General features: G+C 43.4%; 4 protein-coding genes across 7 annotated transcripts; 2 read left to right on the top strand and 2 right to left on the bottom strand.

The window, feature by feature from the left end:
- The first annotated feature begins 9,257 nt into the window (after window positions 1-9,257).
- Atp5mc1 (ATP synthase membrane subunit c locus 1) lies at window positions 9,258-12,056 on the top strand. Of its 2 annotated transcripts, none has more exons than XM_026386938.2 (5): window positions 9,258-9,282; window positions 9,871-9,918; window positions 10,895-10,969; window positions 11,323-11,504; window positions 11,845-12,056. In XM_026386938.2, the coding sequence occupies exons 2-5, from the start codon at window positions 9,880-9,882 to the stop codon at window positions 11,957-11,959; spliced, it is 411 nt and encodes a 136-aa protein (XP_026242723.2). In that variant the 5' UTR covers window positions 9,258-9,282; window positions 9,871-9,879; the 3' UTR covers window positions 11,960-12,056. The 2 variants fall into 2 exon arrangements, with proteins under 2 accessions (XP_026242723.2, XP_026242722.2); XM_026386937.2 differs by having other exon boundaries at window positions 9,265-9,352.
- An 8,933-nt stretch (window positions 12,057-20,989) lies between these two features.
- Ube2z (ubiquitin conjugating enzyme E2 Z) lies at window positions 20,990-36,908 on the top strand. Of its 2 annotated transcripts, XM_026386719.2 has the most exons (8): window positions 20,990-21,417; window positions 23,369-23,441; window positions 25,625-25,812; window positions 28,306-28,417; window positions 33,313-33,425; window positions 34,426-34,516; window positions 34,610-34,715; window positions 36,732-36,820. In XM_026386719.2, exons 1-7 carry the CDS (start codon window positions 21,095-21,097, stop codon window positions 34,700-34,702), a joined length of 993 nt encoding a protein of 330 aa, XP_026242504.1. In that variant the 5' UTR covers window positions 20,990-21,094; the 3' UTR covers window positions 34,703-34,715; window positions 36,732-36,820. The 2 variants fall into 2 exon arrangements, with proteins under 2 accessions (XP_026242504.1, XP_026242503.1); XM_026386718.2 differs by lacking the exon at window positions 34,610-34,715 and having other exon boundaries at window positions 36,732-36,908.
- Window positions 36,909-40,059: 3,151 nt separating this feature from the next.
- On the bottom strand, window positions 40,060-52,699 carry Snf8 (SNF8 subunit of ESCRT-II). Its single transcript, XM_026386721.2, has 8 exons — window positions 52,554-52,699; window positions 52,136-52,186; window positions 48,377-48,515; window positions 46,389-46,493; window positions 44,886-44,958; window positions 42,166-42,307; window positions 41,249-41,323; window positions 40,060-40,285 (listed from the first exon to the last, which is right to left on the bottom strand). The coding sequence occupies exons 1-8, from the start codon at window positions 52,605-52,607 to the stop codon at window positions 40,148-40,150; spliced, it is 777 nt and encodes a 258-aa protein (XP_026242506.1). The 5' UTR covers window positions 52,608-52,699; the 3' UTR covers window positions 40,060-40,147.
- Window positions 52,700-59,704: 7,005 nt separating this feature from the next.
- On the bottom strand, window positions 59,705-65,061 carry Gip (gastric inhibitory polypeptide). 2 transcript variants are annotated; one of them, XM_077801448.1, is made up of 5 exons: window positions 64,976-65,061; window positions 63,911-63,917; window positions 62,928-63,106; window positions 61,825-61,914; window positions 59,705-59,810 (listed from the first exon to the last, which is right to left on the bottom strand). In XM_077801448.1, the coding sequence occupies exons 1-5, from the start codon at window positions 65,059-65,061 to the stop codon at window positions 59,705-59,707; spliced, it is 468 nt and encodes a 155-aa protein (XP_077657574.1). The 2 variants fall into 2 exon arrangements, with proteins under 2 accessions (XP_077657574.1, XP_026242935.1); XM_026387150.1 differs by lacking the exon at window positions 63,911-63,917 and having other exon boundaries at window positions 62,928-63,074.
- Between the last annotated feature and the right edge of the window lie 4,166 nt (window positions 65,062-69,227).

Genomic DNA, 69,227 nt, shown 5'->3' with positions numbered 1-69,227 from the left:
CATTATCAGTTTTTAACTGTTTAGGAACGCCCACAGTGGCAAAATTTTGTAAGCAATGAGCTATAACATCTTTAGTTTTTTCTCTGGCATGAAGAGAGCCCATCAAAAATCCGGAAGAAGTATCAACTTTAACATGTAAATATTTTAATTTTCCAAATTCTGGCAAGTGTGTGACATCCATCTGCCAAATATGGTTAGGTATCAGTCCTCTAGGATTGACTCCAAGATTAACTTGTGGTAAAAAGGTCACACAATTTTGACATTGTTTTATTATATGCCTGGCTTGTTCCTTAGTTATTTTAAAATGCTTTTGTAAAGTATTAGCATTAACATGAAACCTTTTATGAAAATTTGTAGCTTCTTCTACAGTAGAAAAAATATGTATATCATGTGTAGTTTTATCTGCTAAATCATTGCCCAAACTAAGGGCTCCAGGCAATCCTGTATGTGCCCTGATATGTCCTATAAAGAATGGATCTTTTCTATCCCAGATTAGACTTTGTATAGTGGAAAACAAAGAGAAAACAGTAGAGGAAGGGGAAATCCTACCAGCATCTTCAAGGGATATTATAGCATTAACTATATACTGACTATCAGAAAATAAATTAAATACAGAATCTTTGAACATTACAAGCTTGTAAAACTGCATTAAGCTTACCTTTTGAGCTGATTGTTTGGGAACTAAAAATGTAAAAGTTTGATCAGGGGTAACTACTGCAGCTGTACCATTATTAGACCCATCAGTGAATATATTTGGAGCATTCACGATAGGTGTTTTTCTTGTCATTTTAGGAAAAACTACAGGATGCTTAGACCAAAAAGACAACAAAGGATTAGATGGTAAATGATTATCAAATGAAACATTCGATTTACACATGATTATTGCCCATGTATTTAACTCATTAGCTAACTCATCAATTTGCTCCATAGTATATGGAGTAATAATTTTATTGGGAGAAATTCCAAACACTCCCTTTGCTGCTTTTATTCCTTTGAGTATTAATTGTCCTACAGCCTCAGGATACCTAGTAAGAATAGTGTTAGGAGAGTAAGATAAATGTATCCACAATAATGGACCTTCCTGACAAAATACTCCTGTAGGAATATTTTTTGTTGGTAATACAATAAATAATAAAGGCAAACTTATATCAATTCTATCTAAATGCATATTTTCCATATATGTTTCAATAATTTTTAATGCCTTTCTAGCTTTAGGAGTTAACATTCGGGGTGAATTTGGATCTGATGGACCTTTTAGAATATCAAATAAAGGTCCCAACTCTCCTGTTGGTATGCCTAGATAAGGCCTTATCCAATTTATATCTCCCAACAACTTTTGAAAGACATTAAGTGATTTGAGTTGATCTACTCGTATTTGAATTTTAGGTGGACGGACCATGGTTGAGGATAATAGAACTCCTAAATAATTAATTGGAAAATTTAATTGTACCTTATCTATTCCTATCTCTAGATTATAATTTTTTAACAAGTTTGTAAGTGTGGCATAACATTCCAGCAATGTGTTTTTATCTTTATGTGCTAATAATACATCATCCATATACTGAAATATTTTTAGTTCAGGATTTTGATTTCTAAGTGGCTGGATTGCTTTATTAACATATATTTGACACATAGTCGGACTGTTAGCCATACCTTGAGGGAGTACTTTCCACTCATATCTCTCATCAGGACCTTCATGATTTAATGCAGGGATAGTAAATGCAAAATGTGGACTATCCTCGGGATGAATTGGAATCGAAAAAAAGCAATCTTTAATGTCTATAGCTAAAACATGCCACGTTTTTGGTAAAGCAGACAATTGAGGAATCCCTGATTGAGCAGGTCCCATAATAACCATCTCATTATTAATTGCTCTTAAATCTTGTAATAATCTCCATTTACCCGATTTCTTTTTGATAACAAAAATGGGAGTATTATGGGGAGATACGGAAGGTTGTAAATGTCCTTCCGCTAATTGTTGTTTGACCAGATCATGGGCTACTTGTATCTTTTCTTTAGTCAGGGGCCACTGAGGAACCCACACTGGTCTTTCTGATTTCCAAGTAATTTTAATTGTCTCAGTGGCCCTTTCTGAAAATCCAACCCATGTCTGTCTGTTCCTTGATCTATTTGAATTGGTGCTGCTATACCTTGTCTAGCCCTAGTAGTGGGCGCATTAGGATTGATGTTATTTGTTAACATCAAACCTAGTTGATCTAGGACATCTCGTCCCCATAAATTAATAGGAAGGTGATCCAAAACATATGGCTGTATAGTTCCTTCACATCCTTCAGGATCCTTCCAATCTAATACCATAGCACTTCTATGGGGATTAGTTGCCACTCCTAGGCCTCGAAGCGTTTGAGTGGCTTGTTGTAATGGCCAATGTTTTGGCCATTCTTGAAGAGATATGATGCTAAGGTCAGCACCTGTGTCCAGCAGGCCATTAAACTCACGACCCTGAATATTTAGTTTTAGCATTGGGCGAGAATCTAAATTTAAAGACAACATAGCCCAATCTACACCTGTGGAGCCTAATCCCCTGGAACCTCTTTCTACATTAAGACTAGAGAACTTATTATGTAGGCTGGGTAATATTAACAACTGTGCTATTCTATCTCCAGGTGAAATTACTGATATACCTCCTGGAGAACTAGCTATAATTTTTATTTCACCTACATAATCGGGATCAATTACCCCAGGACTTATCATAAGTCCTTTTAATGTAGATGAACTACGTCCCAATAATAAGCCTACTGTTCCTTGGGGAAGAGGTCCTTTTATTCCTGTAGGAATGATTTGAACTCCCATCTCTGGAGTTAATACTGCTCTGGCAGAGGCGCAGATGTCCAACCCTGCGCTCCCTAGGGTTTGTCTGATGAGGGATTTAATGGACAATGTGTCCTGGGCACCACCCTTATGGGGTTGCTGGGTTCCTCCACTGCCCCGTATATTTGTGGTTGTGGGCCCCGGAGCACTGGGCCCCCCTGTCCGTTTTTTGGCAATGAAGCCTGATGCCTTTCTCCACGATATCTTGGGTAAATACTTGATCCTTGTCCGTTTTTTGATAAGGGAGTACCTTCTATGGTGGTTTGAGAACGGCATTCATTAGCCCAATGTCTCCCTCTACAGCATCGTGGGCAAATACCCGGTATTCTATTCCTTTGATTTCTAGCTTTGTTAAAACCTCCTCTTATGGGGCAACTCCTTTTAAAATGTCCTGTTTGTTCACAATTATAGCATGTTTTTGGCCTGGCATCTAAAGCCTGTTGTACTGCTGCCAAGACTTGCCCTTGTTCATTAACATCTCTACATAATTTAATATATGTGTTTAAATCTTCATGTCTCCATGGTCTAATAACCTCTCTGCAGCAACGATTTGCTTGGTCATAAGCCAGTTGTTTTATTAATGGCATTGCTTGTTCTGTGTCACCAAAAATTTTGGCGGCCGTTTGAATAAGCCTATCTACAAAGTCAGCGTAAGGTTCATTAGGTCTCTGTATTACCTTAGATAGCTGACCTTGTAAATCTCCATGTCCTTGTAAAGTCTTCCATGCCCCAACTGCGTCTGCCGCAATCTGTGCATATACAGCAGGATCATATTCCATTTGTTGCCGCTGACCCTCATAATCTCCTTTTCCTAGCAGCATCTCTAAATTTCTTTGAGGGTAACCGGCTGCTGCATTTCGTCTAGCTGTCTCCCTGCAAAATTCCTCATTGGCAACCTTCCATAACAAATATTGTCCTCCATTTAGCACAGATTTACACATGCTAGCCCAATCTGCTGGCGTCATGTCCAAGTTAGTAATGGACTCCACCATGCTTACTGTGAAGGGGGCTTGAGGACCATAGGTTGTTACAGCCTCCTTTAACTGCTTCACTGTTTTAAATTCTAAAGCACGGTGAATTCGCTGCCCTCCTACCTGTTCAAATACAGGGCATTGAGGTCCTGTCTCAGGATCCCATCTATCAACTACGGGGTTTGAGGGCCACTCAGCTGTCTCCATCGGCGGGGCTGTTGGTTGAATTACGCCCTCTGGTAATAAAACGGAGTTAGTAACAGCCTTTTGTTGTGGCCTTTTTCCTAATAACCCCTTTTCCTTTAAATTTTCTTCCTCTCTCTGACTAGCTTGAGAGACCTTCTCTTTTCCTTGATCTAAAATGTCTTTCTCCATGGTCTGAATCTCTAACAATTTACTTAACAACTTTTCGTTTTCTTTTTTACTAATTTCTAATCTTCTATAAAGGTAACGCAACCCAATAAGATAACAAAAAACAAAACCGCAAGTGAATGAAACGAAAACTGAATAAAAATTCGCTGTATCAATTTTCTCTTTCTCGGGGCTAACAAACTTCAAACCTTGAGCCAACCATTTTTCCCAGTTTGCCTGAGAAATTTCTAGGGACAGGCAACTTGAAACAAAAATGAAATAAATCAAAACAAGAACACATTGTTTTTTGAAATGGTCACCCATTCTCTCGCCTTCCCTCAGGGGCGAGCAATTTACTCACCTCCAAGTTTCAGACGTTCCCCGTACGGGCCACCATTTGCCGATGTCTTGGGGGGCACCAGAATCAGGAGGCACCACAGCTTTGTAGGTTCAAGCAGCAATTCTTTATTCCCGATCTCACACCAGCCTCCACACACGTTCAGGGGCAATTCCAATATGTCCGATCCCAAATCCTACTCCGCGAGGCTTTTTTCCAAATCCCATTTTAATCTCACGAGAACTCAACAAGCCGCAGGAACACCCTAATCCCAGCAGCAATAATCTTCAACCTCAACTTCCCTAAAACCCATATTCTTAAACCGGGAAACGCCTTAAACCCAAGGACGGGGATACTTCCTCAAACCTGCAGGATACTTCCTCAAACCTGGATCCACCCTCGATCACCTTGAGCAGGGTCATCTTACTAAAGCACACAAGCAAGATCTCAGCAAATTTCCAAGGCAAGTCCATTTAACATGGGGTACACTGGCAAGGATTACGATGCGTCATACCTACTTGGTAATGGCCCTCAGCATTGGTATGTACCTGTAATCCCAGTAACTGAGGAGGCTGAGGCAGAAGGATCACAAGTTTGAGGCCCTAAGCAATTCAGTGAGATCTTGTGTCAAAAAAAAAAAAAAAATCTGGGGGATGTAGCTTGGTGTAGCATCCCTGGGTTCAATTCTCCATACCAAACAACAAACAAAAAAACAAGGGATACTGAAACAAAAAAAAAAAAGGGATACTGATACATCTGGGCATCATAGCTTCTACCTGTAGTTCCAGCTATTCCAGAGGTGAGGCAGGAGAATGGCTTAAGCCTAGAAGTTTGAGGCCAGCCTGGGCAATGTAGTGAGAACCCTGTTAGAAAACAAATAAATTAAAAAGAAAGGTGGCACACACCTGTAATCCCAGCAATTTGGGAAGCTGAGGCAAGAGGATCACAAACTTGAGGCCAGCCTCAGTCATTTAGTGAGGCCCCCAGCAACTTGGCAAGACCCTGTCTCAAAATAAAAAGTAAAAGGACAGGAGATGTAGCTCAGTGGTACAGCGCCCTGGGTTCCGTCCCCAGTACCAAGAGAAAGAGAGAGAGAAGGAAGAGAGGGAGGGAAGCAAGGAAGAAAGAAAGAAATCAACTACAGATTAAATATATATAACCTGAAAACCTCCAAAATCCAAAACTCTTTGAGAACTAACAGGATGTCACAATTGAGAATGTCCCCTCCTAACCTCATGTTCATATTTCATATACGCCTTCAATACATAGCCCTAAGGTAACCATCAGTCATAATGCAGGTACGCTAAAAATATTGTACAAGATTACCTTTAGGCAGCTGGGTGAGGTGGTGCATGCCTGTGATCCCAGTGGCTTGGGAAGCTGAGGCAGGAGGATCATGAGTCCAAAGCCAGCCTCAGCAAAAGCGAGACACTAAGTAACTCTTTGAGACCCTGTCTCTAAATAAAATACAAAAAAAAAAAGCTGGGGATGTGGCTCAGTGGTAGACTGCCCCTGAGCTCAATACCCGATACCGCCCTCCCGCAAAAAAATAAGATTAACTTTGGGCTATGTGTAGAGAGTACTGAACCCAATATATAAAGACTTGGATATCACAACTGTCAATTTGGTTATGATAACCTAAACAGCTACTAAGTGACTAACATAGGGAAAGCCTATATTGGACTACCCTATGCTGGACAAAGGGATGATTCACATCCAGGTCAGGACAAGGAAGGACAGCACAAGATTTCATCACACACCTCAAAGTGGCATGCAAATTTAAAACTTATGCATTGTGTATTTCTGTAATTTTCATTTAATACTTTCAGAACAGGTGATCATGCTTATTGAAACCTTACACAGCAAAATCAAGGATTAGGGCGACTACCATAATAGGTGAAAGCATGCAGCACAGAGCTTCTCATATGGTGAAGTCTCAGCTTCTCATATGGTGAAGAGTAGCTTATAACTACAAAGCAAGAGACACTTGATAATCTGCTCCGAGGTATATACCAGTTATGTGGTGGAGCTCTAATGGGAATTTGAGATGGTGTGATTTCAAAATTCCACTCCTTCCATTATACCATACTAGCAGAATATTTTAAGTCTCTCTCTATATATTATTTTTTGCTCTTCACCAATGAGCTCCATTCCCTAAATTCTTTTTCTTTTTTCTTTTTTTTTTTTTTTTTTTTTTGGTACCAAGGATTGAACTCAGGGGCATTACACCACTGAGTCACATCCTCAGCCCTAAGCTGCTGGGATTACAGGTGTGTACCACCATGCCAGCAAACCCTTTTTATTTTGAAATGAGGCCTCACTAAATTGCTGAGGCTGCCCTTGAACTTATCATCCGTCTGCCTCAGCTTCCCACGTTTCTGGGATTAGAGGAGTGTGCCACCATGTCCAGCTAGACCAGAGTTCTAACTTTCCAGATCAGTGTAAATTTTAATATTTTCCTATTATAAACTTTATACTCACAGAAATATAGTCATACTCAGCTGGGAGTGGTGACACACACCTGTAAACCCAGGGGCTCAGGAGACTGAGGAAGGAGGATCATGAGTTCAAAGCCAGACTTAGCAATTTAGCGAGGCCCAAAGAAACTCAGTGAGACCCTGTCCCTAATGAAATATTTAAAAAGGGCTGGAGATGTGGCTCAGTTGTTAAGCACTGCTGGGTTCAATCCCTGGTACAAAAAAAAAAAAAAAAATATACATATATATATATATATATATGTGTGTGTATTATATATATATACATATATATACACATATATACACTCATAGAAATATAAATCAACTTATTATACCATCCAGAATACATATATTTTCTTTAAGCTTTTTTTTTTTTTTTTTTTTTGGTTCGTTTTTTTTTTTTTTTTTGTACTGGGAATTTATTTAATCCAGGGACCCTTTACCACTGAGCTATATGACCAGGTATTTATTTTCATTTTGAGTCAGGGTCAGTCTAAACGATTTAGGGAGCTCTGTCTCAAAAATAAACAATAAATAAATAAAAAGGACTGGGAGGGGCTGGGGCTGGGGCTAGGGTTCATCTGTAGCGCAATTGCCTGGCATGTGTGAGGCACTGGGTTGGATTCTCAGCACCACATATAAATAAATAAAATAAAGGTCTATCCACAACTAAAAAAAAAAAAAAAAAAAAAAAAAGAGCCTTGGCAACCTAGTGAGACCCTGACTAAAAATAAAAAAAAATAAAAGGATTGGGGATATAACCCTGTAGTGCTCCCTGAGTTCAACACCAGTACCAAATTAAAAAAAAAAAAAATTTAAATAAATAAATTAAGGCATGAATTGTGTTTCTTTTCTTTTTCTTTCTTTCTTTTTTTTTTTTTTTTTTTTTTTTTTTTGTACTAGAGATTGAACCCAGGGCACTTTACTATTGAGTTATATCCCCATTTCTTTCTATTTTTTATTTCGAGAGAGGATGTCGCTAAATTGCCAAGTCCAGCCTCGAATTTCAGATCCTCCTGCCTCAGCCTCCTCAGTTGCTGGTATTAGAGGCATGCAACACTTCACTCGGCTGTTTTCATTTTTGATAACCTCTGCAGTGTTCATTCTTTTAATAGAATCTTTGTGCTTCTGATTATTTCTTCAGGATATGTTCCTAGAAGTGATATTACTGGGTCAAAGAGAATGGAGTGCTTAAAGGCTCTCAATTATTCAAGAAATGCTGGGTCAAAGAGGATAGCCCATTCAAAGTTTTTCAAATAAAAATAAACATTGCCAAACTGCTTTCAAGGAAACATTGCTAATTCATAATTCACCAGCAGTTTGGGAGAGTGCCTGGCTCACAGGAATTTAAAACAAAACTGCTTTTTTCCCATTTTTAAAAAATTGGCACATTATGAATATTATAGTGGAATTCATTGTTACATATTTGCACATGCATATAATATAACACTATAATTTGGATATCCCCTTTCAAAATCTGCTCTTTTGATAAAATGAGAAACGGTGCGTTTATTTCTTTGATTAGTAAGGCTGAACGTTCTTTCCTGCAATATATATTTCTTCTTTAGTGGATTGCCGATTACTCCTTTGCTCTCATCTTTCTACCGGGGTGGCTTTATTCCTAGAAAGCTGGTTTTACAATATAAGCTTCATTTATTTGGGAAAAAAAAAATCTCGGTTTGTTAGTCCATAACTGCAGAGGCCCACAAAGGTGCGCTCACCACCGCGGAACTTTACAGACTGCCTTCAGTCCCCAAAGCGGAAACAGAGGTTTTCACAAATCGCTAGAGTGGGAATTGCTGCAAAGGCGTCGGCTCTCCATGTATCGGGAGCAACATCTCGCGGGATTTCAGTACTCCTAGGGGGTCTCCGGCCTGACTACAAGTGCCGATATAAAACGCGACGTGAGGCCCGAGCGACCAAATGAAGGCTCGGAACCAAGGTCACGTGTTTTCTGCGTCAGGCGTCCGGTCATCTCTCCCACGCCTTTTTCTTCAGCTTCCATCTTGGTCGCCATTTTGTGCGAGAGGTTCTGGAAACTCCGAGTCCCGCCGACTCTATGGTCGAGCGTTTCGGGGATCGACCAATCGTAACCCAGATCTAAAGGGAAAGCCCCGCCTTTACCCGCATAGAGGCGGGAATTGCCACGAAGCTCCTGTGGAGAGAGAGGACGAAGCTTCAGAAAACCAATAAGAAAGGGAAAGTCGATGACGTCAACCAATGGGAATACGGGGGATTGCGACCAATGAACGCGGAGGGACCCCGGGACACGTGGGTGGGGGAGCTGAGCGCTGAGCCCAAGGGCTAAAGCAGAGAGGTGAGTCAGTCACCTTGAGCAGGGCGAGCGCTGTGGGCCAAGCAGAGGCCGTAGGGCAGTGGGAGTGCAGGTGACTTGGGGCCGGGAGTCGAGCGATCTGTAGGGTTGTAGGCTTGACCATAAGGAGAGATATTTGTCCCCAGGGCTGGGAGAGACGATGGGGGATCTATAGCTTTGTCAATTAATGTTAATTACCAACGGTAAAGAGCGATAAACGGCCACTTGTGGGGTGAGGAGACATCTGTGTAACATGGGCAAGCAGGACCTTGTTCGGCATCTGCCCAGTTTCCGCCTCCAGTCTTCCCGGGAGACAGTCCCCTTTCGCAACATTTCTCTCTTGGGGCCTGATCTTTTATTTTTTTCGGTGCTCCCTCACTTTCTCTCTGCAAAGCCGCTGTGCAAAAAGTGGTGGACCCGGAATCAGCCTTCTGACCTCTAATGCCCTCAGCTGGGGCACGGTGCATGGAAGAGAGGGTACAGAGAAGACGGGGTGGGAGGTGAAGGAGACACAAGAAGGCCGCCGCTATATCCAAACGACCTGGCTCTCAATTTTTCCTTTTTTTTTTTTTTTTTTTTTAATCTATGCAGACTGAAAAAATGCAGACCACCGGGGCACTGCTCATTTCTCCGGCTCTGGTAAGCTGCGGCTCCGGGGTGCCCTGTAGTGCCATGTGTGGTGTGGGAGTCATCGGTGTTTAATGAATGGACTGAGGAGCATGGCGTTCTGATGATGTTGGCCCCTTGGGGAGGCTGTAGGATGTGAAACAGGTAACCCCTGTTTATTTGGGCCTGTAAACCAAGCTATCTTGGCTTTGAAGTGTCCTCTGAGAGTTTAGATCCGACCTTTACCCTCAGTCTGGCTCAGCCATAGCCATAGCCAGACAGTCCACTAATTAATAATTCTTCACTTTGCGCATTAGAATCTCCTGGGGGCTTTTAAAAATCTTAATGCCCAGACTGCACCTTAGACCAATTGCACAGACTCTGGGAGGGGGGTAGAAACCCAGGATTATTTTTTAGAACTTCCCAGGTGATTTCAATGTTCAGCCAAGTCTGAACCAAGATTTTTTAAGAAGTGGTGTTACAGACTGTTCTCCTTAGATGGCTGTTCCAGGTGCCACACCATTGGAAGTGGTAGCAATGGGTAGATTTTGACAAATTTTCTTCCTCTGATTCCTTTGGTGATCTGGGTACAAACCCTTCTTGGACCTGGTTTGATATAAGTGTGCATTCTTATTATATTCTGGGAAACTGAGGTTGTACATATAGAAGTGAACTTTGGCACATGTATTGTAGTGTTTTGGTTTGAGTTTTAGTGCTGGGGATGGAACCCAGAACCCTGTACATGCTAACCATGTGTCATACGACTGAGCTGCACCTTAGCCTAGTACATGGTTCAAAATTGTGATAGTTGCCACTGCCAACTACACCAGGCTCTGGGGCAGCTCTGGTGTGGGCTTGCCTGGTAGAAACAGGAATAAATTACTTGACCTTGAAGTACATTGGATTTTATCTGTTTATGACTTTGTAGTCATGTTTAGAGAAGCTCATCAATGAAGTTTTTTTTTTTTTCTTGCCTGATTTGGAGACATATGTCTTTCTGATTTTACAGATCCGCTGTAGTAGGGGTCTGATCAGGCCTGTGTCTGCCTCCTTCCTGAATAGACTAGAGGACTCATCTAAACAGGTAAGGAAATAAGGCCCCTTTTAGAGATCTCCCCAGGAGAGTTCTTTCCGTTTGGTTTGCTTTTAGGCCTAAGGAGGACAATTAAAGGACTATGATGCTCTTAATAGTTCTGTTGCACCAAAAATGAGCATTGTAGGTTAGAAACTTGGAACAATGGGGTGTGCTTAACCACAAAACTTCACTGGCCCTATCTGAATACAGACCCTAAGGCCAATTCCCAGTGTACTTTCTGCATTCAGGATTCTGTACTTGTCAGTTTGCCAGCAGTTTCAGAGCTTAGGTGGGTGGGGTGTGGAGTAGAATTCAGCCATCTGTCCCAATGCCATACTTTCCTTTCTTTCTCTTCCTTCTAGACTTCCTACAGCAGCAGCTCCCCACTCCAGGTGGCCAGACGGGAGTTCCAGACCAGTGTTGTCTCCCGGGACATTGACACAGCAGCCAAGTTCATTGGTGCTGGGGCTGCCACAGTTGGTGTAGCCGGATCAGGGGCTGGCATTGGAACTGTGTTTGGCAGCTTGATCATTGGCTATGCCAGGTAAGTTTGAGGTGGCCCAAAGCATCTCCCACTGTAAGTTTCACCCTGTTTAGGCAAATCTTCAGTAAGGGGTGCTCCCTACTGGAGCCCTCAGTTTGATTTCATCTACTTCCCACTTTTTCCAGTGACCTCTAAACCAGAATCTAAATATGTGTCCAGCCAGGTTGACTTGGTCTCTCCAAATTGTTGCTTTACTTGCCTACCAAATTCCTGAGATCCCTGCAGGCTAGGCCCTCCCAGTCATAGCACACTCTTCACCTCACCTTCCTGTGCCCTCTACCCCTACCCACACTCATTTTTTTCCTCTCCCTGGGTTGGCATCTATGTCTGTCCCTGGCAGGAACCCGTCTCTCAAGCAACAGCTCTTCTCCTATGCCATTCTGGGCTTTGCCCTGTCTGAAGCCATGGGGCTCTTCTGTTTGATGGTCGCCTTCCTCATCCTCTTCGCCATGTGAGGCTCCGTGGGGGTCACCCACGGGTCCCTGCTGCTTCGACTCCACTGGTGCTGGAGTGTGCTGAGCTGTACCATTAAACGATGTTTCTCTAAACCCATGCCTTTGTCTCTGTCCTTTGACCTTGGAGAGAACCTTGGTGGAAAGGTGGGAAGAGGGACTTGGGTCAGCTGTTGGTAATTAGGAAGTCCTTGGGGCTAGAGAAACCACTGCCACAACAGTGGCAACATGGAAAATTCTCATCTCACAGAGGAATGTGAATTTATCCAAATAATAATTGTAACTTTTCTTCAAATTAGTATATTAATATGTAACATTTTTGAGGGACTTAATTTGCATCAAGCTCTATACCAAGTAGTTTTGTCTGTTTCTTTTTGTTTTTGTACCAGAGATTGAACCCAGGGGTGCTTAACCACTGAGCCACATCCCTAGCCCATTTTATATTTAGAGACAGGATCTCACTGAGACTGGCTTTGAACTTGTGATCCTCCTGCCTCAGTCTGCCAAGCCCCTGGGGTTATAGGTACATGCCAACACACCCAGCTTGTACTAAGTGTTACAACAATGGTTTTATGAATTATAAGCACACCCATTAAACCAGTTTCATAAATGAGAGACCCATGCTTAGGGAAGCAAAATAACTTGTCCAGAGTCACAGGGCTGATAAGAGGCAGAATCCCTAGTTCTCCCTAGGCCAGCCTGACTCTTTCATTATTAATTGGTTAGCTTTGCTTTTGGGGGTGGGTGGGAGGTGGTGCTGGGGATTGAACCCAGGGCTATTTTACCACTGAGCCACATCCCCAGCCCTTATTATTTTATGAGGTTGGGTCCCACTAAGTTGCCTTGAGGTGATGATCCTTCTGCCTTAGCTTCCCAAGTTGCTGGACACAGGCATACACCTCTGCACCCAGCAAGTAAGATATAACTAAACTGGATTGAGACAGAATCCCACTCTTGCGCAGGCTAGCCTGGACTCAGCCTTGGAAGTAACTAGGGCTATAGGTACACTCTTCCATGCCCAGCTAGCTCTTTTAAGCCCTAGCAGGAGTAAGCCATGGACAAAATAATGCAGAGGTGCTTGGGGACATGATTTGTGTTCAATTGGATGGTTTCAAAGGGAATTGTACCTCAATTTACTGCAAAACTTCTGTGAAATAGTAAAACCAAGAACTTTTCTAATAATGTTAAGAACACATTCCAAACTGGGCACAGTAGTGCATGCCTGTAATCCCAGTGACTCAGGAGACTGAAGCAGAAGGATTGCAAATTTGAGGCCAGCTTTAGCAACTTAGACCCTGTCTCAAAATAAAAAGGACTAGGGTAAAGTGGTAGAGTGTCTCTAGGTTTAATTCCCAGTACCCAAAGAGTTAAAATACATAGACTAGGGATAACCAGGTGCAGTGGCACACACCTGTAATCCTAGCAGCTCTGAAGGCTGAGGCAGAAGGATTGGGAGTTCTAAGCCAACCTTAACAAAAACAGTGTGCTAAGCAAGTCAGTGAGACCCTGTCTCTAAATAAAATGCAAAATAGGCCTGGGGATATGTCTCAGCGGTCGAGTGCCCCTGGGTTCAATCCCCAGTACCCATCCCTCGCCCCCCCCCCCCGAAAAAAAAAGACTGGATAGGGGTGTAGCTCAGTGGTAGATCTTGCTTGCATGTTTGTAGCATGCTACAGGGCCCTGGGTTCAATCCCTAGAACCCCCACCTTCCTGCCAAAAAAGAAAAAAAAAGTGCATTTAATGTACATGCAATTTAAAGATAGTCCTACAGGTACTTAGGCACTAATCTGCTTCCCAGGGGATTTGGGGGAGGCAAAAAAATCTAAAAGGTTCTTGCTCACAAGAATTTGGGGTCGGGCTGGGGATGTGGCTCAAGCGGTAGCGCGCTTGCCTGGCATGCGTGCGGCCCAGGTTCGATCCTCAGCACCACATACCAACAAAAAAGATGTTGTGTCTGCCGAGAACTAAAAAATAAATATTAAAAAAAAATTCTCTCTCTCTCTCTCTTTAAAAAAAAATAATAATAATTTGGGGTCATTAACAGACTGGAAACAATGCCCTACATTATCAAATACGTGAGTACAAGAAGCTATGTGCCTATGGAAGTTTCAAAAGGAGAAATTAAGGAGGTCTGCATTAGGTGTAATAACATGGGCTGACATTTGAGCACTTTCCATGATTAACTTCACATTCCAATGAACAAGACGTTTGATAGAAAAATGGAGGGAAAGCTCAGAGAGGTGAGGCATCCTGCCTAAAGTCACACAGCTGGCTAGTAAAGCTAAGATTCAAACTCCAGAACCTGTTTTCTTATCCCTGTCTTGACTCATTTGACATTTGCCCAAGTTAAGTGACATGTCCAGGGTCATACAGCAGGCCAGCAATTCCATTCCAAGTCCATTTGACATTTAATCAACAATCATGGCCTTTCCACTTTAAGATTTCTCAACCTTGGTATGTTTAGGGCCAGAAAATTCACTTTTGAAGGGGAAGTAGTCTCCTACACAATGTATGTTTAGCAGCATCCCAGTTCTATACCTACTAGATGTCAGTATCAACTAACCACACCCCCAGGTTGTGCAACCAATTAACAAATGTCAGATATTAACAGATGTCCCCTGGCTAAGAGGCAAATTCATACCCAGTGAGAACTAGTAGTCTATCAATCTACTGATTCTGTTGGCTTCTTTACCTTAAGTTACTCAAGTTTGCCTACAGAGCCCAGGAATCTCAAGGCCAAAGAGAAGGTATGGGACTGAGGTTAGAGTGGCAGCTGATGTGTCACCAAGGGAGCAATGGATGAACTGGTAATGCTGTTACACAAATGGAACACCATAACCCTTTGGGATATTACATTGGCATCATTGTGAGGTCACTTGTTCTGGAGGTAATCAAGGAACAGCCCCCAGGGAAGGCAACTGCCTTTTTGTTACTGTAGAGTGCCAGGAACCTATTTTTACCAAGAGTCCAGTAAAAATCTCCCTTTGGGATTCCAAACAGTCCTGGAATTCCTAGATCTAAAACCCAAATTGGGCCTTGTGCATTGTCCCATGTCTGTAATCCCAGCAACTTGGGAGACTAAGGAAGGAGGATCACAAGTTCAGGTCTGCCTCAGCCTAAGCGACTTAGTGAGACCCTGTCTCAAAAATAAAAAATAGGGCTGGGGATGTGGCTCAGTGGTTAAGTGCCCCTGGGTTCAATCCCCCATACCAAAAAATAAAATAAATGAAAAATAAGAAGGTCTGGGGATGTAGCCCAGTAGTAAAGTGAAAGTGTCCGTGGGTTCAATTCACAGTACAAAAAAAAAAAAAAAAATGGAAGTGTGGTTGGTAGGATCAAGGAGTCCTTGGGGGTCAGAGAGGATACTCCCATATCCATAACATAGGTTCTTTATGTAGCTTCTGTGATCTACAGGTTGGTACATGGATGGGACCATTTTCCTTAGTTCAAAATATTTGTAAGTGAATACAGAAATGTATTGTTCTTGGGAGAGGGACTTATTTTTATTCTTAGAGGGCAAAAACCAATTAGAAACCGGGGCTAGGATGTAGCTCAGTGGTAGAGTATTTTCCTAGCATGTGTGAGGCACTGGGTTCGATTCTCAGTACCACATAAAAATAAAAATAAGTAAAATAAAGGTATTGTCCATCTACAACTAAAAGAAAATTTTTAAAAAATAATAATAATTAGAAACCACCACACAGTCACACCTGTGATCCCAACAACATGTGATGTTGAGGCAGGAGGATCACAAATTCAAAGCTAGTCTGGACATCTAGTAGGTAGAGAATTGGGATGCTGCTAAGTCTGGACAACTTAGTGAGACGTTTTCTCAAAAATAAAAAAGGTCTGGGGCCAGGCATGGTGGCACACCTCTGTAATCCCAGCAGCTCAGGAGGCTGAGACACGAGGATCGAGAGTTCAAAGCCAGACTCAGCTACAGTGAAGCACTAAGCAACTCAGTGAAATCCTGTCTCCAAATAAAATAGAAAACAAGACGGGATGTGGCTTGGTAGCAGAGTGCCCCTGAGTTCAATCCCTGGTACAAAAAAAAAAAAAAAAAAAATGTAGCTTAGTGGTACAGAATGTCGCTTAGTGGTAGAGAATCCCTGGGCTCAATACTGCAACAACAAAAAAGTAAGAATATTGAGGGACAGCAGTGATCTGAACTCCAGGACACTTGTCAATCTATCCTTTGGGGGAGAGCACTTGCCACGAGCAAGGTGCTACCAAATATTGTGGCACCAAGAGATGGCTCAATGCAGGGTAGGCTCAAGCTGGGGAGTAAAAAGAGGGTTTGATCCAGGTTCTTCGGGGAAGACTGCTCAGACATCAACCTTCAGAGGCCACAGGAGTTGCTCTAGGAAGCACACTACTGCCCTCTGGCAAAGTTGCCAATGGAGAGCAGCCAGGTGTTGCCTTGGAAAAGTCAGTGAGCACTAGAAGCGCTGTCAGCTTACCTTGCCCTCATTCTCTGGCCCTTCTTCTCCCTCAGCTTCAAGGCCCCAGATTAAAACTCCAGGTGGTGAGCTGGTCCTTTAAGCAGCTGTGATCCTCTGTAGTCCTTCTCAGGCCTTGACTCGCAGTTTTTTTGTGCAATTTTAGCTCAGCCCTTCAAAAAGAAAATGGGCATCCCTGAGGAAGAGGAAGTAGAGGAAAAATCCTAAAAAGACCTGTGGCCAGGGGAAGGGCAACTGGCAACTATGTCCTTATTTCACTGAATGGCAGGCCCTAAAGATACAAAGATAGGTACCACTGCTTCCAGTCCTAGAGGAGGTCATTGAGTGGCCAGACAGATGAGTAACCAAACTACTAAAATAAAAAAAGTGGTATATGCTATAAGAAAGGTATGAGTAATCAGCTCTAAGAACCAAAGGAGGGGGCTGGGGATATGGCTCAAGCGGTAGCGTGCTCGCCTGGCATGCGTGTGGCCCGGGTTCGACCCTCAGCACCACATACAAAACAAAGACACTGTGTCCGCCGATAACTAAGAAATAAATATTAAAGTTCTCTCTCTCTCACCCTCTTTCTTTAAAAAAAAAAAAAAAAAGAACCAAAGGAGGGAGTAATTAAAAATGACTAATTAATAATAATATGCCTAGAAGTGTTAAAGGCATATTAACCTTAATGTATTCCAGCCAGCCTTGAAGGATAAGTAAGAATAATAAGAGTAAACAGTTATCGAGCATTTACCTTGGCCAGTCACTATGCCCATTCATTGTCACATTATCCCTTTTTAGTAGCTACTGTTATTTTCCCAGTTTTACTAAAGAGGAACTGAGGTTCAGAGAGGTTAAATAACTAGGATTTTCTTTGTACAGTAAAGGGAAGATTATTCCAAGTTAAAAAAAAAACAAAAACAGGAACAAAGGGCCGGACACGACTCTGCACACCTGTAATCCCAGTGGCTCAAGAGGCTGAGGCAGGAGGGCCACAAGTTCAAGGCCAGCCTCAGCAATTTAGCAAGGCTACCTAAGAAACTCAGCGAGACCCTGTCTCTAAATAAAATATAATAAAGGGCTGGGGGCTGGGGATGTGGCTCAAGCGGTAGCACACTCGTCTGGCATGCATGTGGCCCGGGTTCGATCCTCAGCACCACATACCAACAAAGATGTTGTGTCCGCCGAGAACTAAAAAATAAATATTAAAAAAATTCTCTCTCTCTCTCTCTCTCTCTCTCTCTCTCTCTCTTAAAAAAAAGGGGTGGGGGCTGGGGATGTGGCTCAGTGGTTAAGCACCCTAAGGTTCAATCTCTGGTACCAAAAAAAAAAAAAAAGGAACAAAGGCTCAGTAAAGAGAAAGGAGCTGGACAGGTGAAGGTGTCAGTTATTTGTGTAGTGCTTGCCACTTGTCAAAGCACTTCTGGAAATGTCACACTTAATTGTTAGGAAAACCTTGAGAGGTAGGAATTATCACCATTGTATAGATGCAACAACAGGCTGCAAAGAAGGAAAGAGTATGGATCAGATTAAAAACTTGAACCTCTTTTTTCTGAATCTGTTTGTTATGCCTCATCACTACCATACCTTGCAGTTGAAAACAATGGTGCAGCAGTGAGGAGACACACTGAGGGATCCTCTCACACTACAGGCCATCTTTGGGCATCTGAAGTCTCTAGCCATGAAAGAGCTATGGTGTATTTTTATTTGTTTTCTTTCTATTTTGTACCAGGGATTGAACCCTGGGGCGCTTAACCACAAAGACAGCCTCCAGCCCTTTTTGAGACAGGGTTTTGCTAAACTGCTTAGGACCTTGCTAAACTGATGAGGGTGGCTTTGAACTTGAGATCCTCCTGCCTCAACCTCCCAAATCACCGGCATTACAAGCATGCACCACTGTGCCTGCTACGGAGTGTTTTTTTGTGGCACTAGTGATTGAACCCAGGGGCGTTCATCGCTGGGGCTACATCCCCAGCCCTTTTAATTGTTTTTATTTTGACACAGAGTCTGGCTAAGATGCTAATACTGGACTCAAAATTTATGATCCTCCTGTTCCAGCCTCCCAAATACAGGGATTACAGGTTTGCACCACTGTACCCCAACTGGTTTTATTCACTTTTAAAGGAGTTCAGAACTGAGCAGTGGCACATATCTGTAATCCCAATGATTTTGGAGGCTGAGGCAGAAGAATTCCAAGGCTGCCAAAGTGCAGTGTGTAATCCCAGGGGTTCTGGAGGCTGAGGCAGGAAGATCAAGAGTTCAAAGCCAGCCTCAGCAATGGAAAGTCGCTAAGCAATTCAGTGAGACCCTGTCTCTAAGTAAAATACAAAACAGGTCTGGGGAAGTGGCTCAGAGGTTGAGTGCCCCTGAGTGCAATCCCCAGTACCATTAAAAAAAAAAAAAAAAGAAGAAGGATTACAAACTTGAGGCCAACCTGGGCAATTTAGTGAGCACTGTTTCAAAATAAAAAATAAAAAGGGCAGGGGAAGTAGATGTAGCTCTGTGATAGAGGACCCCTGAGGTTCAGTCCTCATTACCACGACCAAAAAAAAAAAAAAAGTGAATAAACCATATCATTTCAATAGGCATAGATGCACAGCACAACATTCAAAAGGTATGAGAAGGTATATTTCCTTTGACCCAATTTGTCAGCAACCACACCATTCAGAGGCAACCACTGTTGGTAGTTTCTTTTGTATTTTTTTCACTAATATTCTGGCATCTTTATTACAGTGATAAAATGTTATACCAACAAAACATAAAGTCTGTATAAACTAGTATATTGGTTCATTTTACTTCATTAGGTACTTAGATTAAGTACCTAAGCTATTTCAAGCCTGGTACTGGGTTCATGGATAACAAACACATGGCTTAGAGCCTCAAAGATGTGTGTATATGATGGGGGTGGAGAGTGATATGAGGCAAAGAACACCAAAGGACCATAAATAGTACAAGGTAAAATATAGTAAATGTGGAAGAGTTCCAAGTAGTGACAATGTCACATAGCAGTTTCAATTTGTTTTCTGGAGTCAGACAAATTTGGCCTAGAGCCCCAGTCATTATGCCACTTGCTCTCAGAGTAACCTGTGTAAGTGACTGAACTTCAGTAAGCCTCTGTTTTTCCATCTGTCAGAACAGACTAATAATAGTCCTTACATCATAGGGTTGGTGAAAGAAATAAGACAAAGCAGATAAAGAACCTGACATTGGGCTGGGGTTGTGGCTCAGTGGCAGAGCACTTGCCTAGCATGTGTGAGGCACTGGGTTCGATTCTCAGCATCTCATATGAAAAAATTAATAAAATAAAGGTCCATCAACATCTAAAAATAAATAAATAAGAACATGACATTAAGCATTCAATAATGTAAAAAATAATCTTTTACCTCTCAGTAAATATTGGCCATTAATATTCTGGTCCACAGTCCATTATTGGAAATTAGCAATACTCTGAAAAGCAGATTAAAAAAAATTGGTAGCAAACTCCAAAGTGAGGCTAATAATCTTTTTTTTTTTTTTTTTAAAGAGAGAGTGAGAGAGGAGAGAGAGAGAGGATTTTCAATATTTTTATTTTTTAGTTCTCGACGGACACAACATCTTTGTTGGTATGTGGTGCTGAGGATCGAACCCAGGCCACACGCATGCCAGGCGAGCGCGCTACCGCTTGAGCCACATCCCCAGCCCCATTCTAATAATCTTAACATTCGAATATGTACCCAAACAAGTATGACCTTTCTACACTTCACTGCAGAAATATCAGTGTATTTGTTTACTGGGTGCTGCCCCACGCCTCCTAAGTATCTCACTTTAAATTTCTGAAACAACATCTGGCACTTCTGGTTTCCAGACATTTTGAGTATGTATGTATGTATTATTAATTAATTAATTTATTTATTTTTGGAAGGCCTGTTTTTCTTAGTCCATAGGATTATTTCTTAAGGAATCCTCGAATGATTTATTCAGTTCTTGTTTCCTGTAGATTAAAGGATTTCTTGGGAAGAAAAAGTGCTGAGTTTAGGAGTCAGGCCCGATTTTCCTTCCTTTTTACCAAGCTCCTCTAGGTCTGTTTCATTATCCCCAGGACAATGCCTAGTAACATTGTGTGGCCTTTAGTAGGTCCTTCATAAATACATGTTGAATAAACTGAAACGAGGTGGCTTTTCATTCGTAGGTTCTGATTCCGTGCTCTCCAGGTTCTGCCCCAGGCAGGGGGGCAATGGTAGCCTGCCCTTGGTGGACGACCGCGCTGGGAGGGAGGATCAATCACAGAGCCTATAGGATAACAGGATCCCTAGTCCTACCCCTGGGACACGTCTGAGGGAGGGTCGCTCTAGTTAAGGGAGGATATGACTTTCCCCACCCTCGCCTTTTAACTTCTTCTCCCCTTTCCACACTCAAAAATGAAACATTCCACGGAGCTAGGCTCTCAGCTCCTCCCGCAAGACGCAGTCCTAGCGCGGGCCCAGAACCCTCACTGGCCCGCTAGTTCCCCCTCCCCCGCCTGGAGGACCGTAGGTGGACGCTCTTGCAGAGCGCCTCTCGCTGGTCGGGGCGGGGGTGGGAGGAGCCAGCGCCGCCCAGGCTAGGGAACCAGAGGGTGGGGACACTCTGGCCCGGCTCTCGGTGGTGCGGGAGCGGGCGGGAGCAGCGGCCGCTCTGGTCGGCGGACGTGCTGCCGAGCAGTCCCGGAAGCGAAGCAGCGATGGCGGAGAGTCCGACTGAAGAGGCGGCGACGGCGACGGCGGGTGCCGGAGCTGCGGGCCCCGGGGCAAGCGGCGTTGCTGGTGTGGTCGGTGTTAGCGGTAGCGGCGGCGGGTTCGGGCCGCCTTTCCTGCCGGATGTGTGGGCGGCGGCGGCGGCGGCGGGCGGGGCCGGGGGGCCGGGGAGCGGCCTGGCTCCGCTGCCCGGGCTCCCGCCCTCTGCCGCTGCCCACGGGGCCGCGCTGCTTAGCCACTGGGACCCCACGCTCAGCTCTGACTGGGACGGCGAACGAACCGCACCGCAGTGTCTACTCCGAATCAAGCGGTGAGCCGGGGTTTTTCCTCCCCCAGCCCCGAGTTCCGGGGCTCGACCTTCCCTGCCCCCCCACCCTTCCTCACTACAGCTCACCCCTGCGGCCCAGTTCCCAGCCCAAATCTTGCCAGCCCAGTGCACCGGGTCCTAGTCACTTCTTCCCCTTCCCACCCCGCCCCTAGCACCACAAGCCCTAAACCCCTTCTCGCTAGCCCAGGTCGACCCCGCCCCTCGGCAACCTCCGGTGAGCCCTCAGGCTCCGTTCCGGACACCCTCCCCCACACCCCTACCTCCCGCCCGAAACCCGACCCCTTCGCGCTTCAGTAACACCCCCTCCCGCCCTCCGCGCCGCCCCTCTTCCCTCTTCCCCTCCTCACACTACCTAGATGCAGCCCGCAGGCCCCACCCATCGGTCCCCCCTGGTCTCTTTTAGAGCCGGGTTTGTAACGCACACTCTGCTTCCTTTGCCCTGGGGTACACTCGAGCTATCCTTGGTTTTACCCTCTGTTTCCTAAAATCCCCACCACAAAGTCCCTTTCCTTGGGCTAAATCGCTGCCCTCACTCACCCAGATCTTCCCTTTAACCCCTTTTCTGGTATTCCAAAGCTGTCCACTCTCTCACCTGTTCCCGAAACTCAGGTTCCCTTTCCCTCAGTGTCACTCTGGATTGTAATAGCCCATTCAGAACCTTCATTCTTGTATTCCCCCACACTCTGCCGGCGTCTTCTGGTTAACTTTTGTGAAGTGGATGTACTCAATTTAAATATAGGAACAAAGGCCTAAGTCCTTTCTGTACTTACTTGTTGGGTGACTGATCTTAGATCATCATTTAGTAGGTAATACGTTTTGCAAAAATGTTTAGTATGTACTTATCAAATGGGAAAAGAGTAGTACTACCAGTATTAAAATCTGTTTCCTCATGACCAGACTGATCCCATTCCCCCATGACAGAATCCTCATCTAGGTATTATCTCCCACGTTTCAAGTTTCTTAATATGTCTCTCTACCTACTTTTCAAGGTTGTAATGAAAATTAAACATTACAATGTGTGTAAAGTACCTGGCACAGTGCCTGACACAGGATGCCAACTATTGCCATCTCTAACTCAAACTCAGCACTCAACTCTGACATTCCTTCAGCCATTTCATTCCTGGTACATCTTTGAGTTTAGCTCATACTTCTTTGGCTCTGATCTGTCACCTTTTTACACTTTTTATGCCCCTACCCACCCTAGCAAGTCCCTAGATATTTCCTCATATAGAATGTGTTTTTTTTTCCCTTCGGCCTGTTGGTCTCAACTGTTCCATTCCTGTTGGTGGTATGACCTAGAAGTTCTCTCATCTATAGTAGTCACCATGTGTTATCTTCCAGATGTGAGATTCTAACGATATCAGAGGGTCCCCCTCCCCAGCCTGAAAAGATCTCTACCCTATTATTCCCTTGGGCAAGAAGATCACTGATAATCTTGCTTTCTGTGGCTTGCTTGTTCATAAAATTACCTTGCCAATGAGGGGTCCACTGTATGGTTTATGGAATTAGTTTTTTAGTGGAGTTAATTATGCCTTCCCAGTTACTAAAAACGATCCTTATTTTGCATTCGGTATAGTACCTGGGAATCTTGGAGGTGGGAAGTGAATGAGTCGCCATGTGGGAGGAAGTGAGAGTAAATGGGATGTGGCTTTTCCAGGGTGATATCTGATGCCATTGGGATCTCTGATTTCCCCCCCAACTCTTCCTACCCTCCCCCTAAAGAAACAATGCCCCTTTGATAATAATTTGCTGTCTGCCTGCCTGACAAGTACTGAAATTTCTCAGCCAACAAGGCAGTACAAACATTTGTGGTACCAAGTACCACTTTCTCCAACCTGGGCTTCAGTGAGGTGATAACAGCTGTCCTGCTCAGGGGATTCCCTTTTTCCCTCTTCCCTCACTCCTTCCCCTACCTCCTCTTGGTGTTATACAGGGATATCATGTCCATTTATAAGGAGCCTCCTCCAGGAATGTTCGTTGTACCCGATACTGTTGACATGACTAAGGTATGTAACTTGATGGGGGGTTGGGGGTTATTGGGAAATGGGGCCCATGGCGTTGGAAGAACCTAAAAGAGATTATTCAGCTTACCCCTCTGGTTATAAATGAAGAAATCAAGACCCCAAGAAGATAGGTGGGTTGTCTGAGGACATATAATGAGGTAGAACAGATCCTTGATCAGGTATCTATTATCGGGATGCACATAAAAACTAGTTGGCTTGCAAAATCCTGGTTTATGCCTATTGTCCCAGCTTAACTATTAATAGGCCACTCTTTCCCTCTTAAAATGTTCTAGTCGGGCTGATAAATTATATGATCACCCTATCCATTGTACTACACATACTACACAGCTCTTTCCTGATCTTGCCACTCTTGACTTACCTGTGGTAATGTAAATCAGATCCAGGGAAAGTTGGGGATAGGGTCAGCTTGGCTGAAGTGTTTGTGGAAAAGGGCCTTTTTTAGATGCCTATCCTTATTGGTTGTTGTTGAATGTCCCTACTACCCAAAGACCATTCCTCTCATCCTCCACACAGATAGAAAGCTTAATACATAATGTCTAAAATTCCTCTGGCATAGATAACCAGGTTTCTCTTATTGAATGCTCTGACCTCAGGAGTGAATTCTCACATAAACTGGTGTTGGGGGAAAATTAGATTGTTTAAATCTAGTGTTAAGTGAAAACTCAGTTTCAGATTTCTTAAAGTAGAAATTCACTTTTTATATTGTTGGTATATTCTTATTTTGAATAAGCTTCCCTTTAACTTGATTTTTTTTTTCCTTTTTATGTGATTGGGAATGTATTTCCTGGGACATCTTGTGTCTCCAGTCAAATATTAGTGTTAATATGTTGTTTCCTGGGGATCCCAGAATTGATGCCATGTTGAAATCAGTTGAGTTTGCTATTCCAAATAATTGGGGGCTAGAATATAACCCAAGGTGTTACCAGGGAAAGATAGGGACTACAGCTTGAGACATGGGATTGATTGCAAGGTCCATTTCCTCTTTGCTGTTTGAATTCTGAGCAGACTTTAGGAACTTTTGAAATTGAAATATAACTGAGTCAGTTTAGGTTTTCCTGCCTTTAAGAAGGAAAATCATGGTCAACAATTAGGGCTTAAGGAAGAAGAGAATTTAGTGTTCTGTTTAAGAAATGCTAATTTTATTTATTTATTTTTTAACCAGCAGTGTTGGGGAAAGTTCTGGGAATGGTCTAATGGTCCTGAGTGGAAGCTTAGTTTTTCCCATTTTTCTCAGGTGTATGCTGCCTCAGTCATATCCTCCAAAGTAGGTTTGATCCTCTGTGGAGGAAGCAAGTGGACAGACAACTTAGATATCATTGTAATCCTCAGGTTTACACTGGCACTGGTGCTGTGGCCTCCAATTCCTTTCCTCTTTTCCATTCATCATACCTTCCCTTCATGCAACATACATGTGGGGTGGAATTGCATCATATGCACATTTAATCTAGGTAAATGCAAACATACATACGCAATAAAATATGTATGGCTTTCTTAAAAATGCTAACATTACATTTTACAGACCCATATTATATTTTTTTACATTGATATTCTTTCCATTTGTTGTATGTAAAATTGATAAGGGATGTCCATAGAAAAACCATGTTTTGCTGGGCATGGTGGTACAAGCCTGTAATTCCAATGGCTTGGGCGCTGAGGCAAAATGATTGCAAGTTTAAAGCCAGCCTCAGCAATGGTGAGGCACTAAGCAGTCTCTAAATAAAATACAAAATAGGACTAGGGATGTGACTCAGTGGTAGAGTGCCCCTGAGTTCAATCCCTGGTAACCCCCCGTCCCCCTCCCCCCCCCAAAAAGAAAAGGCCTGGGGATGTGGCTCAGAGGTTAAGTCCCCCTAGGTTCAATCCCTGGTAACAAAAACTGTGCTTTAAGGGAGGGATACTAGGGGTGGTTTTTGAATAGATTCAGTTTTCACCTTGGGCTCTTAACTTTAGAACATGACCACTGACTCAGATGCTGCTCCATTATAATGTGATTTTAAAAATTTCAATCTGTATGTGAGTACAGGATGTTCATTCTGCATAGTGAGGATATGGAATATGGACACCAGATTATGAGCCCTGCTTCTGCCAGGGGTAGCAGGTGGAAGCCAGGAGGGGTTGGGGTCGGGCATCACCTCACAATTTTGAGATGGGGTTTTATTTTGCAGATTCATGCATTGATCACAGGCCCATTTGACACTCCTTATGAAGGGGGTTTCTTCCTGTTCGTGTTTCGGTGTCCGCCCGACTATCCCATCCACCCACCTCGGGTCAAACTGATGACAACGGGCAATAACACAGTGAGGTTTAACCCCAACTTCTACCGCAATGGGAAAGTCTGCTTGAGTATTCTAGGGTAAGAGGAGACTTCTAAGTGGCCAAGTTGGTTGTTAGAAAATAATTACTGTAGGGACACCCTTTATCAATTCTCCCAAGAGTGGTAACATTACTGGTGTTATACCAGATACAAAGGAGGGAAGTTAAATTATTACATACAAAAGGGATTTCTTATGAAATGGTTCTCAAAGCATGGTCCCTGAGCCACAGCAACAGCATCTGCGGATTCAGGGCCCCACCCCAGATCTACTCTTATCAGGAACTCTTGGGTGGAGCTAGCAGTCTGTTGTATCCTCTAGTTTGAGAACCACTCCCTTAGGGGACTAGGGCCCTATTCTGAGAAAGGCTGCAGATATGTGCCATTCATGATTGTGGATGTCTTTCTTGAGTCTTTCAATGAGTGGCTTTGGAGACAGCAGAGGTGATGATAATGGTTATAATTTAACAATTGAATGAAAATGTCTGACATTGAAACTCATGTCAGATATGAAATAAAACTATGTCTTCCTGAAGATTTTGCTTCATGGAGTTCCCATTTATTCCATCTTATTGCCTTTGTGAGTTAAAAGCTCTGAATGAAAATTACTTCTAGCATACTGTGGGTTGGTCTTTTTGTTGTGGTCTGAACTTTTCTGGAGTGGACAACAAATATAGGTTGAAGGTTGAGAAAGTTGTCTAGACTGGTGATCCTGTTTTCTTTATTCCTGTCAAGACATTTCCAGGTTTGTGTGGGGTTTAAAAGGAAGCTGAAGCATACCGAAGATATGATTCGTTTTTCTAGACAGAACTTTCCCAACTCCAGGGATATGTTCTGCTGTGATTATGGCAGTGTGGCAGTCCTTTAAATGAGGTTGTCCTTAAAGAAGTTACTTAATAAAATAAAGTACATAATTGTCTGCGCTTGTGGAGTGGTTGAGCATGTGTGTGTCTATGTATCTCCCCCATGGTGGAAAAGAAATTTAGTCATGAAATTTGTTCATGAAAGTGTGTTGTAATAAGTTCTTCCTCATTAGGCCAATATGAAGCTCCTTGGGCAGACACCAACTCACAAGAGAAACAGGGAAAGTAAAGTGGTAAGGTGAAAGCAGCAGAATTGTGTTGTGTGGAAAAAGAGAAGTTACCCTGAAATTGAAATTTTGCCAAGCCAGACACGGTGGTACACACCTGTAATTCCAGATCCTCAGAAGGCAGAGGCTGAGGCTGGAGGATCGTGAGTTCAAGGCCAGCCTTGGCAACTTAGAACCTGTTTCAAAAGTTTAAAAAATTTTAAAAGGTCTGAGGGAGGATATAGTTCAGTGGTAGAGCACCACTAAGTTCAACCCCTTTACTGTTAAAAAATGTGGCTCTTGCAGAGTGCTTGCCTGGCACATGTGCAGCACTGGGTTTGATTCTCGGCACCACATAAAAATAAATAAATGAATAAAGGCACTGTGTCCATTTTCAACTATACATACATACATATATATATATATATTTTTTTTTTTTAAAGAAATTTTGCTATGAAGAATCAGAGTCAGTCAAAAATCCCTACGTGATCTTAATTGACTATATTATCAGCCTCATTGCTTCCCTCCCTATCTAGAAAAAATACTGGGCCGACCAAAAAAAGGGGGGAGTGAGAGTTGACTCTATTGATTTGAATTCCCAAAATGTAAAGTCATGGAGAGCAGGGGTAGAGTTCCTAGGGAAGCAGAGCTAGAAGAGAGCAGGTTGGAAGCACTTAAGTGCAGCCTCCAATGAACTTACAATTGCTTGTAAGTAACTTAGGCCTTCTTTGCGTGTAGCAGGGAAAGGACAGTGGCTGGTTAACTTGAATAAGCCAGTCCTGGCTGAGGTTTTGTTCAGCTTTCAGCTCCAGTGCCATCTTGTCAATAGAGCTAAAATTAAATGTTATTAACTGACTTCTTAATACTTGATTAGGTTTATAAAAGGAGCAGCTTTGGTATTTATCTTCATGTTCAAGTTGTTTTCTACATATATCCCTTTTCTCTTCCTCCTCTGGCAGTCTCATGTGGTCTTCAGAACACTCATTGAGGGCTTGGTACAGAACTCTATCCCTGATCATCAGTCCTACCATATGGCCTCTAACTAGATGGTTTTAGTCACCTGTGTGCTTCTTTGCTCAATTGCTTTCCCCTCGCTGACTCAGCCATTACCTATAAATAAATAAATAAGCAAGCTTTTTGTGGTCCACAGAGATTAGCATTTAGACACGTTTAGAGTTATTTTATTTTCTTAACTTCTTTCATTTTGATATGGTAGCTTTTCTTGGCTACAGTTTCCTTTCTAGCCCAAAGTTACCTTCTTGCTTTTTTACCCTCTTCTGTCCCACTTGATATGAGGATTAGACAGTTCACTGATTTTTAGCGAATGAGGTTGAGAAAGAGGCTAGGAATTTCCAGAATATTGATAGTGAAACAGAAACTTATGGTGAGTCACTACCATGGTGCTGCTGCTGTCAGTGTTCCCTGGTTATTCTCTGCCTTACCCTTTTCCTCTGCTGTGTTTGCAGTACATGGACTGGCCCTGCCTGGAGCCCAGCCCAGAGCATCTCTTCTGTGCTCATCTCTATCCAGTCCTTGATGACCGAGAACCCCTACCACAATGAACCTGGCTTTGAACAGGTAAGACTAGGTGGGCCCAACCCTGGGGTATGCTATATTGGATGTTCTGAGAAGCCAGGCATGGTGGAACACACCTGTTATCCCATCTGAGGGAACTGGTGAGACTTTGTCTAAAATAAAAAATGTAGCCAGGCATGGTGAAACAGGACTATAATCCTAGTTGTGAGGCTGAGGCAGGAGGATTGGAAGTTTAAGGCTAGCCTTAGCAATTTAGCAGGGCCTTAAGTAACTTAGTGAGACCCTGTCTCAAAATTAAACATAAAAAATTCTGAGGGGGCTGGGGATGTGGCTCAAGCGGTAGCGCGCTCGCCTAGCGTGCCTGTGGCCCGGATTCGATTCTCAGCACCACATACAAACGAAGATGTGTGTCTGCCGAGAACTAAGAAAAAATAAATAAATGTTAAAATTCTCTCTCTCTCTCTCTGTCCCCCTCTCTCTCTCACTCTCTTTAAAAAAAAAAAAAAAAAATTCTGAGGATGGGGCTGGGCTTGTGGCTCAGCGGTAGAGCGCTCACCTAGCATGTGCAAGGCCCTAGGTTCAATCCTTAGCACCACATAATAATAAATAAAACAAAGGAATTGTGTCCAACTACAACTAAAAAATAAATATTAAAAAAAAAATCTGAGGATGGGCTGGAGTTGTGGCTCAGTGGTAGAACACTTGCCTTGAATATGTGAGGCACTGGGTTCGATTCTAAATACCACTTGTAAATTTAAAAAAAGGTCTATCAACAACTAAAATGAATAAGTAAATAAAATTTTAAAAAATTCTGAGGAGGGGCTGGGGATGTGGCTCAAGCGGTAGCACGCTCGCCTGACATGCGTGCAGCCCGGGTTCGATCTTCAGCACCACATACCAACAAAGATGTTGTGTTTGCCGAGAACTAAAAAATAAATATTAAAAATTCTCTAAAAAAAAATTTTTTTTTGAGGATATGGCTTAGTGGTTAAGCACCCACCAGTTCAGTCTCCAGTACCTAAAAATGTAAAAGACTAGGAATGTTGGTCAATGGTAGAGCACTTGCATAGCATGTAAAAGCCCAGGGTTTAATCCCTAGTACCAGAAAAAATAAGTTATTTGAGAAATCTTGTCTTTTCCCTCTCTCTTTTTACCTGGCATGACTCTATGAGTTGTACTTGTCATGGAAAGAGGAAAAAGGGAGTTAACATGTATGTTCCTTAAGAATGAATTATTTCATTTGTAAGAATTACAGTGATAGGGGCTGGGGTTTGGGGCTCAGTGGCAGAGCACCTGCCTTGCACATGTGAGGCAGTGGGTTTGATCCTCGGCACCACATAAAAATCAATAAACAAAATAAATATATTATGTCCATCTATAATTAAAAAGTACTTTAAAAAAATTACTGTTGGGGCTGGGGATGTGGCTCAAGTGGTAGCGTGCTTGCCTGGCATGCAAGTGGCCCAGGTTCCATCCTCAGCACCACATACGAACAAAGATGTTGTGTCCGCTGAAAATTAAAAAATAAATATTAAAAAAAAATTCTCTCTCTCTCTCAAAAAAAAAAAAAAAGAGAAAAGAAAAAGAAATTGGAGATTATCAGGGATTTAATAAAGAACCACAAACCTTTTTTTAAAAAAAAATTACTGTGATACTGTTAAGTATTTGACTTGTATTAGTCTACACAGTGGAAGTCAGAGGAGTCGTTTAGAATTAATTCTGAGCCTACTTTGGGGGTTGTTAAAGCCAGTGGATTATTCAGTATACCTAATTCTGCAGCATCCCCTTAAGGTACTCCTGAGTGACTACTGCCAAACCAGATGTTATTCTGGAATTTTGAAGTACTATTACCTGTGGGGCCAAAAGAGCTAATCATTAGTTAAGACAAGAATTTTAGCCAGGCGTGGTGGCACAAGTCTATAATTCCAGCAGCTCGGAAGGCTGAAACAGAAATATCAGTTTAAAGCCAGCCTCATCAATGGGGAGGTGCTAAGCCACTCAGTGAAATCCTATCTTTAAATAAAATACAAAATAGGGCTGGGTCTGTGGCTCAGTGGTCGTGCCCCTGAGTTCAATCCCTGGTACTACCCACCGCACACCCCCCCCACCAAAAAAAAAAAAAAGGACAGAAATTTTTGTCAGCACTGCTAAAGAGAAGGCAGAAAACACATTTTCCAAGGGTTTGCTGTTTGCTAGACACTCCCAAGATTTTTTATATAATTTCTTGTTTAATAGCTTTTGTGTTTTATTTCTGTGTGTGTGTGTGTGTACATGTGCACGTGTATGCACATGTGTATTTGGAGCTGGGGATCTAACCCAGGGCCTTGTGCATTTTAGGCAAGTAGTTGTTTAAATTTTGTGGTAACTCTGAGGCATGTATTCTTTCCATTTCAAGTCAACTAATAGTGGCTCAGAGAGATCATTTAACTATCACAAGGACACAAATGAGTGTAGGACTCAAAATTTACACTCGAGCCCAAATTCTGTTTCTGTTCAATTACTCATGAACACAGGAAAAAAGTTCCAGTTATGTTCTTAAAAGAAAATAATTCCAGGGCTGGGATGTGGCTCAAGCGGTAGTGTGCTCGCCTGGCATGCGTGCTGCCCGGGTTCGATCCTTAGCACCACATACAAACAAAGATGTTGTGTCCGCCGAAAACTAAAAAATAAATATTAAAATTCTCTCTTCTCTTTAAAAAAAGAAAAAAAAAGAAAATAATTCCATTTCAGTGATTAAAATAATTTTTGATTTTTTTTTAATAACTATTTTTGGTGCTGGAAATCAAACCCAGAGCCTCAAATTTGTAGCATGTCCTCTACAACTGATCTACACCCCAGCCATTAAAATAGAGATCACAGAGACCTGAACAAAAAGGAATAAATTCCCTTTAAGAATGAAGAAAAATTGGGGCTAGGGTTGTGGCTCAGCAAGAGAAAGTTGGGCCAGCAGGGCGCTGGGTTTGATCCTCAGCACCACATTAAAATAAATAAAATGAAGACCCCATCTCTAAATAAAATATAAAAAGGGCTGGGGATGTGGCTCAGTGGTTGAGTGCCCCTGGGTTCAATCCCCGACACCAAAAAAAAAAAAAAAAAAAATCTTTGCCCCTTTGATTTTGTAGTAGAGCAGTTTAGAAACCACCATAGTAGGCTGAAGGTATATGTCACTTTCCTAGTCATCATGTTTTTATCAGAGTCCTAGACTCTAATTAGGAAGGGACAGAGAACAGTCTTAAAAATCAAAGAAAGAGCCAAGCACAGTGGTGTACATGCCTGTAATCCCAGTGGCCCCAGGAGGCTGAGGCAGGAGGATTACAAATTCAAAGTCAGCCTCAGCAATGTATCGAGGCCCTAGGTAACTTAGCGAGATCCCGATTCAACATAAAAAGAGATTGGCTCAATAGTGGAGTGCCCCTGGTTCAATCCCAGGTACCAAAAAGAATTAAAGGAAAAGAGGCCCTGTTCCCTTTCATTAGCACTTAGACATTCATAGAAGCTTTCTGGGCCAAATTTGGAGTTTTTCAAAATCTCACTTTTATTCCTGATACATTTATTATAATAGAGGGTTCAATGATGGTGGAACCCTACAGACATGGAAAGGAGTTAACCAGAAGTATCCTTCACTGGTTAATCCCTAAAGGTTTTCCACACTGAGACTCCTAATGTCATCCTTTCTGTCCCACCATTATTTCATTCTATTTATTCATTTATTTATTTATTTGGTATCAGGGATTGAATCTAAGGGCATTTAATCACTGAACCACATCTACAGTCCCCCCCCTTTTTTTTTAGAGATACACACAAGAGTTCATTTGTCAGAGCTAACAAATAAAGGCCATCTCTCCATAGACGGAGAGGGGCAACACAGGCTTGGGGTTGCAGACTTTTATGGGGGAGGATCAGGCATTAAAGCTGGTTGAGTCCTAATGTGGGCAGTTAAGCATCTCTAGCCCTTTTTATTTTTAATTTTGAGAAAGGGTCTCACTAAGTAGTGTAGAACCTTGCTAAATTGCTGAGGCTGGCTTAATACCATCCTCAGCTTCCCAAGCTGCTGGGGTTATACCATGTCTGACTTTTGGCTGGGTGGGGCATAGGAAGATTTGTTTGTTGTTTTGGTGGTGTACTGACTTAAACATGCTAAGTATGGACTTAAACATGCTAAGCACGGATTTAAACATGCTAAGCAAGTACTCAACCCTGAGCCACTCAATCCAGCAATCACTGTTATTACTACATGTGGTTATTGCTCACTTAATTCTTTCCTCATGGTCTTTTTGCTTTGGGTTTAGGAAAATTTGATAGATCTAGTTTACTGATTATAGGACCTAGTTTTTTTTTTTTTTTTTTTTAATCAGGATGGGTATTGGTATACATGGGGAATATCTCAAAGGATTAAGCCAGGCGCAGTGGTGTGTACCTATAATCCCAGCAATTCTGGAGCTTGAATTAGGAGGATCACAAGATTGAGGCTGGTCTTGGAAATTTAGGGAGACCCTGCCTCAAAAATTAGACCTGTAATCCTAGTAGCTCAGGAGGCTGAGGCAGGAGGATTGCAAGTACAAAGCCAGCCTCAGCAACAGTGCTAAGCAACTCAGTGAGACCCTGTCTCTAAATAAAATGCAAAATAGGGCTGGGGATATGGCTCAATGGTTGAGTGCCCCTGGGTTCAATCCCCAGTACGAAAAAAAAGAGAAAAGAAAAACAAATTAAAAAGGACTTGGGGTGTAGCTCAGTGGTAGAGCACTCCTGGGTTTGATCCCTAATGCGAAAAAATAAAAATACAAAAAAAAGTTTAGTTGTTCTTCATGGACCTGCATTTAAAAAGATATCTTCTTAGTTCACTTGCTTGGTTCATTTACCCATACTAATCCCGATATCTCTTCTCATTGACTATGCCTAAAATTTGTATTTGATTATTGATATTTGTCAAATTACAGGAGAGACATCCAGGAGACAGCAAAAACTACAATGAATGTATCCGACACGAGACCATCAGAGTTGCAGTCTGTGACATGATGGAAGGAAAGTGTCCCTGCCCTGAACCCCTAAGGTATGTGTCAGAAGGGCTGACTGGGCATTCATTCCTCTTTTGGGTATTTAGATGGTTTGTACATTTGAGGATCTTTGGGGCAGAGTCCATGTTGAGAGAGAGAGGAAAAGGAAGAAAAGATGGGGCTCATGCTTTTAAAAAACAACTAGTTGCAAGATACCCATGAGAAAGTTTCTGAACTTTCTCAGTTCTTCTACAGTGCCAAGTTGGGTAGGAAAGGCAGTCTGCGCCTTCAGGGAGCGCCCCCCCCCCCCCTTTTTTTGTAGTTGTAGATATACAGAATGCCTTTATTTTATTTGTTTATTTTTATGTGGTGCTGAGGATCGAACCCAGTGCCTCACGCATGCTTGACAAGCGCTCTACCACTGAGCCACAGCCCCCCAGACCAAGGAGCCCAATTTTAATGAAGGCTTGAACATATAACTATTCTATAAGCAAGAGAGGTATGATTGTAAAGTGTTCAAGTTTATTCCTAAGTGCTAAAACTAAACGAACAAAGTTAATTTTTGAGAGAATTTTGAGTAAGGTTTGGGATTAGGTCTGGCCTATGGAAACAAAGATTGAAAATGTAACAAGTTGTTCTGGGCATGGTGGCACATCCTTGTTATACCAATGGCTCAGGAGGCTGAGGCAGGAGGGTCGAAAAAAGCCAGCCTCAGCAACATCAAGGCACTAAGATCTATGTGGGAAATCAAATCCAGTCTTGGGAATTCTAGCTATTTAATTTGGTATTAAGATTAGATGGTGAGCCAGGTGCAGTGCTGCACATCTGAAGTCCCAGCAGCTTGGGAGGCTGAGGCAGGAGGATCACAAGTTCAAAGCTAGCCTTAGCAATTTAGCAAGGTTCTGAGTAATTTATTAAGACCCTGTCTCAGAAGAGGGTTGGGGATGTAGTTCAGAGGTTAAGCATCCCTGGATTCAGTTATTGGTACAAAAAAAGATTAGGCCACAAAAGGGGACCTATACCTCTAGGTTTCTAACTTCTGTACTTGTTTTCTAGAGGGGTGATGGAGAAGTCCTTCCTGGAGTATTATGACTTTTATGAGGTGGCCTGCAAAGATCGCCTTCACCTTCAAGGCCAGACTATGCAGGTAACACAGCCTCTGCTGCTAATTCTAGAAGCCCCACCCACAGCAGACCATGGACACCCCCCTCCCCAAAGGTGACATTCACTTCTCTTGTAGAATGTCACAGCTAAAAGGAACCTGTGTCATTTGAGGAACCTTGGCCCAGAGAGGAGACTGATTTGCTTAAAGTCATGTGGAGTTGGTTCCTAGTTCCTGGCATAAAGTAGGTACTCAGGGTAGGATCTTCATTGTCCTACTTTCTAGGCTGAAACTTCTTCCCTTCTTGGTCGATAGATTTTTCAACCCAAGAACTTTCAACCCTCTCAGAATTTTAGGGACGATAAAAATCATTATTGGAATTTTATCCCAAGCCCTAAGAAATCACAGAGAAAGCTTAGAGAAACAGTGGCTGTGCAGTGTCATATATTAAGGTTCCTGTTCCAAAAATGGTAGCCAGTTATTCATTCTCTGCCTTACTGGGAAAATGTGCTCTGGCTTCCAGTAAGAATGCAGATTCAGGCTTGTTTTAATGAAGAGATTCTTACTAATCAAATAATAGATGCAGTCACCTGGTTGGTAAGAGAGTGAGAACCCTCTTGCCTGTAGGAGCATTTCTTGTGTCTTTGGGTCATTCAATAGTGGCCTTGCTTAGAAATGGATGACTTGGGTAACTAAGATCTCTTAGGCTTTCTCCAGCTTTGTGCTATTTCTACCCACTACACCAACAACAGTAGAAGTAGATGTCTTGTTTCCTCAGTGCTGCTCATAGATTGTAGCTCCCCTATTCTGCTTTCAAGGTCTTCCCACTCACCTACCTTACTTAAGTGCAAAGGACAAAGCAGGTTCAGAGTTAACACATTTCTTGAACCTTTTTTGAGAATATACTATGATGTCTGCCCTAGTTTATTTGCCATTAGGAGTTCTCATTACTGATGTCCAGCAACATTACCAACCTTTAGTCCCTGAAGGAAAAACAGCTTTTGATGAGGAATGGATAGGAGGGCCCGTATCTGGGGAGGAAGGGAATAGGGGGAAATGGAATCAAAGACAAAAGAAGAAAGATGTGGAGAATTGACAGATCCACCATAAGAGTGGAACTTTGCCTTTGAGTAATATAATCTTCATGAGTGTAAAGGTGGGCTATGGTCATAGTTACTGTAACTATTACCCAATGGTACCCTGCTGTGAGGGTAATTATAAGATAGAAATGTGGGAATAGGACCTGGGGTGTAACTCAGTGGTAGAGCACTTGAGTAGCATGTATGAAGCTCTGTGTTCAATCCCTAGTGCCACCAAAAAAAAAAAAGTGGGAGGGATTTTTGTGAGAGGAGAAAACAGGAATTTTATAACCTTTTTGACTACCAAAGAAGTATTTAAACCCTAGCCATACTATTTTGCTGCCAAAGTCCCTCTACAGCATTTTAAACTCGTGTGTGTGTGTGTGTGTGTGTGTGTGTGTGTGTGTGTGTGTGTGTGTACACATTTATGTCCTTTGTTCTAATCATATTATTTTTGAGACTTTGAGGACAGTTAAACCTTTCTATGAAGTGTTTAGAGATCTTTGATCTAGAATGACAAGGACTGGGTGGCCCTGGAGTGATGCCCAGAAACCTTGACAGGAATGTACTGATGAGTCTCTGGGGAAGAGTACCTGTGCTTATCTGGAAGTCAGAACTCTTATTAAATTCTAGACTTGCCTTTTTTATTTTTAACTGGGGATTGAACCCAGGGGCATATTTTATCACTGTGCCCATCACCAGTCCTTTTACACACACACCCCTAGGGGTGCTTATCCACTGAGGGTCTAAGTTACTGAGACTGGTCTTGAACTTGATCCTCCTGCCTTAGCCTCAAGGGATTGCAGGCATGCATGCCACTGTGCCCACCACAAAGTGTCGTTTTTGACTATAGGGAATGAAAGATAATTGTTCCCCCTTTGGTTTTATGTGGTGCTGAGGATCGAACCCAGTGCCTCACTCATGCTAGGAGAGTGCTCTATCTCTGAGCCACAACCCTAGCCCCCTGCAAACACATTTTAATGTCAGCCCAGGCTAGACCTATTTGGGTTAATAAACATGCCATAGCATTTAGGACTGTTTGGGTCTCCCTGTACAGCACAGTGCCCTCCTCTGTTCCCATGACTCAGAAGGTGAGTTTGCATTTCACATGGGCCCAAAACTGGTCACCAGGCTGAGCCACCCAGACTTGTATCTTCCATCCCCATCTCCTTTCCCCACAGGACCCTTTTGGAGAGAAGCGGGGCCACTTTGACTACCAGTCCCTCTTGATGCGCCTGGGACTGATTCGTCAGAAAGTGCTGGAGAGGCTCCATAATGAAAACGCCGAAATGGACTCTGATAGCAGCTCTTCTGGGACAGAGACAGATCTGCACGGGAGCCTGAGGGTTTAGACCCTGCTCCCCCTCCCCTCCCCCCACCTGAGAGTCCCAGCAAAGTCCCTTCCCCCACCCCAGGGATGGAGAGGCACTGTGTATCTCCCTCCAAACGTGACGTCATTCTGCAAGATGGCAAGAAGCAAACTTGGATCCCAGGGTGTGGGAGTGGGGGGCTATTCCAATCTGACCTCCTTGGCGCTGGAGCACCTGGGGCTGTGTTCATCTTGGATCAGGGCCAAGGTACCTTTACAGGATCATCTATGACGAGGGCCTCTGGCAAAACAAAACAACAAACACACCTCTCTGCAAGGCCAGCTCCTTAAGGTTTAAAGACAGAAATTTCAGTTCCAAGAGGGAATGTGCCCAAATGATTTATGGGGATATCTGGAAGGAAGCTTTGGGGTAGGGGGCTGTTTGTGACACTTAAGCAGTCTGGGTGGTTGTCTGTGTCTGTCTTCAGTCTTGAAGCAGGGCTTCCCATTGCCCTTATCCTCCGTGCCCCCCTGCCCCTTTATCTCCCACGGGCCAGCATAATTTTGTTTTTCCTAATTTATAGTCACTGTTCTAGACAGACCAAAGAGAAGGAACAGTGGTGGAGTCTAGGCTGCTGATCAGTAAGCTTTACCTAGCACCTGAGCACCTTTCTCCCCTACCCCTCGTTCCCTTGCTCTTTTAGGTTTCAGACAGAACATAAACAGGACCAGGACTGAACCAGGTCTTGGTGAAGCCTGCACAGGCACCGTGAGAAGCCGGAAGTACTGTGTGTTCCCGCAATCACTGATTTGAAAAGTTCCCAACACAGGCAGCTGCAGTGTGTATGGGATTAGAGCCACTACATAGAATAGTCTCTTAAAGATTTTCTTAAGTACTAGTCACAATGAGGATATTTTTTCTTGGGGGTGGGGTAAGCAGGGAAGACTGATGCTAGTCCTTATTGCATTTTGTTTGGCTGACCTTGTGTATTTTCACCCCAGTCTGTAGTCCCCTACCTCACTTCAACCCCCAGGGAGCAGGAGTAGCCAATGGCAGAAGGGGATCTGGGCTGGGACTCTAGAGACTCCTTCCCCTCTCTCCCTTCCCCCTCCCAGCTGCTCTTTGTCACTGGCTCTGATGGGTGTTTGCCTGGCTGTGTTGCTTCTCTATTTGTATTTTAGCTGCAGTGATCCTTTAACTGGTTGGCTCAGAAAAGTGTTCTAGGTGCCCAATAATACTGGGCATCAAGGGAATTTCTCCTTCCCCTTTTTGATATGTTCTTCCCCTACTTCCAGATTCTTGCTGTTATGGACCCCCATGGAGTGTTGGTGATCCATGTGAAACAGGGCCCAGTCAGTATCCAGCCACAGGCAGAAGAGAGGATAAGGTGTATCTGCCCTACCCACTGCTTTTAAGGTCTCTGCCTGATGGATCATGGGACTCCCCTAGGGGGGGACAGTGGGGGAGGAAAATGGGGCACAAAAGAAGAGCTTCCTAAAGGGCAGGAAGAGGAACTGGGGAGGGAGTGGTACACTTGGGGAACAGAAGTTTATCTTGGCTGTCTGAAGAATAGGTCTCAACATGGAGACTCAAAGGGACCCTGCTTCCAATGTCCCTCCTCTTCCATTCCCAGAGCTACTCCAGGGCCGAGAAGAATGCCCTTGGTTTGTGGGTCCAGTGTTGTCTGTTATCCATCTAAGTGTTCCCACTTTGAAGTGACAATCTTCTCCTTGGCCCTGCCATGGGGCAGAGCATGTCTGGCATAGTGGCCTGACTTTTACGCCCTAATCTTGAGTTGAGGAAATATATGCACAGGAGTGAAAAGAGATGTCTTTATATCTGACTGTACATAAATGAAATTTTTTTTTCTTTTTTTTTTTTTTTGGTGCAATAAAGTTTGTTTTGGCAGAAGGAGGAAGCGCCTATGGGTGTGGGAGGGGGTTTCTGTCAAGGAAGAATGGGATCATCTCAACCACTACACTCACCTGGGCCTGAATCTGTTAGGAGAGGAACTGTTCAGTGAATTGTCTGGAAGCTAAAAGACTTAGGTAATGTGGTATAGGCAGGACTGTTGGTGATTATTTCTCTGTTAGGGAAGGAGGGGCTTTTCAAGGGTGGCTGTGGCTCAGGTAGTCAATGAGCAGAAGGCCAGTTTCACCTCAATGACTTCCAAAAGCATTGAGGAGTGAGCAATGCTGTGTAACAGAAGTAGTAATGGGCCTGTGCTACAGCTGATAAGGAAAGGATGTCCGCATGGAGAGACCACTGGATTTTAGCTTTCTAGTATTAAATGAGCACTTCTGAAGAATTTTGCGTTTACTTTGAGAGCTGTAAACTCTGGCTTGGTCTCTCATCACCATCCTTGCTATAGCAGAATCTTGCTTCCTGGGGCACATGGGCTTTTCCTCTTGGCTGGCCACATGTGTAGAAGGCATTGTACACATAATGTTCTGCCTGCCTGTACTGTGCAAAGCAGTGATATGGGAAAGCGTGGGTTCTGGTTAATAGACCCAGTTCTTTGGTGCTGTTTAAGCTGATAGCCTCTGGTAAATTACTTTGATTTGTCATCTGTGAAGTTAAGGATACCTATTTTTATTAATGCTGCAAGGATTAAATGTGTAATATAAGACAGTACAGGGTAGGTATTCAGTAAGAGTCCCACCACTGAGGTTAGAGGGACCTGGTTATCAGTCTAGGGAGAGAACTAGCAGGGAATTTGAGGACCAAAACATAATATTCACTATTGTTGGATTCTCCTCAAAGTTCTGTTTTCTTTCCTCCAGCTTAGCCACCATTCAACACTGACTTCTGTTTCCTTCACACTCAGACTTGGATCTGTCATAATGTAGATCCTCTACAGAGAAAGCTAGGAGAGACTGAATCAGTGACTGACTAGTTCACAAGGGTCTGCTAGTGTGTGATAAGGAGCATGGAATAATGAAGAGTTCTGAATTAGAGTGGTTATTCACTTTATGGCTACAGAAAAAACTATACTCTGTAGCCAGGAGATGGCTTGTGTTCTGGGCCCAGCTCTTCCATGACCTTATAGATGACCTGCACAAGTCATATGTGCTTGCTGTACTTGTGTTACTCAGGTTCCCTTACTGGATAAAGGAAGCTTCCTCCAAAAGAGATGCAATGTGAAGGCACTTTTAAAAAATAAAAAATACTGGGGGAAGAAAGAAAAACTTAGAACCTTTCTTTTATAAACAAAATTGTCCAGGTTTATTCACCAACAGTTCCTCCTTTTTCTCACTGCCTGCTACTGTGCATCCTTCCATACTAAATCAGGGAAGGGCTTCTCTGGCCTCCTCAGCTGTTATCTCCTGTGAGTAGAGGTCAGTGAAGAGAGCTGGCAGCCAGTAGTGGGCCTCCCCTGGGGCCTGCAAGTCCAGCCAGGCCAGCCCCTCCTTCAACAGGTGTTCCTGGGGGGAAAAGAAAGAATGCTTGAGAGGGGAGGTTCTGTGGGTAAAGTGTGGTAGCAAAGCAATCTCCAAACCTATTTTGGCTTCAGCAAGGTTTTCAAACAGCCTTTACGTGCCTTTGCACACTTACACAACCAAACTGGGATGCTGCTTGGCCTCATTTGCCTGAAGTGTGAAGATAACCACCAAGTCATTTAACTTGTGCTGCTAGTGAATAGTAGAGCCTGAGTAAAGTGGGATGTAGTGGAAGATCGTAGGGCTCTTATTTTATGGCCTTGAGCAAATTACTGCTTCCATTCTCCCTGGAGAAAAGTAGAGATCACTGTTCTAGCTGTGAGTTGATTTGCTGGGAACAAATGTGAAGGACCACATTTATTCTACGATGGACTCACAGTTCCTATTCCTATGCAGGAAATATGCTCAATATTTACATTCTCCCACTTTACAGATGAAAAATCTAGATACTAAATTGCCTGGGTAAGGGAAAAGCTACTGAAGCCAGAGCTCCTACATTCTCATGCTGCTGCTTCCTCTTCACAACAGTCTTACATCAGTACATGAATATATATAAAGTTGTTATATAATATGCAATATATTGCTTAGTATATACTTATAGATACATAATTATAAGTAGTAATTAATTCCCTTCACTCTGTACTAGTTATTTCCAGCAGAAACTATATTAAGCTCCTGACCAGCAACTCCAGGTCGAGTATGTCCAGGAGAGTAAGTGGGCATTGGTGATTCCTCAGTAGCAAGGGCAGCTGCTGTTAGTGCACCCCAGGGTCAGAGGCTTGCCTTAATGAGTTCTACCTTCTCAGCAGAGAGATGATGGGCTTCTCCTAGGGTGAAAACTAGCCTACAAGGCAAGAGTGAGCAGAGCAAGCCTAAAGTTCCTGCCTGTGTGGAACCCACCTCCCAACCAGGAGCCCATCTTTTCTGGGCCATTCCAAAATCACATACCAGCACTTGGCGCGCCCGCTCCGTCTCCCATTTAAGACTGGCTTTGATTTCACTGACAGTCACGTACCCATTTTTCTGAAGGAAGGAGCAGTGGGAACTGAGTCAGTTAAGAGTGCACTCCCCTAGAGCCCAGCACCTGCCCAGGAGCAGCACACTTATCTGAACAGGAGAAAGAGCTGCCCTTGGGCCAATCCTGAGAAAGTATGGGAAAAGAAATGTTTAGAGAAGTGATTTTCAGGATGATAGAGGTAGTTTCGTGGGTTTGATCTTAATATGTGGGGTCCCAGACACTAAGATATTAAATTAGACTTGCAGAGAACTCTAATGCATGTCAAGGGAAGATTCAGAATGATAACTGATAGGAAGCAATGGTGATAATCATCACCTGTTAATCTAAAATATAAATAGCTCTTGCCCTGCTTCATCCTACCTGTTCCCCAAAATAAAAATTTTTAATAAAAAAGCCCATTCCTTAATTTTATTTTTCATTAAAGAATTAAGGAAATGAACATGTCTTTCCTAAAATATATGATGGAGTTCTGGGGGAAGATGGTATATGCTTCAGGCATGCAAGGAATGAGAGAATTGGCAAGCAAAATTTTAAAACTTGTTTTGAGGAATCCACAAAGTAGCTTAAGAGGACATCAGAGAGTGTCTACCCCAGGAAATATAGTTAGTTGTCTGCATGTCTGTCTACCTGACTAGACTGTAAGCTCCTCGAGAGCAGGGACTTCATTGGACCTCTCTCTATATCTGCCCCACAGCCTAGCCCAGTGCTTTGCACTGTAGCTACTCAATAAATGTCTGCTGAATGAGCACAGGACTGAGTAATTCATCCATTAGACAGTCTGCAAAAGACCTGAGCAGTGGGGAGAAAGAGATAACAGCTCTCACACTCTCTAGGGGTGCACCATTACCTCTGCCAGCTGCAGCACCACAGTGTGATCCATATTGAGCTCAGCTGGAACAGACTGAATGAGGTAAGTACCGCCCACAGGGATGATGCCGAAGCCAGTGCCCAATGCCTTTAGTTTCTTGATGGCCCTGATCAGGTCGTCTCTGAGGTGAGGAAGAGCAGCTTAAAGACCCTTGGCAGATAAGACCTGACAACAATGCAGTTTCAGCTCTGCCCGAGGCAGGGTACCCTGAGAGAAGAGTCAAAGGGCACACAACACTCAACTACATCAGTAAAATGGCAGGTTAAATGGCACCAAAAAGTGCTTGGACACTGAAGGAAGATAGTACAGAAGTCAGATTGCACACTTGGCAAACCACTAATTCCAACACCCTAATAAAAGCAAAAAATAGAATACATGACCAGTGTAACTCCACATTACGTACAACCACAAAAATGGGAAGTTATACTCCATGTATGTATGATGTCAAAATACATTCTACTGTCATGCCTAACTTTTTTTCCTAAAAAGTAATAAGCATACTGAAGCTCATCAGGAAATATGGATACGGTAGCTGAAGACAACAGGGAGTAGTGTGAACTGTAGAGCTTTTTTTTTTTTTTTCTTATTCCTGGTGTTGAGGATTGAACCCATGGCCTTTCACATGATAGGCAAGCGTTGTAAAACGAAGCTACTTTCCCAGTCCTTTAGAAATTCAATCCCAGGATTGCCAGATTTTCCAATTTCCCAGTTAACAACTTCAGGAAAGGCATAAAATGAGTAAGTCATATATCCAGCCCACAAACTGAAGTTTATAACTGCTGCCAAAGCATAGAAATGTTATCACCTAATCAACCAGGAATTGAGAACTTTTAGGTAGATTGAAATGCTTTCTCCAACCCCTTAGAAGAGCAGATTCAAATCTGTCTTGTCAGGCATGATGGCATACACCTTTAATCCCAGCAACCTGGGAGGCTGAGACAGGAGGATTGCAAGTTCAAAGCCAGACCCAGAAATTTAACCAGATCCTCAGAAACTTAGTGAGACTATCTAAAAATAAGAAAAAAATAAAAAGGACTGGTCATGTATTCAGTGATAATGCACCCCTGTTTTCAATCCCCAGTAACCCCACGAAATACTCTTTCAAATGCACTAGGTCACCTCATTTGCAGTGAGTATGGCTAATAATCTTGTCATAACTTCCTTTTTTAATATTCCTGGTCTTTATGATCTCATTCTGGGATAGCTCTTTGGGAGCTACATCTAAAACAACCACAAATTTCTTCTCTAATTGGACTCTATGTTTTAGAGGCTTGTGAACCAGGCCAATATACTCCATTATATCACCCTGATCTCTAAGCCCAGAATTTCTTTTCTTCTTCTTCTTCTTCTTCTTTTTTTTTTTTTTTTTAATGGTGCTGGGAATTGAACCCAGGGCCTTGTGCATGTAAAGCAAGCACTCTACCAAATGAGCTATATCCCCAGCCCCTCTATGCCCAGCATTTCTAAGGGCTACATCTGTCTCCTTGGCTTCAAATAATCTCAAAATCCATGTACATACTCCTAAGTTTTAAACAATACATATGTATGAAAAATGCTAATACCACAAAATGTATACAAGTTGTAATCTCTTAGTTGAGAGACAAATGTTTTGTTTCATTTTTGTTTTTCTGTGGAACTGGGGATTGAACCCAGGTGTACTTCAGCTGGATTAAGTGCTGGTTTAAGGACTGAACCATACTTCCAGCCCTTTTTTGTATTTTACTTGGAGACAAGGTTTAAGTTGCTGAGGCTGGCTTTGCATTCAGCATCCCCCTGCCTCAGCCTCCAGAGCTGGCTGGGGGAAATTCAGGCATGCACCAGTGTGCCTGGACAAAATGAGGTGTGTTTATCTTCTTTTTTTTCAGTGCTAGGGATCAAATACAGGATCTCACACATGCAAAGGATATGGTCAAAAACTGAGCCATATCCCCAGCCGCCTTTCTTAAAAAATAGGTCTCTGTAGTTTTCTCATATGAAAATATATTTTTTTCTGACCATACAGAGCAATAAAAACAGTTCACAGCTGGGCATGGTGGTGCAGCGTACAATCCCAACAATTTGGGAGGCTGAGGCAGAAGGATGAGAAGTTTGAGGCCAGCCTCAGCATATTAGTAAGACTTTTAGCAACTTAGCAAGACTTTGTCTCAAAAAATAAAAAGGGATATAACTTAGTGATAAAGTACCTCTGGGTTCAACCCCTAGTACTGAAAAAAATAAAATTAAGAAACAAAAATCATAGGCTGGGGATGTGGCTCGGTGATAGAGCGCTTGCCTAGAATGTGTGAGACACTGGGTTTGATTCTCAGCACCACATATAAATAAATTATAAAAATTAATGTCTATTGACAACTAAAAATAAAAAAAATCAGCACCTAAGCTAGCCTACACATATGAGGAGTAGGAAGAAGATTTCCATCTAGGGCTAGACATAGTGGCACATGCATGTAATCCCAGAGACTAGGGAGACAGAGGCAAGAAGATGGCAAGTTCAAGGCCAGCATCAGCAACTCAGTGAGGCCCTAAGCAATTTAATGAAACTCTGTTTCAAAATAAAAAGGGTTAGGGATGTGGCTCAGGAGTTAAACTCCCCTGGATTCAAATCCTGGTACCAAAACAAAAATTATTATAAATAAATGAATAAATAAATGATTTCCATCTGACTTTAAAGACCTCTAAAAGGGGTGCAAGGCAACACCTACTGGCTGACATCCTGGGCGAACTTGCCCCTTCCTTTTAACACCTGTTGATGTAGTTCCTCCAGAGTTATCAGACCTGTTGGAGAGGGAGACAGAAAGCAGATGAAGAGATTACCTTTATGGCTGCAATGTTCTTGATATAAGGGCTGTGTCTGTTTATCGCCAACAATTTATAACTTTTTTGTTGCTGTTGTTGTTTTTGATACTGTTAATTGAACCCAGGAGCACTTGAATCCAGCTTTTTAAAATTTTTTATTTTTATTTATTTATTTATTTTTTTTTTTTTAAAGAGAGAGTGAGAGAGGAGAGAGGGGAGAGAGAGAGAGAGAGAATTTTTAATATTTATTTTATTTAGTTCTCGGCGGACACAACATCTTTGTTGGTATGTGGTGCTGAGGATTGAACCCAACCCGGGTCGCACGCATGCGAGGCGAGCGCGCTACCACTTGAGCCACATCCCCAGCCCCTAAAATTTTTTATTTTGAGACAGGGTCTAAGTTGCTCAGGGCTTTGCTAAATTACTAAAGCTGACCCTGAACTTGTGTTCCTCAGCTTCAACCACTTGAGTAGCTGGGATAACAGACATGTGCCCCCATACCCAATCTAGAATACTTCAATTACAAATTTTTTTTAGTTGTTGATAAAGTTTTATTTTATTATTTATTTATATACAGTACTGAGAATTAAACCCAGTGCCTCACACATACTAAGCAAGCACTCTACCACTAAGCCACAACCCTAGATGACTATTTGTAACATCACATTTTCAGGAATGCAGACTCAAGTGGCATCCTACACCTCAAAAAGGCAGTGCAGGCCTGTAGTTATTAATGAGAAAATCATAACCCAGATGCATCACACATCATGGGACAAAACTACTTCCTACTTCCCTTCTATTTTCTGTAATGAGGCAGGACTGGATATTCCCAGCCAAAGATCTTTCAAGAATAGACAACTGGCCAGATGCAGTGTAAGCCTGTAATCTCAGCAACTTGGAAGACTGAGATAGGAGGATCACAAATTTGTTGACAGCTTCAGCAATGTTAAAGACCTGTTTCAAAAAAAGAAAAGGCACTTGGGATGTAACTCAGTTGTAAATCACCCATGTATTAGAAAAACAAAAAGAGGGGCAGGGGATGTGGCTCAAGCGGTAGCACACTCGCCTGGCATGCGTGCGGCCCGGGTTCGATCCTCAGCACCACATACCAACAAAGATGTTGTGTCCGCCGAAAACTAAAAAATAAATATTAAAATTCTCTCTCTCTAAAAAAAAAAAAAAAAAAGAAAAAAGAAAAGAGGGCAGGGGGTGTGGGAAATGATCATTCAGGTAATTCTAGTTACCCTTAGCTGTGGAGACATGCCATGGATTCAACTGCATAAAACAGCTAAGATGTATCTCAAGACATTGCAGGTTTGCAGACTACAGGATGGAAAAGATAATCTTTTGAGGGTTTCTACTCAAGAGAAGTTCAATGCCCAATCCATGAACTTCACCACTGCCCTCACCTCCATTCCGATGCTTTAGAGCCAGGCACACTTCGATAATCTGGACGCCCAACTCATAATAGAAGTCCCCCACGCCCAGCATCTCAGACCAAAATCCTTTTCCAGCTATAAGAGAGAAAAAAAACAAAAGCTAAGTTATTCAATAATCTTCATCCTATCTGTTCTTCCAACAGTGGACTTTAACATCTATTTTTCGAGTAATCTTGTTGCCTAGCTTTAAGTCCTGCTCTACTTGCTACTCAAGATCCTCTGTGACAGACAACCTGCCTCTTGAGAACTGCTCAAAAAACAGGCTCAGACAGTTCCAAAGGGTGGGCAATGTCAAAGTCCTTTTTGGGGCCGAGGTTACAGTTCAGTGGTTTTCCTTTTCCAAAGCATACAGTGAAATATAGTAGGAGATATAATCTAGACAAGGCTAAGAGAAAAAATAGGCAAACTTGGCATTGGAAAAATCCACTGAAGTCAAGCAGGTTAAGCATGCCCGCAATCATAGATACTTGGGAGGCTGCCTCTGCAACTTAGATAGACACTATCCCAAAATGAAAATTAAAAAGGGCTGGGGATATAAAACAACCCTGAGTTCAATCCTCATTTTAAAATAATAATAATAATATTTAATAAGCCCAGAGCAGGGTTGCAGACCTGTCATCCCAGCAGGGTAGAAGAATCCTAAGTTCAAGGAAGAGCCAACCTCAGCAACTTAGTGAGGCTTTAAGTAATTTGTTGAGTCCCTGTCTCAAAACAAAAAACAAAAAAGGGCTGGAGATGTAGCTCAATGGTAAAGGACCCCTGCATTCAATCTTCCATATGAAAAAACTAAAATACATTTAATAGGCGCTGGGGATGTGGCTCAAGCGGTAGCATGCTCGCCTGGCATGCGTGCGGCCCGGGTTCGATCCTCAACACCACATACAAAGATGTTATGTCCACCAAAAACTAAGAAATAAATATTAAAAAATTCTCTCTCTCTCTCTCTCTTTAAAAAAAATAATAAAATACATTTAATACACCTAACCAATGCAATGTCATAGGTTAGAAACACATTACACTGTAGAGTATCAGTTATGTACCCTTCTGATCAAACTCATGCTTCCCAGCATCCTAGAGTATTTTACTCACATATCATTAACCCAGGAAAAAGCTAAATTCATAGTATGGTTTCTGGTGAATACCAATTGCTTTTATAGCACTACCAAGGTGAACCATCCTACAATGGGGACCATCTATGTCGTTTAATTATTAGTGTTATTTACCTCTGCAATTACAAGACAGGATCAGTCTTAAGACTCTGGGTTCATCTCCTATATCCCCTACCCCCCAAATTATAGGATAGTCAGGAGACTTCCACTTCCTTTTTTATATAGCTCTTTGTTGACTATATGACCACAAAGTACCTTCATTAATAGTATTTTTTTTTAATTTTTATTTTTTAGTTTTCAGCGGACACAACATCTTTTTTTTGCATGTGGTACTGAGGATCAAACCCGGGCTGCACGCATGCCAGGCAAGCGTGCTACCACTTGAGCCACATCCCCAGCCCCAGTATTTTTTTAATATTTATTTTTTTATTTGTAGTTGGCCACAATTCCATTTATTTATTTATTTATTTATTTTTATGCGGTGCTGAGGATTGAACCCAGGGCCTTATACTTGCTAGGTGAGTGCTCTACTACTGAGCCACAACTCCAGTCCCAAAAATAGTTTTTTTTTTGTTTTTTTTTTTTAAAAAAATAGGGGGAAATGCCATTAAAACAACAAAAACACCCCCACTACAGATTATTCAAGGGAGAATCATGGGCCCTGGCTACTTGTTCTTCACTCTAGTCTTTCCATCTTCCCAGCAGAATAGGCACTAGCCATCTTGCTAGGTACTCCCTAAAGATGACATCCTCTGGCTTTTCTTACAGGCCCTTCTAAGGGGTTAGAGGGTAGATAAGCTTCTGTCCCTAGCAGCCCTATGAGGACACTGGACCGCTACAATTTCTTACAGGCTAGAGGATCCACTCCAATGGTTGCACACATGTCCTGGAACTGTACCCGGAACTCAGGATTCTTCCTTATCTCCTGCTTGTGCTTGCTGGCAAATTCCTCCAGGTTGGTCTTAAACATGTCCAACTGTTTTGACATCTGTTGGAAGGACAAGGGGTAGCTTAGGAGCAGTCCAGGAGATAATTAGCTGCCCAAAATAAGCTCCTGGTCCGTGGCAAGGAAAAAGCTGAAATAACGTGTCTCCTTCAGGCCTACAATTATGCTGTTTATTGTCTCCTCTTTTTATCCCTACTTGTGCACAGTTGTCAGAAGTGAGATGCTATACTTTTTCCTCAGTTCTAAACTACACATTTTTTCATATATCCATGTTCTAAAATCAGGATACATACAATAATAATCAACAAGCATGTCTAATGTGATATCCCCCCCCCAAAAAAAAAGTTAATAAATTGAAGGTATATCTAATAATCCATTTTGTCTTTGAAATAAGGGAATGCAGTGTTCCGACAATGGGAAATCTTCAGCCACTAATGAAAAGGTAGGTAGGAAAAAAATGAAGTCTGGCATGAATTAGGATTATAGTGGTTATTTAACCTGAGTCATGGATCTCCTTAGGGATCAATTCCACATAAAGAAATGGGGGATTGGGGTTGTGGCTCAGCAGTAGAGCACTCACCTAGCATGTGTGAGCACTGAGTTCAATCCTCAGCACCAATATAAATAAATAAATAAATAAATAAATAAATAAGTAAATAAATATATTGTGTCCAACTACAACACACACACACACACACACACACACACACACACACACACATATTTTTTTAAGGAAATTGTGGGAGGGGAGCAGCTGAATATCAGAGCAAACACAATAAAGTTTGTGGATTCTATGAATTTTTATTTATATTACCTCTTCTTTCACTTTCCCTAATTAATAAAGACTATCTACCCCAGCCAACATTTTCCACTTTTTTTTTTTTTTTGTACCAGGGATTGAACCCAAGGGCACTTAACTACTGAGCCATATCCCCAGGCCTTTTTAACTTTTATTTAGAGACAGGGCCTCACTAAGTTGCTGAGGCTGACTTTGAACTTACAACCCTCCTGACTCAGCCTCCCAAGCCACCAGAATTACATGTGTCACTGAACCTGGCATAAAGACTATCTTCTATCCTTCCAAAAATAACCATTCCTGGTCCAATATCTTCTCATTTGCAACATAAAACTATCAGAAGCTGGGCACAGTGGCACATACATGAAATCACAGGTACTCGAAGGCTGAGGCAGGAGAATCCCAAGTTCAAAAGCCAGCCAAACAACTTAGTGAGGCCCTAAGCAACTTAATAAAACCTTGTCTCAAATAAAAAATAGGGGCTGGGGATACAGCTCATTTGGTAGAGTGCTTGCCTTGCATACACAAGGCCCTGGGTTTGATTCCCAGCAGCACAATCAATCAATCAATAATAAAAAGGAATAGGGATGTGACTTAGTGGCACCGCACATAGGCTCAGCATATTCAAGGTCTTGGCTTGGGGACCAGCATCACAAAAAATAATATATTAAAAGCCCAAAAAGACTTTTATCAAATCATTCTAAAGCCAAGCATTGGGGGACATACCTGTAGCCCCAGCTACTCTGAAGATTAAAGGATCACTTCAAACCTAGTGTAACTCTTTTTTTAATTTTGTATTTTACATTTATGTGGTGCTGAGGATCGAACCCAGTGCCTCGTGCATGCTAGGCAAGCACTCTACCACTGAGCCACAATCCCAGGCCCGATTAAAGGATCACTTCAGCCCAAGCATACAAGACCAGCCTGGGCAACAGAGCAATACCTCATCTCAAAAAAAAAAAAAAAAAAATACACTCAGAAAATGAGAAATTATATCCCATCGATGTATGATATATCAAAGTGCATAAATTGCATTCTGCTGTCATGTATAATTAATTATAACAAATAAAAAATAAATAAAATGAATAGCTTTTCCACTTACAACCCATGTGACATTGGATAAATTACTCAGTGTCTCAATGTTCTTAATTCTAAACTAATTGAGTTCTTTCTTTATAAGTGTGAATCAAATCTGAATTGTCAAAATCAAAATGGAGTCACTGTGTCTGTACTCCCAAAATAATAAGCTGGGAGCCTATAAAGGAAGAGTTCTTAGATTCATACATGACTACAAGATTAAAACTATCACAAAAGGTTGTCAGAACCACAAGCTTACACAGAGTCCACTACAAACTTTTATGAAAACTACTTCTACAAAAACATCTGCCCATCTGCTATCTATTCAACCCCAGGCTGATGCCACTCTTGTTATTTATCATTGTGACCAAGACTATTGTTTCAAAATATACAATGCAATCCTCTTCATTTTCATCTTTAAAAACTTCCTTTTGGCTGGGTTTGGTGGTGCACACTATAATCCCAGCAGCTTGTGAGGCTGAGGCAAGGAGGATCCCAAGTTCAAAGCCAGCCTTAGCAAGGCACTAAGCAAATCAGTGAGACCTTGCCTCTAAATAAAATACAAAATAGGAGAGCTGGGTTTGTGTCTCAGTGGTAGAGCACTTGCCTAGCATGTGTGAGGCACTGGGTTTAATTCTCAGCACCAAATATAAATAAATGAATAAAATAAAGTTTCATCAACATCTAAAAAATACAAAATAGAGGGGCTGGGGATGTGGCTCAAGCAGTATCGCGGTCGCGTGGCATGCACGGGGCGCTGGGTTTGAACCTCAGTACCACATAAAAATTAAAATAAATAAATAAATAAAGATGTTGTGTCCACCGAAAACTAAGAAATAAATATTTTTAAAAAATACAAAATAGGGGCGCTGAGGGTGTGGCTCAAGCAGTAGCGCCCTCGCCTGGCATGCTTGCGGCCCGGGTTAGATCCTCAGCACCACATACAAACAAAGATGTTGTGTCCGCCGAATACTAAAAAAAATAAAATCTTAAAAAATTCTCTCTCTCCCCCTCTCTCTTAAAAAAAAAAAAATTCCCTATTAAAAACAGAACTTAAAAAAGGGCTGGGGATGTGGCTGTGTGCCCCTGAGTTCAATTCCTGGTATCAAAAATAAAAGCCAGCCTCAGCATCTTAATGAGGCCCTAAGCAACTTATCAAGACCCTGTCTCAAAACATTAAAAAAAAAGGGGGGGGGGCTGGGAATGTGACTTGTGGTTGAGTTCCCCTGGGTTCAATTCCTGGTTAAAAAAAAAGAAAGAAAGAAGGAAGGAAGGAAAGAAAGAAAAAATAAATAAACTTCTCTTTGCCTCAATCTGTTTGTATATGGACATAACTAACTGTGGCATGTATATTCCCAATGCAGTGCCACTCCCAATAAGTATCTTTGGAGAATCCGATTTTTCTTTTTTTTTTTAATTTTAGCTTGACATAGGATTTTAATGACTGAACAAGATGGCTTATGTAAAAAGTAGACAAGGGCTGGGGATGTAGCTCAGTGGTAGAGGGCTAACCTAGCATTTACAAGGCCCTGAGTTCAATCCCAGCATCAAAATTAACAAATATATAAAATTAAGAGACAAGTGCCTGGAACCTTATAAGCATTTAAATCACTCAAAAACGTTAGCTAGTATTATTAGCAAGTCGCCTAAAAGATCATAGCAGCCCAGAAATCCGGATTTGCCAGACACTCTACTTTTATTTCAATCTAAACAATGTAGTTCACATCAATGATGTCCTGACCAGCCCTGTTATGTCTCCCTCCCTGGCTGAAGCCCTTCAATCACTCACCTGGGCCAGCTGGTCCTCTGCCAAGACAGTCCCTCGCTCCTTATACTTGGCCTGTCAAACAAAGAAACAAACATGAGCTGAGGAAGTGGGCTGTGGGGACTCCCACTTTTGCTGCCTCTGCTGGAGTATAAAAAGAGAAAGGTCTCTTTCTAAAGTGTTTTTAGGAAGAACAGGGTGAGGGAATAGAGCCGATGGCTTCTGTCTGTGATCAAACTGAGGAAACGCGGGAAAGAACTAGTGGACCTGGGGATGTTGACACGTCAATCCACCAGGAGCTGGAGAGACTCGGTTCCCCAGCGCCCAAAAAGCCTGTCTTAGTATCTGCTGCGAGGCGACTGAAGGGTACAGAACTCTGCACTGGGAGAACTCAGTTTCTCACGGGATAGGGGTGGGCTGGGGTCGACCTCTTCGTCCTCACCTCCGCAAGCTTCTTCTTGGCGATGGCGCCAGCTCCCACGCCGCGGCGGTGCATCCCCGCCCTGGGCCCGCGGGCCACCCCGCTACCGAGACCCCAGGTCTCCTAGTCCCGGGTTCTGCCGCCGGCTCCAACACGGAAGCCCCGGCAGAGCGTCATCCAAGCGCGCCGGAAGTGACGCCCCACTTCCTTCCTCGGCTCCAAGGGTCTCCCTCTGCCACGGGCCGGGCCCCGCTTTATTCTGGTGGCAAAAATCCGCAAAGCTCCGATGGCACCGAAGGGTTGACGTGCGCGGATGAAAACCCCGACTACTGTCGTATTGCTCCCCGCATCCTGCGCGCGTTGTCGCCTCAGGTCCTGGAGTTCCCGCAACTACCACTCCACTGCATGGAGGTCGATAAATCTTCCTCTGACTTCTTAAAAAATAGCTGATAAAGTTATAAATGAACCAGGTTTTTTGTTGTTGTTATTGTTTTCCCCGATGCTGAAGGTCGAACTCAGGGACGCTTTACCAGTAAGCTACATCCCCACCACTTTTTGTTTTATTTTGTGAGGCATTGCCTAGCGCAGTTATCCATGCTGGCCTCCAACTTGGGACCCTCCTGCTTCTGCCTTCTGAGTGCTTGGGAATACAGGCGTGCCCCTCGTATTAAGAAGTACTCCAGAACCACCTACTAAATGCCAGGCACTATGTCGATCTTCCAAGGTTCCATTCTCAGCAAAAGCAAGAAGCCATTCCACTTTACTGGAACTTAACCTGTTAGAATTTCACGCAGAAATTCTGATTTGGGAGGGCCTTACAGTTAACTTGACTTCTAGAGTCAGACTGCTTTGCCCCACAGCTCATTCCAGTACATAAGGTTTAGTAACTCAAAGCAATTTCCATTATTTCTTCTGTTTCATTATCCACAGTTGTAAAACTAGAATAACACCTAAGTTAGGACGGTGAGAAATTAATAAAGTATTAAGTACAATGCCCAGCACAAAAGTAAAGAGTTATTATTATTCATAGACTCGGGTGGAATCTGTCATTTTTGTGTTTAGAAAGCTGCATAGGTGATTTGGATAGCGTTATTGAATCTAACAAGGAAGATGCTTTGTGTTGCTGTTGAAACAGGGTTACACTTTGTTGCTTAAGCTGGTGTTGAACTGCTGGGTTCAAGTTATTTTCCTGCCTCATTCCAGTACTGAATGACAGCATAGTCTACCTTGCCAAGGAGTAATAAGATCAATTTTTTTAACCAGGCATTGCTGTGAATGTCTGTAAACCCAGCGACTAGGAGGCCGAAGCTCTAGAAGGGTCAAAAGGGGCTGGGGATGTGGCTCAAGCGGTAGCGCGCTCACCTGGCATGCGTGCAGCCCGGCTCAACCCTCAGCACCACATACAAACAAAGATGTTGTATCCGCCAAATACTAAAAAAATAAATATTAAAAATATTCTCTTTTGGGCTGGGGATGTGGCTCAAGCGGTAGCGCGCTCGCCTGGCATGCATGCGGCCTGGGTTTGATCATCAGCACCACATACCAACAAAGATGTTGTGTTCGCCGAGAACTAAAAAATAAATATTAAAAATTCTCTCTCTCTCTCTCTCTCTCTCTCTCTCTCTCCCTCTCCCTCTCTCTCTCTCTCCCCTCTATCACTCTCTTAAAAAAATAAAAATATTCTCTCTCTCTCTCTCACTCTCTCTTAAAAAAAAAATTAGAAGAGTCAAAAGGTTTGAGTCCAACCTCAGCAATTTCGTGAGCCCCTGTCTCAAAAAAGCAGGGTAGGGGCTGGGGATGTAGCTCAGTAGTACTGCAGCCCTGGGTTCTATCCCCAGTGCTAACTAAAAAGGAAAAAAAATTAAAAACTTGGCCCTAGTCAAAGGATAAAATTATAAGGATTGTAAATGACTATTGGGGCAACTCTTCATCCTGTAAAATAAAGTATTGCTCATGGTCACAACTAAGGAGGTTGGTTTTACAGACAGAAGGGATTGAAGAAAGGAGAAGCAAAAATAAAAAGCAGATTGGTCATTTTGTATTCTCCTTGTAGCCAAGTGTAGAGGTAAGGCAGAGAGGGAGCCTGGCACAGTAACTCGGGAGGGTGAAGCAGGAGAATCTCAAATTCAGGCCAGCCTGACAATTTAGTGAGACACTGTCTCAAAACAGAAAAGGCTGGTGATGTAGATGGGTAGTAAAGTGCCCCTGGGTTTAATACCCAAGATTGTAAATTGGCTGGCAGGGAGAGGAGGGGGAATGAGAAAGAGAAAAAAGGATTAAAGCAGAAGGAACTTCATTATCAAACCTGACCTGCACATAATTTTTGCTAACATCAACCTAAACCTGATTTGTCAGGTCAGACAAACAGCTTAGTTTCACCTTGATAATATAAAACTTTATCATGAGCAACTCCATTTTAATTTTTAATTTGGTTTGTTATAACCTATACAGGAGTTTAGTCAAAAACAGTGGCCTTCTGTAATTTTTATTTGGGAGGGAAGGGTACTAGGGATTGAACCCAGGAGCATTTAACCATTGAGCTACTCTCAAGCCTTTTTATTTTTTATATTAAGACAGGACCTTGCCAAATGGCTGAGGCTGGCCTCCAAACTATTGATCTTCCTGCTTCAGGTTCCCAAGTTGCTGGAATTAAACAGGCATGAACTGTTTTCAAAGGATTGGTCCTTGTCTCAGAAAAAAGCGGAGTAGGGGCTGGGGATGCAGCCCCTACCCTTCCAATCCAATAACTAGGATGCAATTTTGAGAAAAGGGAAAAAAGGTTTATTGCTTTGCTAGCAAAGGAGAAACACAGGGGACTCCTGTCCCAAAGGCTGTGACTGCCCATCATTGGGAACAGGGTTTTTATAGAGGTGATTCAGAGAAAATGAGATTGGGGCTAGAGATCAGAAAGGAAAAGGTCAGGGAGAAGAAGTTTAGGGAAAAGAATATCAAAGAAGATCAGGGAGGAGATCAGGTAGGAGAAGGTTAGGGAAAAGAAGACTGGGGGGGGGGACATGTAAGTCTCAAAGCCCCAAGGGATATAGTCAGAGCATCAAGTGGAACCCCTGTTACAGTACCACAGTGCCTGTAATTTTCAGTGAACCCTCTTCATTTACACACTCTGATTTCATATCCTCATACTCTTACATCACCCCAAACACAGAAACACAGTCCCTCAGTTATTTACTGACACTGTTACAGGGGTTCACTTGATGTTTGGACTATATCCCTGTTGCTTTGGAACTTAAATTTTGTTTTTCCCATCTTTTCCCTGAACTTTCCCTAATCTTCTCCTCCCTGATCTCTCCTGCCCCCATCTCATTATCTCTGAATCACCTTTTTAAAAAACCCTGTTCCCCATGATGGGCAGAATCACAGCCTTTGGGATAGGAGTCCCCTGTGTTTCTTCTTTATTAGAAAGTAATAAACTATCTTCTTCCTTTTCCTCAAAGCTGTGTCCTTCTTATTGGATTTGCATTGGGAACAAGACTGAGATCTCACTAACACCACCACCTAAACTACCTGCTTCCTCCCTTCCTTCCTGACTCCCATTGTATGACTCCTTCAATTTTACTCACTTGGGCTAGGGTTGTGGCTCAGCGGTAATTTGCTCCCCTAGCAGTGCTAGGCCCTGTATTCCATCCTCAGCACCACATAAAAATAAAAATAAAGATATTGTGTCCATCTACAACTAAAAAATAAAATATATATTTTTAAAAATTATACACACTCATTCCCTTGCACACATTCGTGCCCTCATCTAACTATTCGTGCTCTCAACTAGACACTTGCACACTCCCTTAGATATAGTCATTAGAATGTGATTCCTAATTTCCCTTAAGCAGATGTGCTCTTCCCTTTATTCAGACACATTTTTCCCATTTTTCTTATAATGTTAGAGAAAGTTTACTGACCAGTACTATACGCTGGTCAATGTTTAACAACCACCTCTTGAGGCAGGGAGAGGAGAAATCTGATAAGTAGCCTTTGCCAATACCTATGTTGTAAATACCCTGACCATGGCCAGTTTCAAGTTACCAAAGGTTTCATAACCTGTTCACAGAATTCCAGAGGATTTAACACTGACTCTTCCAAACCCTCTGCTCCAGCACACCATTGAATGTTGATTATCCCAGATTTCCTTACTTCCTTACTTGCTTTAAGTGACTCATTGACCTTGTGGCAGGATTACTGACTGCATGGATTTTTAATTTTCTACCTTAAAAAGGCAATGGAGTACACAGTTAACATGTATTATTTACCTGAAAAGGTTGTCATGAGGTGCTCGGTTTTCTTTATTTGTTTTGTTTTTTGGTTTTTGAGGTACTGTGGATTGAACACATGCCCAATCTGTTTTGAGACAGGATCTCAGCAAGTTGCTCAGGCCAGCCTCAAAGTTGCAATCCTTGTGTCAAATGTCTGAAATTATATCATACCCAGCTGTGCTGAGGCTTTAAGTTAGGTCATTTTGATTAAAGAAAGAGGGAGAGAGAGAAAGGAAGAAGAAAAGAAAGAAGCCAGGTGCAGTGGCATGCACCTCTGATACCAGCAGCTCCGGAGGCTGAGGTATGAGGATCATGAATACAAAGCCTCCCTCAGAAAAAGGGAGGCACTGGGGCTGGGGATGTGGTTCAAGCCATAGCGCACTCGTCTGGGATGCGAGCGGCCCGGGGTCGATCCTCAGCACCACATACAAACAAAGATGTTGTGTCCACCGAGAACTAAAAAAAAAAAAAAAAAAAAAAAATTAAAAAAATTCTCTCTCTCTCACTCTCTCTTTAAAAAAAAAAAAAAAAAAAAGGGAGGCACTAAGCAACTGAGTGAGAGACCCTGACCCTAAAATACAAAATAGGGTTAGAGAAAGAAAGAAAAAGAAAGAAAGAGGCAAGCGTTCCACCAAGAAAGAAAGAAAGAAAGAAGAGGCAAGCGTTCCACCAAGAAAGAAGGAAAGAAAGAAAGAAAGAAAGAAAGAAAGAGGCAAGCGTTCCACCAAGAAAGAAGGAAAGAAAGAAAGAAAGAAAGAGGCAAGCGTTCCACCAAGAAAGAAAGAATGAAAGAAAGAAAGAAAGAAAGAAAGAAGAGGCAAGCGTTCCACCAAGAAAGAAAGAATGAAAGAAAGAAAGAAAGAAAGAAAGAAAGAAAGAAAGAAAGAAAGAAGAGGCAAGTGTTCCACCAAGAAAGAAAGAATGAAAGAAAGAAAGAAAGAAAGAAAGAAAGAAAGAAAGAAGAGGCAAGCGTTCCACCAAGAAAGAAAGAATGAAAGAAAGAAAGAAAGAAAGAAAGAAAGAAAGAAAGAAAGAAAGAAGAGGCAAGTGTTCCACCAAGAAAGAAAGAAAGAAAGAAGAGGCAAGCGTTCCACCAAGAAAGAAGGAAAGAAAGAAAGAAGGAAAGAAAGAAAGAAAGAAGAGGCAAGCGTTCCACCAAGAAAGAAGGAAAGAAAGAAAGAAAGAAAGAAAGAAAGAGGCAAGCGTTCCACCAAGAAAGAAAGAAAGAAAGAAAGAAGAGGCAAGCGTTCCACCAAGAAAGAAGGAAAGAAAGAAAGAAAGAAGAGGCAAGCGTTCCACCAAGAAAGAAGGAAAGAAAGAAAGAAAGAAAGAAAGAAAGAAAGAAAGAAAGAAAGAGGCAAGCGTTCCACCAAGAAAGAAGGAAAGAAAGAAAGAAAGAGGCAAGCGTTCCACCAAGAAAGAAAGAATGAAAGAAAGAAAGAAAGAATGAAAGAAAGAAAGAAAGAATGAAAGAAAGAAGGGCGGTAGCGCGCTCGCCTGGCATGTATGCGGCCCGGGTTCGATCCTCAGCACCACATACCAACAAAGATGTGTCCGCCGAGAACTAAAAAATAAATATTAAAAATTCTCTCACTCTCTCTCTCTCACTCTTTCTTAAAAAAAAGAAAAGAAAAAAAAAGAAAGAAAGAGGCAAGCACTGTACCAACCAAGCTATATCCTCAGCCCTCAGTTGACATTTGAATAAATTTTCACAATGTGCACAATGATTTATTTCAGCTTATTCTTTATTGGTTTGGTTTCTCTTGGGGACTCTGGAGTAGGGCGGAGGCAAGAGCTGAGCTGAGTAAGTGAAGGGCAGAGTCCAATCTTGAAACTGGGTTTGGTCCATCACTGAGACCTGGGAAAGTGGAGAAACAAGAGGAGGGGGGTGGGGTGGGGTGGGGTCGTTATCAACTGGGAGTCAGATCAGCAAGTTTATTTATCCTATTGCCCAGCAGGAACCAAACTGCTCCTACCTTCAAATGACCTTTTTAATGATACATAATCAAAATAATTCACTAAACTACAGAGACAGTTACCCACCTTCCTATGGAGATTCTCTCCTATCTCTTTTCTATTTGCTTGGATACATTCCCTTTTCCATTTTTACTCTCTGGCAGATGCCTTCCCAGATTTGTCCCTTCCATTCCTTCCCAGTTTCTCAGTATTAAAGTCTGGATGTGATTCAGTTTCTGTATCTAGCTTGGTGTCTGCCTATCGGATGGGTGTCCTGTCTCATCCTTAGGTGCCTGAGTCCATAATCTTTAGTCCCTTTCTCTAGGACCCAATACATAGACTGAAAGATTTTCTAGCTGGTAATCACTGAGATCATCAGTGTCTACACAACAGGGCTAACAGCCTCCAACTACAGAAGTTTCTATCACTGGAAGGTGTCATAGCCCCAGGGTCCAGAAGGAAATCTGAGAATAGGGATGGGCAGCTGAGCTAGGATGAGAGGGAAATCCCAGTAGTAATGACAACTGCTAATACTTCTCAGCTCTTATTCCTCCTCAGGTGTGGCCCTCAGCTCATTACTTGCATGATCTTATAAAAACTTCATCACCATGCCATTAAATGATCCTCCCATTCCACCCCCAAACCTATGCTGAGAATGGCATGCTAGGCAAAGTGCTCTACCACAGAGGTACACATCAGCCCACCATGAAATGGTTTAAATAGGTCTCATTTTAATGAAAACACCGAGGTCCAGAAAGGCTAAGTAATTTGTCAGTGTATATTGGGGCAGAGATTTGAATAAGGGCTGGGGTATGGTTCAGCTTGGTTAGCCTGCCCCAGGCCCGGGGTTCCATCCCTAGCACTGTGGGGTGGGGAGATCTGAATTCATGTGTAACCCAGAAGCTCAAGCTTCTAACCTTTGTGCAACATGCCCAAAACCACTGGGCTCCCTCACCTGAGTGTGCAGAGCTCTGTCTGGTCCACCATCCAGGCCAGCAGCTTTTGAATCAACAACTCCTTTAGTAGATCTTCATCACCAGGGTTCTTGGGTAAGGAGCTGCAAAGAATACAGCCTGTGGGAGCCTGCTTGAGTTTGGGCCTCACCCAGAGAAAGCAAATACAGGACCTAGGACTCAGAAGGAGCCCTTGGAAGTGGGGACAGAGCCAACACACCTGCCTCTTGGTTATCTCTGCTCTCATCTTTTTCACTCTTCAGTACAGGCAAGGTCAAACAGGAATCTACTACAAGGCCAGGCATGGTGGTGCATGCTTGTTTTTTTTTTTAATATTTATTTTTTAGTTTTCCGCAGACACAACATCTTAGTTTGTATGTGGTGCTGAGGATCCAACCCGGGCCGCATGCATGCCAGGCGAGCGCGCTACCGCTTGAGCCACATCCCCAGCCTGGTGGTGCATGGTTGTAATCCTAGCTACTAGGAAGGCTGAGGCATGAGAATCGCAAACTCAAGAACAGCCTCAATGATGGGACCTCGAGCCGGGTGTGTTCCGTTGTCACGCTTCCACCACGATTTCCTCTTTTAATCTTCCTTAGTTCCTAAAACTTTCAAGGTATTTGCCCCGTTTTTCTTACCATCTGCCCTATCATTTAAAGTTTTTCTTACTCAAAAAAAAAAAAAAAAAGAACAGCCTCAGCAATTTAGCAAGACCCTGTCTGAAAATAAAATATAAAAAGATGGGATATAGCTTAGCGGTAAAGCATCCCTGAGTTTAATTCCCAGTACCAAGAGAAGAAACTTGCTGGTGCAAACCAGGCATGGTGGTGAACCCCTGTAATCCCAGTGGCTCAGGAGGCTGAGGCAGAGGCCAGATGATTTCAAGTTCAAAGCCAATTTTAGCAATTTAGCAAGATCCTAGGCAACTTAGCAAGACCCTGTCTGGATAAGCATCCCTAGTACTAAAAAAGAAAGAAAGAGGAGCTGGGGTTGTGGCTCAGTGGTAGAGGGCTTGCCTAGCATGTGTGAGGCACTGGGTTCAATTTTCAGCACTGCATATAAATAAATGAACAAAATAAAGGCCCATCAATGTTTAGAAACTGTGCCCAGGAGCTGGGAGTGTAGCCCAGTGGTAGAACACTGACCTAGTATGCACAAGACCCTTGATTTGATCTCTAGCACTACAAAAAAAAAAAAAAGAAAAAGAAATTCTAGCCCCAAAACTTGCAGAACCTCTTCTCTGTGAGTTTGGTCTGACCCCAGGAGTTTGTTGTTTGTTTGTTTGTTTGTTTTGTACCAGGGATTGAACACAAGGGTACCCGACAACTGAGTCACATCCCTAGTCCTATTTTCTATTTTATTTAGAGACAGGGTCTCACTGAGTTGCTTAGTGCCTCACTTTTGCTGAGGCTGACTTTGAACTCACAGTCCTCCTGTCTCAGCTTCTGGAGGTATGCAGTACTGTGCCCTGATCCCAGGAGTTTTTTGTGGTACTGAGGATTGAACCCAGGGGTGCTTTACTGCTGAACTACATCCCTAGCCCTTTAAATTTTTTTTTAGTTGTTGATGGACTTTTATATTTTTTATTCATTTATTTATATGTGATGCTGAGATTAAACCCAGTGCCTCACACTTATGAGGCAAGTGCTCTACCACTGAGCCACAACCCCAGTCCTCCTTAGCCCTTTTATTTATTTTTATTTTTGAAGACAATGTCTTTTACTTTAACATTATGCATTTTTAAACTTTTTTGTAGTTGTGTTTGGACTATTATATTATTAGTTTATTTTTATGTAGTGCTAAGGATTGAACCCAGTGCCTCACACATGCTAGGCAAGTACTTTGCCACTAAGTTATAACCCCTGTCCACCCTTTTTATTTTTTATTTTGAGACAGGGTCTCACTTAATTTCCCAGGGTGGCCTTCAGCTTGCAATCCTCCTGCCTCAGCCTCCTGAATCACTGAAATTATATGTGTGTAACTCTGTGCCTGGATGGAGATTCCTCTTTGAACTCTGGGAGGAAGAGAATGCTTATGCTCTGGAGTGTGGAACACATAAAAGTGAGGTGGGGTGGCCCTGGAGGTTCTATTTCCTCCCTTTTCCACATGGAGACTCACCTCTGCTGCTCTGGTGCCTCCTTATTCCCTTGAGATTGCCCAGCCAGTTCCAGGGCCTGGGCCTCCCTCTGGGTGATGTTGTGTTTCCAGCTAGTAAGCAGAAGATTAGGGAGTGGGTAGGCTAGGGGAGACTGCAGATGCTCCCCACCCAAGGACACTTGAATCTTTTGGCACCTCAGTCCTGGGAGCAAGGATACCTCTTTCTCTGCTCAGCCTCCCCACCATTCATGTTTAGTTGCTTCCACCAGTGGCACCTCTTCAAAATTTACCAGGCTGACCAAACAGCAAGAGCATGGAAAGAGATTTGTTGTAGTAAGAAAGTACAGGGCGGCTTATTTCCAAAGTCTGAAGTGGTCACACCAAACAGTCATTGGCAGCAGTTCAGCCTCCTGTCTGCATCCCTGGCCCCCTGGGGATCCTCTCTGAGCTTCCACATATTTCCCCAGTTCCTCCTCTTGGAAGTAAAGGGTTGGAACTCTGCCTATGGGGTAGCCACCTTGCTATATTAATCAATGCCACAAATTATCCTTCTAACAAAAAGGAAGAAGACAGAGGAGGAGGCAGAGGAGAAAGAAGAAAAAGGAGGAGAAGGAGGAAGAGGTGGAAGAGGAGGAGGAGGAGGAGGAAAAGGAGGCAGAAAGAAGGAAAAAGAAGAAAAGGAAGAGGAGAAGGAAGAAGAAAAAGGAGGAGGCAGAGGAAAAGAAGAAGAGGAGGAGAAGGAAGAAGACAAGGATTGGAAAAAGAAGAGGAGAAAAAAAGAACAGGAAGTAGTAATAGTAAAGGGTTGGACGAAGAAAAAGAAGGAGGAGGAGGAGAGGAGGAGGAGGAGGAGGAGAAGGAGGAGGAAGAGGAGGAGGAGGAGGAGGAGGAAGGGGAAAAAGGAATAGTAGTAAAGGGTTGGTGACCGGCCCTGGCTCTTATCAGCCCCTAGACTGGACTGCTGCCAGAGTCGGGATCTCCATTTCCAACTCCCCACCCTTATCTAGTGAAAGGTGCCACTGGATTTGTGACCTCCTGCCTATGTGACTACAAATGGTGACCTGATCTGAACACAGAAGGGCCCCGGGCAGGCAGAAGAGGAGTGGGTGTACAAAATGACTCACTTGTTCTTCTTCCCCTTCTGGGCCAGCAGCCAGTTCACAAAGTCTTGCTGGTGGATCTTGTCCATGGCAATGCTGTAGTCACTGATGAAAGTTCCCTCTGCATACCTTGGTCCTAGAGGTCGGGAGCCAGGAACCTTTGCATGGGATCTGAGGGAGGAGAGATGGAAGCCAGGACTCGACTTTAGGGAAGGGGCAGGGACCAGAGGTCATAATTTAGAGGTGAAGGATTGGATTGCTTCTAACAGAAGGCAGACATGAAAACAAGCCAGCCCCATTTCTTGGGAGCCAGTTTTTAATGGAGACACCCTGTTGTCAATTCATTCATTGACAACTGAAGATAAAGTCCTCGGCTCCCTGGGGCTTTTTGCCCAGTTCAAGGACCTTCTTCCTACATTGTGTGTGTGTGTGTGTGTGTGTGTGTGTGTGTGTGTGTTTAGATTCTGGGCAAAGGACTGAATCACACGTTTTCAGAGTTCACGCTACCATTGAGCTACACCTCTGACTCTTTTTCTTTTTCATTTGGAAACAGCATCTTGCTAAATTGCTGAGGCTGGCCTCAAACTTGCATCCTCCCACCTCAGCCTCCAGAGTTGTTGGTATTACAGGCATGCACTACCCCCCAGCTCAGTTCCCTGATTTCTTTCTCTTGCCCTGACCCTGTCTGATTCAGGTCTTTTGCTCACATTTTTTAATAATAATAATAATAACAACAACAATAACAACAACAACAACTCACAGAACATCACTTACTATGACTCAGGTTCTCTATAAACACTTTAGCACATAAAATCATCTAACCCTTACAACATTTCTAGGAAATATCCCCCCTTCCTGCCCCCCCCCTTTTTTATTCATTCAGTACTGGGAATGGAACCCAGGGTCTTGCACATGGTAGGCAAGTGCTCTACTACTGGGCTACACCCCCACCCCTACCCGCATTGTGTGAGTGAAGAAACCAAGGTGGGAGATCCAGGACTCACCACAGGCAACCTGAGCCCTGGTCTATTGTCTTAACATCTACATGATGCCATTCTCCTTATATGTGTTTCTGACAGCTTCCCTCACATTGACAACTTTACATTTGCCAATTTTACAGGGACTCTTGGTGTGTCCTTGCATCTGAAAAGATCCAACTCTACTTAGAATAATCTCTCTTAGTCCTTTTTTTTTTTTTTTTTTTAAAGAGAGAGTGAGAGAGGAGAGAGAGAGAGAATTTTTAATATTTATTTTTTAGTTCTTGGCGGACACAACATCTTTGTTGGTATGTGGTGCTGAGGATCGAACCCGGGCCGCACGCATGCCAGGCGAGCGCGCTACCGCTTGAGCCACATCCCCAGCCCTCTCTTAGTCCTTGAAAGCACCACCAGAGCCTCCTGCTATATTCACCATATTGTTGGCTCTTCATCCCAGTTCTCAGGACAATCTGCAATAGACCTAAGAGCTTCTTTTCTGTCTTCTGGAAGACAGGAGGCAGTGGTAGGTCCCTGTTCACATATCCCCTGTGCCTGAGCACTGGAGGCTCTCTGTAAGAGCTGAGCGAAGGCATGCATCAATGAGTGGCTGAAGCTTTTATCGGAAAGGAAGAAGATGGCTGGGTGAGGTGGTGCATGCCTGTCATCCCAGCAACTCTGGAGGCTGAGGCAGGAGGATTGCAAGTTCACGGTCAGCCTCAGCAACTTAGTGAGGTCCTAAGCAACTCAGTGAGACCTGTCTCAAAAATAAAAAGGACTGGGGACATGGCTCAGTAATCAATCATCTCAGGGTTTATTCCCTGGTACCAAAAAGAAAAAAAAAAAAAACAGGAGATGATGCCATCTTCTTGAGAACTCAGACATTGAGAAATAATTCCAGAAATCTAACCATCTAACTGGGCTTTCCCACTGCAGCTGTAACTCATTAATCTCTGGTTCCATTCTCATTCTGCACCCGGGTCTCTGGCAGACTTTTCTCCTAACTTCTTTCCTCTTAGTTTGGGGTTCCTCCCTTTCTCACCTTCCCCTTGAACCAAGTCCTAAACATGGTTATCCCTCAGGCTTCTGCCTTCCTACCTGGAGAAAGCCTCTTCCTTCTCTCCCAGCCCCACTGCCAGGAACAAGAGCACCAAGAGCAGAGAGCAGGTCTTCATGGCCATCATCTTCCAAGGGGTTTCCACTCTGAGAAAGAAAAGGGCCAGGACAAGAGAATGAGGGTACAGCCAGGAGGCCATGCAATGCCAGGGCCTGGGCAGGTGCTGGGAGTTGCTGGGGATTAGAGGTAGTGACAAGAAGGGTCCTTGGGGCCTGACCAAGAGATGAATATGCTCAGTCTTAAGTGGACTCTGAAAGGGGTGGAGAAGAGCAATGGTAGAGAGACCTTGGCAGAGTAAAGCAGTGAAGGCCTGTGTGCCTGGATACCTCTCTTCCCTGGCTCCAGGGGCCAGACATCACAGGCGTGGGGTTAGACAAGTTTCTCTGCTTAGAACCTCCCAAGTTCATGGGAGCCAGAGTTCCTGAGTTCTAATTAACTGCCACCCAAATCATTGTGGCCCCCTTGCCCTAAATGAAAACCATGCACAGAACCATCTCCCTTCTCAGGCTTAACTATTGTGACTCAGAAAATCTCATCCTAAAGTCAATCTGACCTGTCTCCTTCTTGTAGGGGTTTGATTCATTTTATGGTGGTTCTTCAGTTGAGAGAATGAACAATGAGGAACTTGTCACACTCTCCCATGGCCTGAAAACCAAAGCTAGATCTGGAGAGGTATGGACTGCAAGAGCTTACCTTCCTTAGAAACCATAGGAGCTGCCTTCCTATTTCTCAGAGGAGGAGAGTGAGACGCCCGGGAGCCCCACATCTCAAGTAGCCAGAATCCACCTCCTCTCAGGTCATCTCTTCCATCCCCATTCCAGCCTCTCTCTTACCTGACTTCCTTTCTGGCTCTTCCAGAAGATGGGCAGGATGGGATCCTTTCCTCCTACCTGCTGGCCAGTTGGAGCCTGCCTCAAGAAAGTCTGTCCTAGCTCCTTTATATCCAGGCATCAGAGACCTGCTGATTAGCCTAAAAGCATCTTATCTCAAGAAATTAAGCCCACAGCTCCTGCCACATTAAATCCATTTTACACATAATGACATTGCCCTTCTACCTGGACTGCACTAATTGGTGATTAACATTTGGATATCTCCAGCTGCTATCTGGGGCTGCCCCGGGGGGCAGGGTACCCTAAATACCCTCTTTTCTCTTCTCCCTCCTCCTTCTGGGTACACTATTCTTCTCTGCCTACTTCCTGTATAGGTAGCTCCATTGGAGGGTTAGCTTGGTGAGGGCTGACTTGGGGTATGGTGGCACTGCCTGTCGAAGCAGGGACACTTCCGCAAAGTAATAGGCTACTTCTGGGGGAAAAGAAGAGGCCACAGTCATTGGAACCCTGCTTTGAATAGAGGGCCAAGGCTTGGCATTGTGGTAATGCCCTCATCATTCTTTCTAGGGGGTATCCAAGCAGGCTGGGGAAAGGACTGGAGAATGTCATTGAGGTTTCCCACTGATGGCTGCACAAACAGAATTTACAATCAAGCTGTCTACTACTTAGAGGCAGGATGAACCTAGAGGGACTTAACCACTGGGCCACATCCCCAGCCAGTTTTATATTTTATTCTGAGACAGGGTCTTGTTAAGTTGCTGAGGCTGACTTTGAACTTGCAATCCTCCTGCTTTAGCCTCCTACTGGGAGTACAGGCTATTGTGCCCAGCTTAGAGTGAGGTGTAGTTACAGTTGGGAACTTGGAAGAAGGTAGGGCAACTACAACTCAGTCTGTAAAGAATTGTGAGACCTAAGACCTCAATGCCCTACTCTTCTGTATGAGAGAAGTCTGTCCTGCTCCAAGGCAAGGCTGCTTCTTCTTCTTCTTCTTCTCCTTTTTTTTTTTTTTTTTTTTGGTGGTGCTGGGGATTGAACCCAGGGCCTTATGCATATGGTGAGGCAAGCACTCTACCAGCTAAGTTATATTCCCCAGCCCAAGGCAGGGCTACTTGTTCCTGATCAGACTAAGGGCTCTCTGAGAAGAGCCACACAAGCCAGAGGCTGTGTCCTAAGTCCTTGGAATGCTCTCTGAGCTTTTCTCCACATACCTAGCTCCTGGTTCTGCCTTCGGGGACTCAGTCTTGCAAGGGCAGGGTGAAGACTGACTGCATTTTTGGCAAACCCCTAAGGGATCCTTCCTGGGTTCCTCCTTGCACTCAACCTGAGTTCTTGGAACCATAAACAGTTGTGCTCTTCTTCTGCCTATTAGCCCCAGGGCTAATAAAGGTCACTTTGCTTCCCAGGTGGACTTGCTGGAATAGGAGTAGATCTAGCATGAAGTTAAGTGCCTGTGTGGGATGAGAGGTCCCTGGACTAGGAAGGTTGCTCACCTCTGCCTCCTAGAAACCTAACCTGCCCACTCATTTATTGCTCACCATCTAGAAAAACTTCTCCCAGAGTAAGCTCCTTAACTTCCATCTCCCAGCTACCAATGGGCAGATATTAGATGTCAGTTCAGATTCAACCTCCAAAGGGGAGGGGGTCTCTGCAATATTGCTTTCTGCTGAGCAACAGTTAATGGGCCCAGAAAGATGTGTCAAAACCAGGGCACTCTTATCTGAGGGCAGAGGGTATCCAAGAAAGAGAATGTCTTTCCCTGGGACCCCCAAGTCTTGTGCTAAACTAGAGTCAAGGAAGTCTCTGCAGTGGGTTCCAGTAGCTGTGAGCCCCACCTCTATTTCTGGGTGTGTTTTTTGGGGTGGGCTGCTCTCAATGTCATTTGTGCCCTAAGTCCCCATCCCAGTTCCTTCCACAACCATCTCCTAGTCTGCCTTTGATCTTTGACCCTTGTTCCTCAAGTGGACAAACTAGGGAGGGCCCTGGGAGGGGCAGAGTGGGCAGATCAGGGGGTATAGTGGCCACCAAACCCAAAGCTCCTGCTCAAGCCTGCAAGCTCCACATTCCTGGAGATCAACATGGGGAGGGCCAGAGGAGAAGATCAAAGAAGAAACCACATGCTCTCCCCTGGCTTGGCCACAGGCCCCCCACGCCACAGCAACTGGAGAGGCAGGAAAATGGGAAAGATGACCTTGGAAAGTTTCTGGCTATAGGTAGGGCCTGCTAGACTTTTTGTTGGGTTTGTTACTATTTGGTTGTTAGGTTTAGGTATTGATTAATTGATTGATTGATTGCAGTGATGGGGATCAAATCCAGGGCTTGGAAAATACTAAGCTTGCCATCTACCACTGAGCTATACACCCCCATCCAGGGCCTGCTGGACTTGATCAAAATAGTTCAACCAATCCAACTGGCAGCTCACCCAACCTGACCACATCATAAAGAGCAGGGCCTTGATGTGCAGAGTCCTGTGCAGTTTTGGGGTGGGCTGGGGATGGGAAGCTCAGGAGGGAGCAGAGTCATCCCCCACCCCCCACCCCCGCCTCCTGGTACCACCACAGAGAATTTCCAGGATCTGAGGAGTCAGAGAGGACACGGGATGGGAGGCAGGGAGACATCCCAACTGGCCCCAAACCCAGGTAGGTGGAGGGAGTGTCTAGGGGTGGGGGTGGTGAAGTCAGAAGTTCACAGGTAAGATGAGGAAGGAGTGATGGGCCAGAGAGTGCCCAGGCTCCTGCCTCCTAGCTTGGGTCTGGAATGTTCCTCAAAGGCTCCTGTGTTGAAAGCTTTGTCCCCAGTGCAGCAATGCTGGGGGGGGGGGGCCTTCTGGGAAGCGACTGGATAGATCTGATCCCATCAATATATTAGCCCATTGATGGGCTCATAACTGAACTATTGGGAGGTGGTAGAAACTATAGGAGGTGGAACAGGTTGAAGGAAGTGGGGGACATGCCTTAGGAAGATATGTCTTGTCTGTAGCCCCTTCCTCTCCTCCTCTCTGCTTCCTGGCTGCAATAAGGAGAGCAGCTCTGTTCTGCCACATGCTCTCTGTCTCACCTCAGGCCCAAAGTGAGAGGGCAAATGACCATGAACTTAATCCTCTGAAAGTATAAACCAAAGCAGATCTTTTTCTTTTTCTTTTTCTTTTTTTTTTTTTTTTTAAGAGAGAGTGAGAGAGGAGAGAGAGAGAATTTCCAACATTTATTTTTTTTTAGTTCTCGGCGGACACAACATGTTGGTATGTGGTGCTGAGGATCGAACCCGGGTCGCACGCATGCCAGGCGAGCCCAAAAGCAGATCTTTTTTCCTTTTCTTTAAAATTTGCAGGGCTGGGGATGTGGCTCAAGCAGTAGCGCGCTCACCTGGCATGTGTGCGGCCCGGGTTCGATCCTCAGCACCACATACC

This window comes from Urocitellus parryii, chromosome 7, assembly GCF_045843805.1.
Source record: "Urocitellus parryii isolate mUroPar1 chromosome 7, mUroPar1.hap1, whole genome shotgun sequence".
Classification (NCBI taxonomy): Eukaryota; Metazoa; Chordata; class Mammalia; order Rodentia; family Sciuridae; genus Urocitellus; species Urocitellus parryii.
Note: the sequence above shows the minus strand (reverse complement) of the source record. Positions and strands in the feature narration are given on the sequence as shown.

What these genes read in the sequence shown, in the direction of transcription:
- Snf8 (XM_026386721.2), bottom strand. Translation starts at nt 52,607, where the DNA reads ATGCACCGCCGCGGCGTGGGAGCTGGCGCCATCGCCAAGAAGAAGCTT. An exon ending in CAGAGGACCAGCTGGCCCAG is followed by an intron (nt 48,516 to 52,135) that starts GTGAGTGATTGA and finishes TCCTTCCAACAG; the next exon opens with ATGTCAAAACAGTTGGACAT. An exon ending in AGCGGGCGCGCCAAGTGCTG is followed by an intron (nt 40,286 to 41,248) that starts GTATGTGATTTT and finishes TTTTCCCCCCAG; the next exon opens with GAACACCTGTTGAAGGAGGG.
- Gip (XM_077801448.1), bottom strand. Translation starts at nt 65,061, where the DNA reads ATGATGGCCATGAAGACCTGCTCTCTGCTCTTGGTGCTCTTGTTCCTG. An exon ending in CAGAAGGGGAAGAAGAACAA is followed by an intron (nt 61,915 to 62,927) that starts GTGAGTCATTTT and finishes TCTGCTTACTAG; the next exon opens with CTGGAAACACAACATCACCC. An exon ending in GAGGCACCAGAGCAGCAGAG is followed by an intron (nt 59,811 to 61,824) that starts GTGAGTCTCCAT and finishes TATTCTTTGCAG; the next exon opens with CTCCTTACCCAAGAACCCTG.
- Ube2z (XM_026386718.2), top strand. Translation starts at nt 21,095, where the DNA reads ATGGCGGAGAGTCCGACTGAAGAGGCGGCGACGGCGACGGCGGGTGCC. An exon ending in GTCTGCTTGAGTATTCTAGG is followed by an intron (nt 25,813 to 28,305) that starts GTAAGAGGAGAC and finishes CTGTGTTTGCAG; the next exon opens with TACATGGACTGGCCCTGCCT. An exon ending in CCCTGCCCTGAACCCCTAAG is followed by an intron (nt 33,426 to 34,425) that starts GTATGTGTCAGA and finishes CTTGTTTTCTAG; the next exon opens with AGGGGTGATGGAGAAGTCCT.
- Atp5mc1 (XM_026386938.2), top strand. Translation starts at nt 9,880, where the DNA reads ATGCAGACCACCGGGGCACTGCTCATTTCTCCGGCTCTG. An exon ending in TGCTCATTTCTCCGGCTCTG is followed by an intron (nt 9,919 to 10,894) that starts GTAAGCTGCGGC and finishes CTGATTTTACAG; the next exon opens with ATCCGCTGTAGTAGGGGTCT. An exon ending in TTGATCATTGGCTATGCCAG is followed by an intron (nt 11,505 to 11,844) that starts GTAAGTTTGAGG and finishes TGTCCCTGGCAG; the next exon opens with GAACCCGTCTCTCAAGCAAC.